The sequence below is a fragment of the Cololabis saira genome, chromosome 3 (genome assembly GCF_033807715.1).
Source record: "Cololabis saira isolate AMF1-May2022 chromosome 3, fColSai1.1, whole genome shotgun sequence".
Classification (NCBI taxonomy): Eukaryota; Metazoa; Chordata; class Actinopteri; order Beloniformes; family Belonidae; genus Cololabis; species Cololabis saira.
The window spans coordinates 47,622,684-47,694,772 of record NC_084589.1 but is presented as its reverse complement, the minus strand read 5'-3'; the positions used below and the strand labels follow the sequence as shown (position 1 = coordinate 47,694,772).

Sequence of the window (72,089 nt, the reverse complement as noted above, 5' to 3'; positions counted from 1 at the left end):
GTTAATGTTTATTTTTTATACACGTTCGAAATTAAAAATAATTCATTCATGCATTCATAAAGTGTGAAATATGAGTCTGGTCCAGAGTCTGAATGGAGCATGAAAGGCAGCACCAAGTAAACAGAACAACAAGTTAGTTCGGGATGTTTCCGAATCCCACATCAGCAGCTGCTTGAGCTGGGGAGTTTCCCATTTAGTTGGTTTGCTTCATCACCACGGCTTTTAACTGGAAACAAAGGGATCTTGTAGGAGTCATACTCATGTGTTCATTCATTCAACTTTCCAGGGTTACGTACCGACTCTGTGGAGTCTGATTTCAGGTTTCCAGGCGAGGTCCAACAGTCTGCGCTGACGGTCGAGCTCTTCTTCATACTCCAAGATGCTTTTTTCAAACACTGACAATATTTCTACAGCAGCTGCTGTTAGTCGCTGACCGATAAACTCTCTCAGATGATTCACCTTAGACATTGTTGAAGAGGAAAAAGAAAGGAAACAACAGAACCGTCCTCTCCTTCTTCTTCTCTAGGTTTAATGGCGGATCACAACCAACGTTATTAGGTTCTACCGCCACCTGCTGTACCGGAGTGTGTAACATCAGGATCATTATTACACCAGGTTACAGTCTAACTTAAAGGGGGGAAAAAGGAAATACCTAAATAAAATAAGATAATCACATTTAAATCTTATTATCTATCCCTGCATCTTTAAGAAAGACAAGGATTTCCTTATAACAATCCCTCATCACCTCACTCCTCCCTAATAACCTACTAAACTCCATTCCCGTCCCAGCTCGTACATCCTGTCTCTTAAAGCGTTCCTTTCTACCTCATACTTGCCACATTTAAGAATCACATGCTCTACATTCTCTGTGACATCACACTCATCACATTTATCAGACACGGACTTTGACATTAAATACAGAGTTGATTTTAAACTAGTATGACCTAATCTTAATCTAGAAATGATGACTTCCTCTCTCCAACACTTTCCTTTGAAAACCTTCACGTTAATTGACTTCTGTATGTTATAAAAATGTCTCCCTTTTACACCGTTGTCCCACACCTTCTGCCATGAATCCCTCACTGTCTTTCTAATTCATGATTTTACTTCACCTTTACCAAAAGGAATTTCCATAATTACCTCACTACTCAATTTCAATGCTCTTTTAGCAATATTGTCTGCTTTCTCATTGCCATCAACACCCATGTGGGCAGGAACCCAACAAAACTGCACAGTAATTCCAGTTCTGCATAACCTCCACAATACCATTAATATTTCCAACACTAGATCTTCTCTTATTGTTTTATTTGAAGTCAAACTCTGAAGGGCTGCAGTGGAGTCTGAACAAATGACATAGTTCCTTCTCGCAGTTACAGTAAGTATTTCATTTACCAACGAAAGTAATTAGAACAAAATGCATACAACATTCTTTTCATCACTGGTTTACTACGACTTCTGTCATTTAGCAGACGCTTTTATACAAAGTGATTTACATCTGAGAAAACAACACAAGCAAGAAGGTTTAGAAAGAGTTTTATTTTTTCCGACACAACGAGAGCTGACGCAATTTATATGATAAACTTCTGATTGTTAATATCAATATATAAAATAATTTTTTTTTTTTAAATTAATATGTACTTTATTATTTGTCATAAAACATTTATGTTGTTAAGAACCTTTTATTGCAATTGGCTTCAAAATAATACACATGGTAAGTCTTTGAGACATTAAAACATTTAAATATCAAACTGATCAAACTATCAAACTGATTTTGGTGTGAAATATATAGATTTACAAGACACATTTAAAGCTGCAGTTTCCAACATTTAACCACTAGAGGGAATAAAGATCCCAAACTAACCCCCAAACTCAGAATGACGGTTCATTCATGCATGAATCACCCACAGGTTTTCTGCAGGGGTTTGAAGCCTCTTTTTCCTCGTATTGTGGCAGGTTGGAATTATATAAAGCAATAAGTTTAATCTGTAATTAGTGGCGTGGCCTTTTGATTGGCATTAATTTGTCCAACCTGTAAATAAATACCTTTTCTACGATCTTAGAGAATGTTGGGAGTAAAGAATCAGGCCTGTAATTAGTGAATTGGTGTCTGTCTCCAGTTCTGTACAGTGGGATGACTTTTGCACTTTTCATTTTTTTTGGGAAATGTCCCAGTTCTGAGCGACTGATTACAGCTGTATGTCAGTTAACAATCCATCAATAACCTTTTTGACTATTGTCATATCACCACAGTCAGTTGACACCTTGTTTTTACATTTTCTTACAATATCTATGATTTCTCTCTCCTCCACAGCTGTGAGAAACATTGAATCTGGATTTCTACTTATTAATGTTTCCTTCCATCCATCAGCTGATCCAGGATCACACATTTTTCTGACAGCTTTGGTCCGACACTCACAAAATACCTGTTAAAATTATTAACCACCTCATTCATATCATTAATGACTTCATCATTATTGGTTAAATATTGATAATTAGTCTGTCTTGAACTTTTCCTACTGACATCATTCAATATATTCCAAATACCTTTAACGTTATTTTTAGTCCTTATTCATGAAGGAATTCATGTCTCTCTCCATGAAGGCAAGTGGTCTCAGCTCTGAAACAGCAAAGTCCTCCCTTCATTATCATATTATTATTTTCATTATTATTTTTAATTATTATTACAAAAGTGCATCTCCACTCGTTGAGTTTGCACTTTGAAAGAGATGGAAAATGGACTGGTACCAAAAGCCAGGCTTGTTACACAAGGATTTGAGGAAGTGCAAGTTTCTGCTACAGAAGGAATCTCCAACCTGTGCTTCAGTCTCTGAGGCTCCTTGTGGCAGGAAGTTATCAAAAACAATGGACACTGCATTTGATGGACATACAATCTGCCTTCTTTCATGGACTAGAAATGTGGAGACATTTTCATTAAACCTTCTCCAGAGACCAACAGAGCAGATCATCTTTTTTTAACCCACATCAACTCCATGGTTCCTGACACAGTGGATTCCTATCAGTTTTCCTACCGTGCCAACAGATCAGTAGATGAAGCGATGGCTTCGGCTTCACTTCACCTTCCAACACCTGGACAGGATGAACACCTATGCACGGCTTCTGTCCCTGGATGTGTCATTTGATGAAGCCAAGACCAGTGAAATAACAAACTGGATCAAAATGACGTGATTGAGGAAGTTGAGGATAAAGGACAAAAGTGCATCTCCACTTTTCAACTTCATTTGATGACATTTCTCTTTCCACATTGTTTTCTGAGCTAAATGCTGGTTGTACTAATCACGCTGTACCAATAATCTGCCACCAGGGGGCACTGCTGCTCTTTCTACATATGGAGAGTGTAATATTCCAGAATTATAAACAATAAAATAATTCATCCATCTAAAATGAAAACTTAATTACATTTGTCATGATTATTTCTAACTAAATATGAGTTGAGGTAAAAAGACATTTACTTCTAAACGGATGTCTGATATAAAAGGGTTAAATCCAAAGTCTGTCCTCTTCCTGGAATCTGATCCCGATGATCCTCCCTCTTCTTCCTGCTCTCCAACCTGCAGATCTGCAGCTTCAACACGGATCTCAACTTCAGCTTTATAATAAATCATGTGTCAGACGAGTTGTAAATCTAGTACAACTTGATTTTATACATGTGATTAAATAATATTGTTAATTTAATATTATGTTTATGAAAAACGTACAGAAATATGTTGTAACTTTAGCTTGCATTGTTACAATAAAACAGCATGGATAATTTGAATTACATTGTTTTGACTTAGTTTGTCCCATGAATTATCACGATAATCTGATGTACGCGCAGCTCAGATTTTAAAATGCAAAAAGCCTTTTACAGTTTTCAGCGAACTATGTATAACATCACAATATATAACCTCTGAATGGAGTAGATGGAGAGAGTTTAACAACATCGAGCTGCAGATTAACTTTACAAAGAGAATGTGAGTGAAGAAGAAACAGACGGGAAAAAGGGCGTGTGAGAGAGGCTTTGTAGATGAACGAAATAAACTGTCACGTTTAAAGAAACTTCAGCAAATACTAACAGCTCTTTATTTGCACCGTGGAGACGGCAAGTTACCAACAGCAACAAATAATACGATTTTAAGAAGGAACAGGGATTCAAACAAACTCATTGCAGAACTTTAAATAAAAAGTACACAACCACATCATTCCCTCTGCGTTAAGTTGACAGAGAAGCATAAATCCGGGTGGAACCTGCAACTCTTGTGGGGAGGGGATTAGGCTCATCAGCCACAGGAGGTGGTGGTTGGACTTCTGCGGGTTCTTCTTCTGTGTGTCAGACAGGAGTGGACAGCTGCCCCCGGAGGACGACAACATGAGCTTCATTTGTCACGAGTCACCAGACTTCTCCTCCGGGTGATTTTTCATGTGACTCAGCAAATCAAATCTGCGGCTAAAACCTTTGTTGCATGTCTTGCACAAATATCGCTTCTCGCCCGTGTGCGTGGTTATGTGGCTTTTAAGATCTGATAATCTAGTAAAGGGTTTGCTGCAGGTGTTGCACAGGTACGGCCTTTCACCGGTGTGGATCCTCGAGTGAATAACCAGGTTGGAACGTTCTATGTAACTTTTTCCACATGTTTTGCAGATGTAGGGCTTCTCTCCCGTGTGTGTGGTTATGTGCCGTTTAAGAATTGATGACTGAGTAAAGGTTTTTCCGCAGGTGTTGCACAGGTACGGCTTCTCGCCCGTGTGGGTCCTCGAGTGAACCACCAGGTGGGAACGTAGCCTGTAACTTTTACCACATGTTTTGCAGATGTAGGGCTTCTCGCCCGTGTGCGTGGTTATGTGGCGTTTAAGATCTGATGATTGGGTAAACGATTTTCCGCAGGTGTTGCACAGGTACGGCCTTTCGCCAGTGTGGATCTTCACGTGATCCATTAAATTACTACTTTTACTGAACTCTTTCCTGCAAGTGCTGCAAGAAAATACCTTCTTCCCCGTGTGGGTCATGGTCAGCTTTGATTTACAGTTGCTGTCTGACGGGACAGCAGCATCTTCGTGGTCACCGTGTCGTCTCATTGACTCTGGATCTGCAGTTTTACTGGAGTCTGAGCGTAAACTTTCAGTCCCTTCCTCATCTTTGTTTTGAGCTTCAGGAGAAGTGTGCAACAGCAGCTGGCCACAGTTTGGTCCTGGTTCATCATTTTCAACTTTCACATCAGCGACATTGACCAATGAGACATCCACCTCTACGTCCTCGTGCTTCATCTCCTGACGGCCGGAGTCTTCCTCCAGTTCTGTAGTCTGTGGATGCCCTGGTTCCTCCTGGTCCGGGCTGCAGATCCTCTCCAGGTTATCCAGGTGCTGGTCACTGAAAACCCCGTCCTCCTCCACCTTACAAACATTTTCTTGTGGGAGTTCTGGAATTACAAAAAGGGACAAAAAGATAGGATTTTAACAAGTCAAAAGTGCTTCCCAGTTTTGATTGTTTGGTTGTATTTGTGAGGTTTAAAGTTTGTCCTGAACCTTCGGTCTTCCCCTTCATCTATGTAGTATATTTGAAAACAACGGCATTACTCTGTGTGACCATTAGGCGGCACTGTGACTCTACTCTTGTGTTACTGCGTTGGTATCGAGACAGTTGAAGAATAAAGTTGTTGCATTTCAGGTTGAGCATTTCTGAATTCTTGTATTGTCAGCATCCCGTTTGTCCAGTCTTTTACACACTATCCAAAGTGCACAAAAGCCTGTCAAATCCTCCGGGTCGCCCTATTGTGGCCCAGATCAACACTTTACTATCACCTTTGTCAGAGTTTGTGGATCACTATATCAAACCATATGTCCAAACATTACCACCGTATATTAGAGACTCCACGGATTTCATTAATAAGATCTTTAACCTCACTAACCTTCCGGATGATCTTCTGTGGTAACCTTTGACATCCCCAGTCTCTACACTAATATTCCCCATGATGGTGGTAGAGAAGTCTAAAAGTTGTATTTGCAGGACTTACTAATGCCCCTGGATACGTTTATTGTTGACTTAGCTACTTTTATCATGAAGAAAAACTACTAACTTTAATGGTGAATATTATTTCCAAGTATCTGGTACCAGCTCTATTTGTGCTCCGAATTACGCAAATCTATACGTGGGTCACTTTGAAAAAAACATTGTGTGAAATCCTGAGCACAATATTATTTTTGCCAAAAACCCAGTGAATTTTTTTTTTTTTTTTTTTTTTGGGGGGGGGGGCAATCCAGGAAGCAGGAACACACGGAAACACACGTAAAGCACTGGAAATCTGCAACAAAAAACCACAAACAAAGCACGAAACCGTCACGGAGCCAACCAAAACAATAACAGCAATCGACCTAAATCTTGAGATCTGATCGCAGCCTGAGCTAAGCTATCGCTACCGCTACCTAAACCCAAAAACTAGAGAGCCAGCATGCAGGTGAACAAGCCAGTGTGTATGTCTATGTGTGTGTATGTATATGATCGTGTGTTTGCGTGTGTGTGTGTGTGTGTGTGTGTGTATATATGCATGTGACTAAGTGACTATATGTGTGTGTGTGTGTGTGTGTGTGTGTGTGTGTGTGTGTGTGTGTGTGTAATAAACCAAACAAAGCTCCACCTGAAGTGTATCTATAGTGGGGGAGGGGGGGGAGCAACCCCGCGAGACCAGAGGCCGACACGGAAGAGCCCGGAACCCAGGCCACCGGCAACCCCACAGAGGGGAGAAGTAGGAGGGAGGCAACCCACCGCCTGCGAGGCCCCCCCCCCGGCGGCGGCCGAGGGGGCCCGCGGGCGGGGCCCCCACTACGCGGGAAGAAGCAGCCAGGGATCCCGCGGCGGCGGACCGCGACCCAGGCAATCCCCGGCCACCCGGTCCGGGCCGGACACGCGGCCAGGAGGCCCTCACCCTTCAGGCCAACAACCCCCACCCGGCAGGGGGCCAGCCTGCCCGGAGAGACAGAGCCGCCCCGGCCGCCGGCGCGGGCAGGCGCACCCGCCCCCCACGAAAGTGGCCCTCCAAGACCAGAGGGGTGCCCCGCCGCAGAGGCAGCGGGGGGGACCGGAGACGGGCCCGGAGAGAGGGAACCCCCCAACAAGGCGACACACGTGCAGGCCCGACAACGGAGGGCCCCAGACCCAGGCATCCCATTCATTCATCCATTCACCTATCCGATACGTATATTAATAATAATATGATATACTATACATAATAATAATACTAATAATACTAATAATACTGATAATAATAATAACCATCTTAAAATGGTACAGATTCATTGATGACATCTTCTGTCTCATTAAAGCTGATGTTAATGAACTGGAAGACTTTTTTACCTTACTGAATTAGCTTCGACCTCCCATTTACAATGGAGTATAGTAGTGAAAAAGTTCATTTTCTAGATATGTGGGTTGAAAAAAAGAATGGCTCCTTATCCACTTCACTCTACTGCAAAGAAACCAATAGAAATACGCTCTTATTGGCTAGTAGTTTTCATCCTCCTCCCCTCAAAAGAGGCCTACCCAAAAGCCAGTTTTTTTAGACTCTGGAGAATTTGCAGCAGTACAGAGGATTTCATAGACAAGGCATCAGAGATGAGCTCTAGATTTGTCCAGCGGGGATATCCTATGGATGGTATCCAGAGGGCGTATGATGCGGCACGGAAGAAATCACGCTCAGAACTGCTACAAAAAATCCAAAAGAAAGAAAGGAAGTTCTCTGTGACCTGCATCACTCTGTGAAATCCACATTTGAGAAATACTGGCACATCCTGACCTCGGACCCTGAATTGGCCCCCACTTTTAAAGAGCCCCCCCTCTTTGTATATAAACAGAGACAAACTCTAAAAGACCTGCTTGTTCCCACTGACTATACTACCCAAACACCTAAGCCACCTACTCAGAGACTGTTGGTTCCCTTACCTGCTGGAAATTACCGGTGTGGTAACTGCGCACATTGCAATAACACCTCCAAGACCAACTTTTTTTTATCATCCCCACTCTAATAAAAAAATTTCCATCAAAGAGGTGATTACTTGCGCATCTACACATGTCATATATATATATATGCTACGCTGCCCTTGCGGTCTAGCATATGTGGGAAAAACTTCCAGACAGTTAAAACAAAGGATAAGTGAACACAAAAGCTCCATATGGAGAAAAGACATTAACTATCCTGTGGCTGTTCATTTCAACGAGAACAAACATGATATCTCAACTTTACGTTTTTGTGGACTTGAAAAAGTCAGCCTTCCACGGAGGGGTGGGAATCTGGACTTGCTGCTAAAACGTCGAGAGCTCTTCTGGATTTTTACTTTGCAAACACTGGCACCGAAGGGATTGATTGATGAACTGCCTTTGAGTGTTATGTTATGATTTGGTTTTTTATCATGTGTAGTTTCCTTCCTCACACTTCCCCACAATAACGATAGCCAGTATCTATATGTATAACTTGTGTAATGTGTGTGTGTGAGATATATATATATCTACCCTTATCAGCTCCTTCCCCAATCCCCCCTCATCCTCCTCCCCTGCTGATCTGGTGAACCACTGCAATAACTGTCTCTCCTCCTCCCTCACTGCCCTGGCTCCACTGAAAACCCGCTCAGTTTCATTTACTCACTCTGCCCCCTGGTTCACCCCTAACCTCCACCAGCTCAAAACCACAGGCCGTCGACTGGAGCGACTGTACAAAAGGACCGGACTCACTGTGCACAGCCAAATATACTCTGATCACCTTCACTACTACAAGATTGCACTTAATAATGCCAAATCATCATATTACTCCAACATCATTAATTCTGCCACAAGAAACAATAGAGTCCTTTTCTCAACTGTCAACCACTTACTTCAGCCTCCAAAAACCCTCTCTCCAGACATCTCCACCGACCAGTGCACCGCCTTCCTGGACTTCTTCAGCTCCAAAATCAACATCATTCACCAGCAACTGGCCTCAACACGCACTTCCACAAATGACCCACCTTGGATAACTACCACCAACCAACCTCTCTCCAGCTCTCTCACCAACTTCACTCCGGTATCAGAGCACACCATCTCAGAACTCATCCGTCAAGCCAAAACCACCACCTGTCAGCTTGATCCCCTCCCCACCCTGCTTGTCAAAGCATGTCTGCCATCCATTTCCCCCATGATTACTGAAATAATTAACTCCTCCCTCACCACTGGAACTGTTCCCCCAATCCTCAAACTAGCTGCCATCACACCCACCCTGAAAAAAAAACAAACCCCGGTGCAGACCCATCCGACCTCAACCATTACAGGCCCATCTCCAACCTTCCCTTCATCTCCAAAACTCTGGAAAGGGTGGTTGCAGCACAACTACAGTCCCACCTCAATTCAAATAACCTCCACGAACCCTTTCAATCTGGTTTCCGCCCCAATCACAGCACTGAAACAGCCCTGGTTAAAATCACCGACGACCTCCTCCGCGCAGCTGACTCCGACCTACTCACCATCCTCATCCTCCTGGACCTCAGCGCAGCTTTCGACACCATTTCTCACCCAATACTCCTGGACCGCCTGGCTGGCATTGGGATCACTGGTGTTGCACTCTCCTGGCTTTCATCATACCTCACTGACCGTCAACAGTTTGTCCAACTACGGAACCATAAATCTGGGTGCACGGGTGTCACAATGGGTGTCCCCCAGGGGTCAGTGTTGGGTCCACTTCTCTTCACCATCTACCTCCTACCCCTAGGTTCAATTCTCCGTCACCATGGGGTCCATTTTCACACCTACGCCGATGACACACAGATTTATATCTCCTCCAAACCCACCGCTGCCATTCCTCCCACTTCCCTCACCACCTGCCTGCACGACATCAATACCTGGATGAGCAAAAACTTCTTAAAACTCAACGGCAATAAAACTGAGGCTCTTTTCATCGGCTCCAAATCCACCCTCACCAAGTCACAACCCTCTTCTGCTCTTCCCATCATCATCGACGGCTTCCCGGTACCCTTTTCCCCCCACGTCAAGAGCCTCGGCGTCATTCTGGACAGTACACTCTCATTTGCATCTCACATTCACAGTATCACCCGGACTGCATTCTTTCACCTCCGCAACATCTCCAGACTCCGTCCAGCACTGTCCCAATCCAGCACCGAAATCCTGGTCCACTCATTCGTCGCATCCCGGATTGACTACTACAACGCCCTCCTCACTGGCCTCCCAACCAAACTCACCGACAAACTACAACTCATTCAGAACTCGGCCGCCCGGATCATCACCCGCACCAAGTCATCTGACCACATCACCCCCGTCCTTATCCAACTCCACTGGCTCCCAGTCTATTACCGCATCATCTACAAAAACCTCCTCCTCACCCACAAAGCCCTTCACAACCTAGCCCCCACCTACCTCTGTGACCTTCTGCAAGAATACACTCCCTCCCGCACCCTCCGCTCAACCTCTGCTGGACTTCTTAACACTCCCACTCCACGCCTTAGCACCATGGGTGCTCGAACTCCCTCCCCCCACACATAAAACAAATAGACTCCAACACCACATTCAAAACTCAACTCAAAACTCACCTGTTCAAACTTGCCCACTCACTCTGACCGGACATCATGCGCTACTTCTCACCAGTTTGCTTATTTATTGTTGTGTTATTTGTATACTGTCTATTGCTGCTTTTACAGATGTTTTATTGTATTTTTAACTGTATTTCTTGTTTCTATCCTGTAAGGTGACCTTGGCTGACATGAAAGGCGCCTCGAAATAAAAAAAATAATATCTATATATATATATATATATATATATATATATTCATTAACCTCTTTTAAGTATCTTTAAACATTTTTAGAGTTGAATTTGACCAGTTCTCCTTTCCCTTCCTTTCTCCAGGGAATGGGTCGATTAGGAGACTGGCCCTGACTCCTATTTATTCTAAGATGTTCTCCTTATAAGTTTTGATGTACTTTGTGTTTTTACAGTACATTCATCCTCCCTATTTTTTTATACTGTACAAGATCAGAACACTGAGATGGGATTTCTGCTGTGTGACTCTCTTCCCTCATTGTAAATAGTTTAAATTGATTGCTACCTAAGATTGACACTTTACATGTATAATCATCCTCCCTTTCTAATGATTATACCTTTGGATTCGATGGTCATTGATTGATGTATTTCATGCATGCACTTTAAGGGTGTTGTCTCTTTTCCCTGGTTTTTGGTGATGCTTACTGACTGTATTTCGGTATGTGACCTTGTTTGAAGATGCTCAGGTGTTTGTGTGGCGGCGCCTGATTGGACCACATAGTCCTACCAGCCTATAATAGACAAGCTTTTGTTCCGATCTGTTTGATGCCTTGAAAAAGGTCTATGACCGAAACGTTGGCCCAATAAACACGAGTCCGGTGAGAAGAAGGTGTGCAGGAGTTTTCTTTTTAATATTTGTACAGTAAAATTGTTTGAAATTCACTGTGCCTGTAGTGATTGTAGTTATGAAGAGAGGTATATAAGGTATTGGGTGAAATTATAGGAGAATTCATTTTTACAGTCTCTGCAAAACAGAACCTGAAGGAAAAAAGGCGAATCCCTTTTTTAGAAAAGTAAGGTGTTTGAAGTTTACACCTTAATATTTCAATTTTTCCACAGTAAAATTGTTTGAAATCCAGTGTGCTTGTAGTGATTGTACTGTAGTTGTGAAGAGGGGTATATGAGGTATTGGGTGAAATTATAGTAGAATTCATTTTTATAGTCTCTGAAAAACAGAAGCTTAAGCAAAAAAATGAGACTGACCTTTTTAGAAAAGGTGTTTGAAGTTTAGATCTAAAAGAAAAGTCTTTCATCCTTTTCTTTTACAGTAAGAGCATGTAAATATTACGGTGGAATTATGGGTATATGAAAAAAAAACATCTGCATTATTTCAAACTCAGTATTTCATATCTTTCCGTTTCTGAGCCGCATTTATTCATTTACCGTAAAGGCTGAAATAGGAGCACATGAACATTTAGGAGCGGCTGATTTGACCGCAGCTGCTTGAGCTGGGGAGTTTCCCATTTAGTTGGTTTGCTTCATCACCACGGCTTTTAACTGGAAACAAAGGGATCTTGTAGGAGTCATACTCATGTGTTCATTCAATTTTCCAGGGTTACGTACCGACTCTGTGGAGTCTGATTTCAGGTTTCCAGGCGAGGTCCAACAGTCTGCGCTGACGGTCGAGCTCTTCTTCATACTCCAAGATGCTTTTTTCAAACACTGACAATATTTCTACAGCAGCTGCTGTTAGTCGCTGACCGATAAACTCTCTCAGATGATTCACCTTAGACATTGTTGAAGAGGAAAAAGAAAGGAAACAACAGAACCGTCCTCCTCAAAGGAATCACTGCTCACGTGTTCCGTTCGCTCCAAACTTTCGCTCTTCCGCCAGGTGTTACAATCTGGATTTCCGCATAGACATGTCTCCTCCTCCTTCCATGGAGCTGCTGATACGTCAACGTCGCCGCCATATTGGATGTTCAAGACTGCGCTCTAAACTAATACAAGTAAATGGACTTATTTTCATAAAGCGCATTTCTACAAAGAAATGTACGTTTTACGTCTAATTTATTCATTCACACATGCACTAATGTACTTGGGAAACAGTTAGGCACCAAATATAATATATTTAATTTTCTGAGAAGGCAAAAATAAGAACTTTATTGATCCCACATAGGAGTAATTCATGTTATACCAGCTATAGAGGACAAGGTAGTGCCGAAAAACAATATATATCCCCCTCACAAAAATAAGAAAATATTTTCTCATCAACAAAACAAATTTTAGATTTTTCAAATAAAAAATAACATATTTGAACCATTTTTCAGACAATATCTGTCAATATCTCTATATAATAACTGAAAAAATCTGAAAAATTGTTAAAATGTTATTTTGTTACTTGAAACATTTTAAATGTTTATGTAAAATATGCTACATGAATATTTAGTATATGTAGTATATGTAATGATATGCAATAAAAAATAACAAAACAATTTATGTTCAAGTAGAGTTTATAGTTGTGTTGTAATCCTCACTCGCCAGTGCGCCCCTCCAACATTTTTTATCCCCAGCCGCCACTGCTTGTTATTATTATTATTACGATAGAATTTTCACTCTTGGGTTTATGTTGAGCTTTTATAACTCACCACCAGGGGGCACTGCTGCTCTTTCTACATATGGGGAGTGTAATATTCCAGAATTATAAATAAAATAATTCATCCATCTAAAATGAAAACTTAATTACATTTTTCATGATTATTTCTGACTAAATATGAGTTGAGGTAAAAAGACATTTACTTCTAAACGGATGTCTGATATAAAAGGGTTAAATCCAAAGTCTGTCCTCTTCCTGGAATCTGATCCCGATGATCCTCCCTCTTCTTCCTGCTCTCCAACCTGCAGATCTGCAGCTTCAACACGGATCTCAACATCAGCTTTATAATAAATCATGTGTCAGACGAGTTGTAAATCTAGTACAACTTGATTTTATACATGTGATTAAATAATATTGTTAATTTCATATTATTTAAATAATGTGAAAAACGTACAGAAATATGTTGTAACTTTAGCTTGTATAGTTACAATAACACAGCATGGATCATTTGAATTACATTGTTTTGACTTAGTTTGTCCCATGAATTATCACGATAATCTGATGTACGTGCAGCTCAGATTTTAGAATGCATAAAGCCTTTTACAGTTTTCAGCAAACTATGTATAACATCACAATATATAACCTCTGAACGGAGTAGATGGAGAGAGTTTAACAACATGGAGCTGCAGATTAACTTTACAAAGAGAATGTGAGTGAAGAAGAAACAGACGGGAAAAAGGACGTGTGAGAGAGGCTTTGTAGATGAACAAAATAAACTGTCACGTTTAAAGAAACGTCAGCAAATACTAACAGCTCTTTATTTGCACCGTGGAGATGGCAAGTTACCAACAGCAACAAGTAATACGATTTTAAGAAGGAACAGGGATTCAAACAAACTCAATGGAGAACTTAAAAAAAAAACCTCATTGCAACACAACCTCATCGTTCCCTCTGCGTCAAGTTGACGGAGAAGCATAAATCCGGGTTGAACCTGCAACCCTTGTGGGGAGGGGATTAGGCTCATCAGCCACAGGAGGTGGTGGTTGGACTTCTGCGGGTTCTTCTTCTGTGGGTCAGACAGGAGTGGACAGCTGCCCCCGGAGGACGACAATATGAGCTTTTTTTGTCACGAGTCACCAGACTTCTCCTCCGGGTGATTTTTCATGTGATTCAGCAATATACTTCTGCGGCTAAAACCTTTGTTGCACGTCTTGCACAAATATCGCTTCTCGCCCGTGTGCGTGGTTATGTGCCGTTTAAGAGTTGACGATTCAGTAAAGGTTTTTCCGCAGGTGTTGCACAGGTACGGCCTTTCGCCGGTGTGGGTCCTCGAGTGAATCACCAGGGTGGAACGTTCTGTGTAACTTTTTCCACATGTTTTGCAGATGTAGGGCTTCTTGCCCGTATGCGTGGTTATGTGGCGTTTAAGATTTGATGATTGAGTAAAGGTTTTTCCACAGGTGTTGCACAGGTACGGCCTTTCACCGGTGTGGGTCCTCGAGTGATCCACCAGGAGGGAACGTAGCCTGTAACTTTTTCCACATGTTTTACAGATGTAGGGCTTTTCGCCCGTGTGCACGGTTATGTGGCGTTTAAGATGTGATGATCTAGTAAAGGTTTTGTTGCAGGTGTTGCACAGGTACGGCCTTTCGCCAGTGTGGATCTTCATGTGATCCATTAAAATATTACTTTCAATGAAATCGTTGCTGTCTGATGGGACAGCAGCATCTTCGTGGTCACTGTGTCGTCTCATTGGCTCCGGATCTACAGTTTTACTGGAGTCTGAGTGTAAACTTTCAGTCTCTTCCTCATCTTTGTTTTGCGCTTCAGGAGAAGTGTTCAACAGCAGCTGGCCACAGTTTGGTCCTGGTTCACCATTTTCAACTTTCACATCAGCGACATTGACCAATGAGACATCCACCTCTACGTCCTCCTGCTTCATCTCCTGACTGCTGGAGTCTTCCTCCAGTTCTGTAGTCTGTGGATGCCCTGGTTCCTCCTGGTCCGGGCTGCAGCTCCTCTCTAGGTTATCCAGGTGCTGGTCACTGAAAACCCCGTCCTCCTCCACCTTACAAACATTTTCTTGTGGGAGTTCTGGAATTACAAAAAGGGACAAAAGATAGGATTTTAACAAGTCAAAAGTGCTTCCCAGTGTTGATTGTTTGGTTGTATTTGTGAGGTTTAAAGTTTGTCCTTAACTTTCGGTCTTCCTCTTCATCTATGTAGTATATTTGAAAAAAAGTGCATTACTCTGTGTGACCATTAGGCGGCACTGTGACTCTACTCTTGTGTTACTCCGTTGGTATCGAGACAGTTGAAGAATAAAGTTGTTGTTCTAGAAATGGCTTCTTCCAAGTCATATATAACATGGTGTCAGAGTAAAAACTTGAAGTAAAACAAAAATAGGAAGACAAAATGGAGCAGATGAAACCTCCGACCTCATTAAGTGTAGAAGGAAATCTAGCGGAATGTTGGAGAGTCTGGATCAAGAGATTTGAACTGTTTCTTGTCGCCAGCGGAATCGCCGAAAATTCTGGTGCAGTGAAAAGGGCCACGTTCCTACATGTGGCCGGGGACGAAGAAATTCAGGTATATAACACTTTTGACTTTGATGAAAACGTAGATGACTATGATACATTGAAAGAACTTTTCCGCCAACATTGTGAGCCAAGGAAAAATGTATGACGTATTTGAGGCACCTGTTCTTTATTCGATTGCAAGGAATATCAGAGACTGTTGATGCATATGTGACTGATTTAAAAAAAGAAAGTGAAAGACTGCGAGTTTGAGCACCTCACCGACCCACTGATACGAGATAGAATCGTGTGTGGAATCACAGATGACCAAGTGAGAGGACGACTACTGAGAGACCCGGACCTCACGCCAAATAAAGCAATAGACATTTGCAGAGACAGTGAGTTGAGTCGGTGTCAGCTAAAAAGTCTACATGAAGAGATTGAAATTCCTGTCAATAAAGTCACCAAGCAAAAACAGGAAAGTACCTGTCGCGGTAAAAGATAAAATTAAAACAGAGCTGAATAGAATGGAAAACTTGGGGGTGATAACCAAACAGACAGAGCCTACAGATTGGGTCAATAGTATGGTGACTGTAACAAAACCGAACAAAGTTCGGATCTGTATCGACCCACAGCACCCACATCATCATTGGGCTGAAGTCTATATTTGCAAGGCATGGTGTGCCAGATGAGTTGTTCTCCGACAATGGCAGACAGCTGGTGAGCAAAGAGACGGTTGACTTCAGTGCTGAATGGGGTTTCAAGCACACCTCTTCAAGTCCCACTTTCCCACAGTCAAATGGCCAAGTTGAGAGAGCAGTTCAGACAATAAAAAACATGCTGACAAAAGCACAGGACAGTGCTGGTGACCCGTACCTAGCACTGATTGAATACCGGAACACACCACTGAGTGGGGTTGGTATCTCACCTGCTCAGATGCTCATGGGAAGAAGGCTCAAATCAAAGTTACCTGTGACAAAGTCATTATTGCAGCCAGCTTTCTATAAAGATGCCAGGAGCCACCTCGTGCATAGACAACAAAGACTGAAACAATACTTTGGTCAAGGAACCAAGACACTGTCTGACCTCCAAATTGTTGAAAATGTGCGGGTTAGACAAGGCAACAAGTGGGAACCAGCCACTGTGGTAGAGAAACACATTCCTGTTACCTGTTACCTATCCCTTCCTACCTACCCTTCATGCCTTGTGGCACATAAGGCCTCAACAGAGCTCCTCCACTTCTGACGGTCGGCTGCTGCAGTCCTCACTTCCCGCCAGGATTTCCATCCTCCTTCCCTTTTCTCCTTCTCGACGGTACGTCTCCAGGTGGTCTTTGGTCTTCCCTGTCTTCTCTTCCCTTCTGGTGCCCAAGTCATTGCTATGCTGCAGTCGTTGTTGTGGTCCTGCCGCAGTATGTGCCCAATCATCTTCCATGTTCGCAACTTCACCTCATTGCTGAGTGGTCTCATATCAGCTCTTTCCAGAGAAACACATTCAGCCCAGATCATACATTATCAAAACCACAAGAGGAGAAATGTACAGGAGAAATCGCAGACACCTGCTCAAAACTAGAGATGCACCGATTGATCGGCCACTGATCCGGATCGGGCCTATAATGCCCCTATCGGTTTTGATCGGAGATCGGAAAATAGTTCAGAGCGGGTCAATCTGATGACGTTTACAACAACAAACACTGCCCGCGCGGGCATTCCTGCATCTCAGACCAAGCTGTCCTAAGGGGGCGTCGGCCTCGCCGGTATAGCAGTTTTACAATGTCCGAAAAGGACAACAAATTTGCAGTTTGCAAAGTGTGTGCAAAGGAGATAACCCGAGGAGGAATGTTACTAATGAATTTCAACACAACGAAGTTAATAAGAGATTTGAAAGTTTTTCACACAAAGAAGTATTTTGAGTTTCCAAAATTGGCTGCAGCTAAGGCAGAGAAAGAAAAGGAGGTGCAGCCACGCCGCTAACTCCACTGAACGTAACAGAGACCTATAAACGACAGGACGAAAAATAAAGAACTACATCGTAAGGTAATGAATTCATATGCTTTGCTCATCAGCCGCTTTCTGTTGTAGAAGACGTCGGGTTTATACGTGTCGTTTTCAGCTTGGATCCGCGGTACACGCTGCGCGTCGTAAATATTTCACTGATGAAATCCTGTCGGAGTTATAGCAAAATATATACAGTCCAAAGCCGTGTCAGTCGCTTCACGAGTGACATGTGGAGTTCTAGTGTGAAGAGTTTCCTCACACGCAGCGGATGCTACGGCTAAAGCTTTCACAAGGCTTGATAATTCATAATTAATTTTTATTTTAAGATTTAATTCCTCTTCCCAGAGGAAAACTAAGGTTTATAGTTTACAACTTGTATCAAGTTAGAGAGTTTATAGAGAGTTTATCAAGTTTTATTTTAAAGAGTGACTTGTCTGCTGTTGTCTGTGTTGCTGCACATGTTGTACAGAATTATTACCACAGGTAAGCTGAAGCTAGTAAGCTACACTTACTCTCTGTAAGCAGAGTCTAAGTCATCTCTAAGAGTCTCTAGAGGGGGAAATATTGCTCATTGCCTCACATGCAATAAAACACTCAATTCTCCTAATTTTTATACCTAATAATACAATGTCAGTGTCATGTACATGAGACAACAATATTGACAAATTTATGGATTTCTCGCTGTGATCGGTGATCGGCAAAATCGGGATCGGCAGATACTGGTTTTCGAGATTGGTGATCGGCCCTCAAAATCCTGATCGGTGCATCTCTACTCAAAACAAGAGAGACTTCATTTCCATTGACACCTGGTGACATCACACCAGAGAACTCGTATCACGTGGAGCAAGACACTAACAAGTCCTGATCCAACTAGCTCTACTCCAGACTGTTCCGCTGTACTGCATAGTCCAAGAGTAGCGACTGACAATGTTAGAGTGCCATGGCGTTATCTGGAATAAAAAACAGAAGGGGAACAGAGGGACATGCCTGGAACACCTCCCTCGCGTCCAGGAGGATCCGGTACAGATGTCCAAGCCACCTCAGCTGACTCCTCTCAATGTGAAGGAGCAGCGGCTCGACTCCAAGCTACTCCCGGGTGAACGAACTCCTCACCCTATCTCTAAGGGAGTCCAGTCACCCTGAGGAGGAAACTCATCTCGGCCGCTTTTATCCGCGATCTTGTCCTTTCGGTCACTACCCAAAGTTCATGACCATAGGTGAGGGTAGGTGCGTAGATTGACCGGTAAATCGAGAGAGATGAAATCCTGAGGTTCCCAAACCGGATCCCCTCCGGCCCCTGGCTGCGCCTAGAAACCCTGTCCATAAAAATAAACAGGACCGGTGACAAAGGGCAGCCCTGCCGGAGTCCAACATGCACCGGGAACAAGTCTGATCTACTAGCAGATGACGCCACACTCTTTCTTCGGGATGAAAATCAAGTTTCTATTGCAATAAACACCATAAATGAGTTTTCCAAGGCCTCTGGCCTAAATCTGAATCTTAATAAATGCGAAATTATATCCATTAAGGATTCTGATAAAACATCAATTTGTAGTGTCCCAGTCAAAAATGAAGTTGTTAACTTGGGTATTACAATAACTAAGGACCAACAAAAAAAACTAACCAGTGGCTATTACGGGCTCTCTCTCTTAGAGGTAGAGTTCTACTCACCAAGGCGGAAGGAATATCACGCTTAACATATGCATCTCTGTCTCTGTTCGTGGACAACAAACGTATTACTCAGATTGACAGGCTGATTCTCAACTTCTTGTGGAAAAATAGAACTCATCATCTGAAAAAAATCTGTTTTAATGAATGACTATGAAAATGGTGGACTACATTTTCTAAATTTCTGCACCCTAAATAACACATTTAAGATAAAATTGGTTGAAACAATTCTTCAAAAATCCTAACTCTATCTGGAATGTCTACCCTTCCATATTCTGTCAAAACTGGGTGGATTAAACTTTTTTTTACCTTTAACAACAATATTGATAAAATCCCAATAAAAATGTCTTCCTTTCACCGTCAGGCCTTCCTGTCATGGTCTCTTATTTTCAAACACAACTTTTCACCCCACAAATACCTCATATGGAACAACAAAGACATAAGGGCCAAATCCACAAAGAATAGATTGCGCCCGCAAATAGTGCTGTGAATTGCGCTGCATTAGCGCCCGCAATTTGCCCAGCTTTAAGGTCCTATTCACAAAAGATTTTGCTCTAATGATATACCGGAGCAAACACGCCCATAAAGTTTTGCGGCTGAGTGCAATTTGCACTGGTCTGAGTGAGCGGAGCTGTTTCCAGTGTTCTCCGTATTTCAGCACACAGATTGGTCCATAATGAAAACTGCAGAGAGCACAATAGCCTCAACTTTCACGTATTTGTACTTCTAGTATTTCGCATGCAGATAGATAGATAGATAGATAGATAGATAGATAGATAGATAGATAGATAGATAGATAGATAGATAGATAGATAGATAGATAGATAGATAGATAGATAGATAGATAGATAGATAGATAGATAGATAGATAGATAGATAGATAGATAGATAGATCCATCGAACGAACGAACGAACGAACGAACGAACGAACGAACGAACGAACGAACCTTATTCATCCCCAAAGGGAAATTCAACCGTCCAGCAGCTCATCAAAACATAAACATCAAAATCAACCACACTTCCATTCAGACAATAAAAGCACATTCATAATATTAAAATAAACATATAAGGTTTTTAAACAAATATCATGTAAAGTGAGTTCAGGACGAGTTAAACAGTCTTATTGCTGCGGGGACGCAAGGATCTCCTGAACCGCTCCGTTCCGCAGCGCAATGAGAGGAGCGACCGCTGCAGCTGCTCCTGCTCCTCTGTTGCTCCAGGAGGCTGTGGAGACGCTGTCTGCTATTGTCCATTATAGCACTGAGTTTGTTCAGTGTGTCCCTCTCCATCACAGATGTTAGCGGGTCCAGACTCCTGCCCAATACTGAGCCCGCTTTTTTGACCAGTTTGTTCAGTCGCCTGGTGCTTTTGATTGCAAGGCTGCCCCCCCAACACAAAGCAGCAAAAACGAGTGCACTGGCCACCATCGTGTGGTAGAACATAGCCATCATCTTCACACACACATCAAAAGACCTCAGTGTCTGTATGACATAAGTTAATGAAATGTCAAATGTTAAGAGGCTGTGCGCATTTACGCACAAGGCACAGCACCGGTAACTTCATTAACACTGGATCGGGATCAGATCAGGATCTAATGGTAATTCATGTTCTTTGTTTTGCTACACACACCTACAGGTCAGCTGTTAAACACACACATTCTAGATTTATATGTTTATATGGTGGAATTGTTTGTAATAAAGCAGCCCCTTATGTATGGATGAATCCTGAACTCCGTCCTGTTACTTTTATTTTTAAATCCGATAAGTCCACAACCCCATTTGATCTGATTGTCTACAGTCACGTCTGAATGTAGATTTCACCCTTAATATCATTCAGTATCACACAGGCTTGAATGATATTGAAGAGAGAGAGAAACAGAGACAGACGGGGAGTGAGGAGTTTGCGCGCAGTTTAATACACGCTTCTGAAAGACGGTATTTGCGCCACTATTTTTGCGTGTGGCAAATAGCGCTGGCCTTTGTGAATTAGGCGCTTTTTGCAATGAGGCTTATTTGCATAGAAAGGGGGCAATTTTGAGCCGAATGTATGAATATTACCTAATTTACATGCATGCAAATGGCACCGGCGCAGACTGCCACTATTTGCTTGGCAGCGCAGTTTGTGGAGCAATTCGCCCTTTGCGGGTGCTTTGTGATATAGACGCTCTCTTTTTGTCTCATTTGCACCGGTTTAGCGGCCGCAAAAGACGCGCAATCCTTTTGTGGATTTGGCCCATATTGTTCAAACATAATCCCTATTTATTGAATACGGGTTTAATAACAACATTGTATATGTAGCTCAGTTGTTTAACAGGGACGGTCTTCTCTACTCCTATAATGAGTTTCTAGCAGAATACAATATTCCTGTGTCACCTGGCGACTTTGCAAAAGTATTTGGAGCAATCCCTTCTGGTGTTTGCATGTTTTTTAGATCTCAACCAAGAGTGGAAACCCAACAATTATCCCTGTTATCATTGACTGATACTCCAATTGGCAAAATCTGTTTGTCCTGTAACCATGGTAAGAACAATAAGTTGATTATATTCTTGTTTAGACAGGATGTCACCACAGTTCCTTATGTGGTCTCACACTGGAATAGGTACATGGATCATATTGGCTAATTCATAGATTTTATCCTTCTAATGATCATATTGTTAAAAGGTTTAAAATAGACATTGATGTGAAATGTGCTTTCTGTTCTGTAAATATTGAAACAATTACTCATTTATTTTGGCTCTGTCCCATTGTCCAAAACCTCTGGATTGATATATGTAATTTTATTGTTAACAATATTGAAGAAGAATTTAATTTGTTTTGGGGGGGATGTGCTGTTTGGACTCTTTGACTTTGACAGGATTAAGGCAAAACCCAATGAAACATTCATTATTAACCTCGTCATACTGTTGGCAAAATTTCACATTCACAAATGTAAATTTACACATAGAAAACCCTCTTTTGTTGCTTATTACAATGAGCTAAAACAGACTGCATTAAATTTTCTCTTAATCAAAAGGCGATCAAAACTATTAATATGTGTGCTCATTTTAATGTTTTCTTGTAAACTCTTATCCCCCCTGGCATGAAATGTGATTTCTATGTTCTGTTGAAGATATATAATTTGTAAACTTCATGTTTTTGTGAAATAAAGTTTTTGAAAAAATAAATAAAATAAAAAAATAACAATCTAACTACGAGTCCTGCATATGAACTCCTATATGAACATCCTCCAACGATCAGGTTTTTTGCCAGTGTCATCTCACATCTTACACGGAGCCACTGTGATCTGCATCTTTTCTACTAAATAAACGATTAAGTCTAAAGAAATGTATGGATCTAGTTAAGAAATGTATGGATCTGGTTAAATACAAAACAGCGCAAATAATGTTCAAAGTAGGGCTGGGCGATATATCGAGATTTTAATATATATCGATATATTTTCAAACACGATATGGTACGAGACAATATCGTTTATATCGATTTAAAAAAAAAAATTTTTTTTTTTTTACATTTTTTTTTTTTTTTATGATTTTGATATAGCTTATTTTGTGACAAATTGACTTGAATGTTTTATTTGAGATTTGCACAAATGTTTTGTTATTTGCACAACTGTCAACCTCAGTGGAAAAGTCTGCCTGTTACTGTCTACATTGTATTAATTGCACAGTGTATTTTAATTTAATTGTTATGCAGGAAAGGGATATTTGTTTTATTTTATTCAAGAAGCATTTTTATTCTATATATGCAGGCAGTTTATTTTTATTTCATTTGTTTTATACATTTTGATATTGTGCAGACCTCTGTTAATAAAGGAACCTGTGTGACATTTGGCACGAGGCTTTGTATTAAAACTGACTGTTTTTTTAAGGGTTTGCCTCAGAAAAAAATGAAGCTAACAGAGATGCTATGCTATAATGCTTTGGGGGAAACCCCAATTAAGGCACAGAAAAAATATCGAGATATATATCGAGTATCGCCATTTAGCTAGAAAATATCGAGATATGACTTTTGGTCCATATCGCCCAGCCCTAGTTCAAAGCAAGGAATAATCTACTACCATCTAATTTTAGAAAACATAAAGTAAGAACAACAATGTGCAACATGTGCATATGGAACTGTGGAGACTCTGTGGAACAGTTTGGAGCTGGAAATGAAAAGGTACTAACATAAATCTGTTTAAAAAGAGATACAAAAAATGATTTATAAACAGGTATATGGAAGAGGAAATGGGGTAACGAGTGTGAGAAACAAATAAAATAGGGAAAAATGGTATATTATACTTGCTTAAGATATGTTTAGATATTTATGTGGATATTTATGTAGTATATATTATATGTTGAGAGGGATAGTTATAATTATGTAATATATGTTATATATGTATTAGGTATGTAGCATATATATATTTATAGGGATATTTATGTAGTTATATAGTGTATATTTATATAGATTTATAAAATATTTGCATTTTCTATATATTGATATAATATTTATGTAATATTTATATTTTCTATATACTTATATGGATAATTATGTGGTAATAGGAATGTTTACGTAGTATTTATATAGACTATATTTATATGGATATTGTGTAGATATAATAATAGCAATAATGTAAATTTATAGAGTTATAAAGGGGTAGGAACTAGGAAAAAGTGTAAACTTCTTCCTACTCCTTTTTTCCAACATATGTGAATATGAAGATGTTACTGTTTATTTTTTATATAAATGTTCCAGATAAAAATTCATCCATTCATTAATTCATAAAGTATGAAATATCAGTCTGGTCCAGAGTGTGAATGGAGCATGAAAGGCAGCACCAAGTAAACAGAACAACAAGTTAGTTCGGGATGTTTCCGAATCCCACATCAGCAGCTGCTTGAGCTGGGGAGTTTCCCATTTAGTTGGTTTGCTTCATCACCACGGCTTTTAACTGGAAACAAAGGGATCTTGTAGGAGTCATACTCATGTGTTCATTCATTCAACTTTCCAGGGTTACGTACCGACTCTGTGGAGTCTGATTTCAGGTTTCCAGGCGAGGTCCAACAGTCTGCGCTGACGGTCGAGCTCTTCTTCATACTCCAAGATGCTTTTTTCAAACACTGACAATATTTCTACAGCAGCTGCTGTTAGTCGCTGACCGATAAACTCTCTCAGATGATTCACCTTAGACATTGTTGAAGAGGAAAAAGAAAGGAAACAACAGAACCGTCCTCTCCTTCTTCTTCTCTAGGTTTAATGGCGGATCACAACCAACGTTATTAGGTTCTACCGCCACCTGCTGTACCGGAGTGTGTAACATCAGGATCATTATTACACCAGGTTACAGTCTAACTTAAAGGGGGGGAAAAAGGAAATACCTAAATAAAATAAGATAATCACATTTAAATCTTATTATCTATCCCTGCATCTTTAAGAAAGACAAGGATTTCCTTATAACAATCCCTCATCACCTCACTCCTCCCTAATAACCTACTAAACTCCATTCCCGTCCCAGCTCGTACATCCTGTCTCTTAAAGCGTTCCTTTCTACCTCATACTTGCCACATTTAAGAATCACATGCTCTACATTCTCTGTGACATCACACTCATCACATTTATCAGACACGGACTTTGACATTAAATACAGAGTTGATTTTAAACTAGTATGACCTAATCTTAATCTAGAAATGATGACTTCCTCTCTCCTACACTTTCCTTTGAAAACCTTCACGTTAATTGACTTCTGTATGTTATAAAAATGTCTCCCTTTTACACCGTTGTCCCACACCTTCTGCCATGAATCCCTCACTGCCTTTCTAATTCATGATTTTGCTTCACCTTTACCAAAAGGAATTTCCATAATTACCTCACTACTCAATTTCAATGCTCTTTTAGCAATATTGTCTGCTTTCTCATTGCCATCAACACCCATGTGGGCAGGAACCCAACAAAACTGCACAGTAATTCCAGTTCTGCATAACCTCCACAACACCATTAATATTTCCAACACTAGATCTTCTCTTATTGTTTTATTTGAAGTCAAACTCTGAAGGGCTGCAGTGGAGTCTGAACAAATGACATAGTTCCTTCTCGCAGTTACAGTAAGTATTTCATTTACCAACGAAAGTAATTAGAACAAAATGCATACAACATTCTTTTCATCACTGGTTTACTACGACTTCTGTCATTTAGCAGACGCTTTTATCCAAAGTGATTTACATCTGAGAAAACAACACAAGCAAGAAGGTTTAGAAAGAGTTTTAGTTTTTCCGACACAATGAGAGCTGACGCAATTTATATGATAAGCTTCTGATTGTTAATATCAATATATAAAAGAAAAATATTTTTTATTCATGTGTTCTTTATTATTTGTCATAAATCAATTATGTTGTGAAGAAACTTTTATTGCAATGGGCTTCAAAATAATACACATGGTAAGTCTTTGAGACATTAAAATATTTAAATATCAAACTGATCAAACTATCAAACTGATTTTGGTGTGAAATATATAGATATACAAGTCACATTTAAAGCTGCAGTTTCCAACATTTAACCACTAGAGGGAATAAAGATCCCAAACTAACCCCCAAACTCAGAATGACGGTTCATTCATGCATGAATCACCCACAGGTTTTCTGCAGGGGTTTGAAGCCTCTTTTTCCTCGTATTGTGGCAGGTTGGAATTATATAAAGCAAGAAGTTTAATGCGTAATTAGGGGCGTGGCCTTTTGATTGGCATTAATTTGTCCAACCTGTAAATAAATACTTTTTCTACGATCTTAGAAAATGTTGGGAGTAAAGAATCAGGCCTGTAATTAGTGAATTGGTGTCTGTCTCCAGTTCTGTACAGTGGGATGACTTTTGCAGTTTTCATTTTTTTTTTTGTAAATGTCCCAGTTCTGCGTGACTGATTACAGCTGTATGTCAGTTAACAATCCATCAATAACCTTTTTGACTATTGTCATATCCCCACAGTCAGTTGACACCTTGTTTTTACATTTACTTACAATATCTATGATTTCTCTCTCCTCCACAGCTGTGAGAAACATTGAATCTGGATTTCTACTTATTAATGTTTCCTTCCATCCATCAGCTGATCCAGGATCACACATTTTTCTGCCAGCTTTGGTCCAACACTCACAAAATACCTGTTAAAATTATTAACCACCTCATTCATATCATTAATGACTTCATCGTTATTGGTTAAATATTGTGGATAATTAGTCTGTCTTGAACTTTTCCAAATGGCATCATTCAATATATTCCAAATACCTTTAACGTTATTTTTAGTCCTTATTCATGAAGGAATTCATGTCCCTCTCCATGAAGGCAAGTGGTCTCGGCTCTGAAACAGCAAAGTCCACCCTCCATTATCATATTATTTTTATTATTATTGTAATTATTATTACAAAAGTGCATCTCCACTCGTTGAGTTTGCACTTTGAAAGAGATGGAAAATGGACTGGTACCAAAAGCCAGGCTTGTTGCACAAGGTTTTGAGGAAGTGCAAGTTTCTGCTACAGAAGGAATCTCCAACCTGTGCTTCAGTCTCTGAGGCTCCTTGTGGCAGGAAGTTATCAAAAACAATGGACACTGCATTTGATGGACATAAAATCTGCTTCTTTCATGGACTAGAAATGTGGAGAGACATTTTCATTAAACCTTCTCCAGAGACCAACAGAGCAGATCATCTTTTTTTAACCCACATCAACTCCATGGTTCCTGACACAGTGGATTCCTATCAGTTTTCCTACCGTGCCAACAGATCAGTGGATGAAGCGATGGCTTCGGCTTCACTTCACCTTCCAACACCTGGACAGGATGAACACCTATGCACGGCTTCTGTCCCTGGATGTGTCATTTGATGAAGCCAAGACCAGTGAAATAACAAACTGGATCAAAATGACGTGATTGAGGAAGTTGAGGATAAAGGACAAAAGTGCATCTCCACTTTTCAACTTCATTTGATGACATTTCTCTTTCAACATTGTTTTCTGAGCTAAATGCTGGTTGTACTGATCACGCTGTACCAATAATCTGGATCACTGACAACTTTCCTCTTGTTGATGCACTAAAGTCTTTTTTTATTTGTGTTTTTATTATTATTATTATTACGATAGATTGTTCACGCTTGAGTTTATGTTGAGCTTTTATAACTCACCACCAGGGGGCACTGCTGCTCTTTCTACATATGGAGAGTGTAATATTCCAGAATTATAAACAATAAAATGATTCATCCATCTAAAATGAAAACTTAATTACATTTTCATGATTATTTCTGACTAAATATGAGTTGAGGTAAAAAGACATTTACTTCTAAACGGATGTCTGATATAAAAGGGTTAAATCCAAAGTCTGTCCTCTTCCTGGAATCTGATCCCGATGATCCTCCCTCTTCTTCCTGCTCTCCAACCTGCAGATCTGCAGCTTCAAGACAGATCTACATCAGCTTTATAATAAATCATGTGTCAGACGAGTTGTAAATCTAGTACAACTTGACTTTATACATGTGATTCAATAATATTGTTAATTTCATATTATTTAAATAACATGAAAAACGTACACAAATATGTTGTAACTTATAGTTACAATAACACAGCATGGATCATTTGAATAAAAGTGTTTTGACTTAGTTTGTCCCATGAATTATCACGATAATCTGATGTACGTGCAGCTCAGATTTTAAAATGCATAAAGCAGGGGTCACCAATCCTGGTCCTCGAGGGCCGGTGTCCTGCATGATTTAGATGTTTCCCTCCTTTAACACACCTGATTCTAATTAATCATCGTCATCAGCTTGTCATCCAGGGCTCCACAATTCTGTTAATGACACAGTCACTTGTATCATGGTGCAATGAAGCAGGGAAACATCTAAAACCTGCAGGGACACCGGCCCTCGAGGACCAGGATTGGTGACTCCTGGCATAAAGCCTTTTACAGTTGTCAGCAAACTATGGATAACATCACAATATATAACCTCTGAACGGAGTAGATGGAGAGAGTTTAACAACATGGAGCTGCAGATTAACTTTACAAAGAGAATGTGAGTGAAGAATAAACAGACGGGAAAAAGGACGTGTGAGAGAGGCTTTGTAGATGAACGAAATAAACTGTCACGTTTAAAGAAACTTCAGCACATACTAACAGCTCTTTATTTGCACGGTGGAGACGGTAAGTTACCAACAGCAAAAAATAATACAATTTTAAGAAGGAACAGGGATTCAAACAAACTCAATGCAGAACTTTACAAAAAAGTACACGACCACATCGTTCCCTCTGCGTCAAGTTGACGGAGAAGCATAAATCCGGGTTGAACCTGCAACCCTTGTGGGGAGGGGATTAGGCTCATCAGCCACAGGAGGTGGTGGTTGGACTTCTGTGGGTTCTTCTTCTGTGGGTCAGACAGGAGTGAACAGCTGCCCCCGGAGGACGATGACATGAGCTTCATTTGTCACGAGTCACCAGACTTCTCCTCCGGGTGATTTTTCATGTGACTCAGCAAACCCATTCTGCGGCTAAAACCTTTGTTGCACGTCTTGCACAAATATCGCTTCTCGCCCGTGTGCGTGTTTATGTGGCTTTTAAGATGTGATGATCTAGTAAAGGTTTTACTGCAGGTGTTGCACAGGTACGGCCTTTCGCCGGAGTGGGTCCTCGAGTGAACCACCAGGTTGTAACGTTCTGTGTAACTTTTTCCACATGTTTTGCAGATGTAGGGCTTCTCGCCCGTGTGCGTGGTTATGTGGCGTTTAAGATGTGATGAGTTTATAAACGATTTTCCGCCGATGTTACACAGGTACCGCCTTTCGCCGGTGTGGATCCTCGAGTGAACCAGCAGGTGGGAATCTTGCCTGTAACTCTTTCCACATGTTTTGCAGATGTAGGGCTTCTCACCCGTGTGCGTGGTTATGTGGCGTCTAAGATCCCATAAATTAGTAAAGGTTTTGCTGCAGGTGTTGCACGGGTACGGCCTTTCACCGGTGTGGGTCCTCGAGTGAATCACCAGGGTGGAACGTTGCGTGTAACTCTTTCCACATGTTTTGCAGATATAGAGCTTCTCGCCCTTGTGGATCATTTTATGCTTCTTGAGCATTGATGATTTTCTAAACGATTTTCCGCAGGTGTTGCACAGGTACGGCCTTTCGCCAGTGTGGATCTTCATGTGATCCATTAAAATACTACTTTTACTGAACTCTTTCCTGCAAGTGCTGCAAGAAAATGCCTTCTTCCCCGTGTGGGTCCTGGTCAGCTTTGATTTACAGTTGCTGTCTGACGGGACAGCAGCATCTTCGTGGTCACCGTGTCGCCTCATTGGCTCCGGATCTGCAGTTTTACTGGAGTCTGAGCGTAAACTTTCAGTTCCTTCCTCATCTTTGTTTTGAGCTTCAGGAGAAGTGTGCAACAGCAGCTGGACACAGTTTGGTCCTGGTTCACCATTTTCAATTCTCACATCAGCGACATTGACCAATGAGACATCCACCTCTACGTCCTCGTGCTTCATCTCCTGACCGCTGGAGTCTTCCTCCAGTTCTGTAGTCTGTGGATGCCCTGGTTCCTCCTGGTCCGGGCTGCAGCTCCTCTCCAGGTTATCCAGGTGCTGGTCACTGAAAACCCCGTCCTCCTCCACCTTACAAACATTTTCTTGTGGGAGTTCTGGAATTACAAAAAGGGACAAAAAGATAGGATTATAACAAGTCAAAATTGCTTCCCAGTGTTTGGTTGTATTTGTGAGGTTAAAACTTTGTCCTTAATCTTCAGTCTTCCTCTTCATCTATGTTGTATATATTTGAAAACAAGTGCATTACTCTGTGTGACCATTAGGCGGCACTGTGACTGTACTCTTGTGTTACTGCTTTGGTATCGAGACAGTTGAAGAATAAAGTTGTTGTTCTAGAAATGGCTTCTTCCGCGTCATATATAATGATCTAACTACAAGTACTGCATATGAACACCTATATGAACATCCTCCAACCGTCGTGTTTTTTTCCAGTGTCATCTCACATCTTGCTAGTTCTAGTTCTAAGTTATAGAGTGTATAACAAAATAAATGTTGACCGGTTTGACATGCAGGTTGATGACATCCTATGGGATGATGGATACACCCATGATGATGTTGAACAAGCATATCAGTCATTTTTCAAGTCTTACAACAGGTGCTTTCCTCTTGTCAGCAAAAAAGCAAACAAGGTCTCTGCATTTAGAAAACCCTGGTTTACACCAGATCTCCATAAGTCTCTGAAAGCTAAGAATAGATTGTATAAGAAATTCACCAGTAATTCATCCCCAATTAATATAGAAAATTATAAGACATTTCGTAACAATTATAATCATCTTGTTAGAACTGCCAAGAAAAATAACTTTTCCGACAAATTCAATGAGGCTTCTAATAACATAAAAACTACCTGGGGAGTCATTAACCAGCTTCTAACTATGAATAAGTCTACAGCCACTCTTCCATCTCAATTTGTTGATGAAAATAGAGTCTACTCTGACCCATCTGACATTGCATATGTTTTTAACAATTATTTTGTTAATATTGGTACAGTTCTTTCAGAAAGGATAACTCTTATAGCCGGGTCTCCATCTGAGTTTCTGACAGGTTCCCATCCTTCTATTCAGAGCTTCAAGCCTCTTACAGAGATGGAAATCTTGGACATAATTATGTGCCTGAAAGAATCAGCTGCTGGTCATGATGAGGTCAGATCTAACTTAATTATGAAAACTAGACATTCAATTGCTAAGTCTTGACCCATATTTTCACCAAATCTCTAGAAACTGGAATAATACCCAATTACCTCAAAATTGCCAAAGTAGTCCCTGTTTACAAATCTGGAGACCATAGTGTATTTAGTAACTACCGGTCCATTTCTGTTCTCCCAGGTTTCTTAAAGGGGACCTATTATGAAAAACACACTTTTTCTTGTTTTAACATATATAAAGTGGTCTCCCCTCACCCTGCCAACACAGAAAAGATGATACCCCATGAAAATCTGCAAGGTCTGCTCCCCCCCACCTTACAGAGTCCCCCAGTGTCATGTGGTTTCTGTGAGCCGTTTAGATTTGTGCATTTTCTTTACATCACCAAAATGCAAACCACGCCCTCGGTCTCCTCCGCTGCTGAAACCACGCCCACAACCAGCTCAGCCGGCCGCTCGAGCTTCCGCCATTGTTCAGCAGCGGTGGCTGCTGAACAGCGAGGGGGAGTAGAAATGAGATTTTGCATCGACATTTACCCTCATAAAAGGATCAGATCCCACAGCACGGACCCGGTAACTGACACGAGTCAGCGGTAAGTTCCGTTTTTTTTATGTCATTTATATTTGTATGATCTTTGCATGGGCTAAGTATTTAGCTTAGCTCCGGAGCACCGGGGCCGCATACGGAGCTGCGGGGGCTGCTCACGGACCGGACCGTCGAGGAGCCCCCGGGTTCGGAACTCCGAACCCGGAGCTCCGAGCCTGGAGATCCGAACCCGCCGGCTCCGGGGGAACCGGCTCCGGGGAGCCGGCCCCCCGGGCTCGGGGCTCTATTAGTACCGTAATACATTTTTCTTCTGTGGTTTCAGATCTTCCAAGCACCTGGAGCTGTTCACATTCAGAAGACGCACGGTCCTTCCTTGAGCCAGCAATAGTGCATACATTTTATTTATATATTTTAACAATAAAGTTGCCATTTGTGAAAATTCAGTGTTGTGATTTCTTTACAGTTACATGATTCATTTGTCTTGTAACATAAGAAGTGAAATGATGAGGAATTGGAGTAAATAACCGTGGTGTACCTGTTTAGAATTAAATTCAATCTTCCTGTTTGAAGACGAGGTGACTAAAGGCTGATTTATGGTTCCGCGTTACACCAACGCAGAGCCTACGGCGTAGGGTACGTGTCGATTTAACGCAGAGCCGTGGACACGCTTTGCTACGCAGCAGCAGCACTTCTCCCCGGAGGGACGCTTTGTCTCCTCCCCTGCTACACGTCATTCAAACAGCCAATCAGCGCAGAGCCTCATTATCATAGCCCCCCCTTCCCTTAGAATGGAGCACAGAAAAAGGGGTTAGAAGCGGTAAAACTATAGACACGGCCCACAGGCTGGATTTCTGATGTATGTAGAAAAAACAAGCTTTAGATTGTTTTTAAGACATTCAAGGCCTGTTTAAAATATACATTAAATGCCATAATATGTCCCCTTTAAAGATCCTGGAGAAATGGGTCTATAACAGAATGATGAAACATTTGCAGGACTGTAATAAACTGTAAAAACACCAATATGGATTTAGGAAAAATCCTTCTACAGAAATGGCTTTACTTCAATTGGTTGATAAAATTCACACTGCAATCAATAAAAATGAATACACTTTGGGAATCTTTCTTGATTTATCCAAAGCTTTTGACACAGTTAATTTTGATATTCTTCTTCAAAAATTACTACACTATGAATTTGCTGGAATCACTCATGTGTGGCTTTTCAATTATATTGATAACCGTCAGTAATTTGTCATCATTGACCGTAAATCATCAGAGAGGGCCGCCTTAAAATGCGGGGTCCCCCAGGGGTCTATACTAGGGCCCCTGTTATTTTTGATTTATATAAATGATTTGGCCGCAGCCTCGTCCTCCTTGTTTCCTGTACTTTTTGCTGATGATACAAACGTATTTATTTCACATAATGATTTTCATCTTTAATGGGAAAGGCAAACCATGATTTACAAAACATTTCAAAATGGTTTAAAATTAACAAACTATCACTGAATATAAAAAAAATCTAATTTTATTATATTTACATCAAAAAATTAAATATATTGTAAATCTAACAACGGTCTGTCTATAGGAGATGACCCGCTCACCCAGGTTACATCAACAACCTTCCTTGGTGTAATTATCCATGAAAGTTTAAGCTGGAAAAACCACATCAACCATGTCTGTAAAAAAATATCTAAATCTATTGGTATTATTGGCAAATTCCATTGTTTGGTGAAGGAAAATTGTCTCCCAACTCTTTATTATAGCTTGATATATCCATATCTCATTTACTGTAATAGTATTGGGGGAGCTACCTACAACACACATGTTCATAAACTTAACATGTTGTAAAAAAAAGATTGTGCAGGATTGCCACACACAGTAATTGGTCTGCTCATTCTGCCCCTCTTTTCAAACAACTCAATATTTTACCCATCTTTAAGTTAAATACATATCAACCCTGCAATTTTATTTTCAAAGTATTGTTCCTTCCAGTTTCATTTTCTTTGCCATGTAAAGATTTTTTTCAGTTCAACAGTGATATGCACCATTTTAATACAAGACAGGCTAATCATTTAAATCTCCTGAAGTTCCGTACTGGTTTGTGTCAGTTCTCCATCAGATACAGTTATGGAACACCTACAGCAATCTCGTCTACCTCTACTTCATTCAATCATTTTAAACGTAAACTCAGGACACATTTAATTGATCAGATTACCTAATGATATTTCTAGATTTGTTATTTTTTCTTTAATCATGTAGATACCATGTATTCTATTCATGCTGCTGTTTATTTGCTTTGTCTTTGTTTTTAGACTGCAATCATGTATTCTGCATATTTTAAATCTTTGTACAATATTTTGCTGTATTTTACAGGTAGAGGCCTCGTATAAGCCCCTTGGGCTTTTTGCCTCAGCCTAGCACATTACCAATCTCTCTTTTACATTTGTATGTTACTTGTTCTGTTTTTATACTGTGATGAATTAATGAATCTAAAAAAGCGGTGATCTATATCTTTTCTACAGAATAAAGGATTAAGTGTAAAGTGTGAAATATGTTGTGATGCAGTAGTTTTCAATAGTTTTCTCCACTAGATGGCACCGTTTGACTATTTATTGATACTGCCTCTACTGACTGCGTTAGTGACTGTTTTAGAGAAGAAAGAAAAGTTTACAGTGCTTCCTGTTTTTTTATTGCGTACCCTGTTGATGTGTGCGCACGCATGGTGAATAAAAGCTCTGCAACAGGTTATGGGCCCAGATCGTCGCTAAAAAATCTGTTGTACACGGACTTTGTGTGAAGATATAAACAGTATTGTGGGATTTCACAATGGAGGATAAGCTGTTTATTGACAGGCTGAGCGGACCGGAGAATTGGGCAACATGGAAGTTTCAGATGGAGCACCTGCTAAAGGCTAAAGGACTATGGGGCATGCTAATGGAGACGGAGACGCTAGCTGCAGGTGCTAATGCAGCAGCACAGGCTGAATTCACTCGACGGAGAGAGAAGTCATTCTCCATGTTAGTGCTGAATGTAAGTACACCCCAGCTGTACCTGATAACAAGCTGTACAACTCCCAAAGAGGCGTGGGATACGCTGAAAGCCCATTTTGAGAGAGACACTTTGGCAAATAAACTGTTCCTGAAGAAAAGATATTTCAGATGTGAAATGAAGGAAGGAGGTGCTTTAACTGATCATTTAAAACAAATGAAGGAATTGACTGATCAGCTCACAGCAATTGGATCTGTAATTGAGGAGGAAGATCAAATCGTAACACTGCTGGGTAGTTTGCCACCAAGTTATGCTACAATTGTCACTGCACTGGAAACTAAGATTGACAACCTGACACTGAAGTTTGTTCAGCAAGCTTTAATAAATGAAGAACAAAAGCGAGTGAATGCTAATGATTCAAGTGGTGCTACGTCAGGAGGTGCATCAGCCATGTCATCACAATTTCGAGGAAATGTGCAGGATAGCTCTAAGACAGTGGGAGCGGTAGACAGAAGCACGTGGAGATGTTACAAATGTGGAAAAGAAGGCCACTTAAAACGTGACTGCCCGAGCTGGAAAAATAAAACGAAAAAGAAAATTCACAAAGCGAAACACGTGACATGTGAGGATGATGAAGACTCCTCTGAGAGTGCCTTTGTGATCAGAGAGGCAAACGGTGAGAAACCACAGCAAGTTGAATGGTTAATTGATTCTGGAGCATCAAAACACATGACATGTAATGAGGACATTCTTCACGACTACCAGCCATTCACAAAAAATCAGTCAGTGAAACTGGGTGACGGAAGGGTGGTCGACGCCCTAGGAATTGGACGTGTCAACATGAAAATGACTTTCAAATCAAGTGATGTAAAAAATGTCACAATGTATGACGTGCTGTATGTTCCAAAGCTGTCTGGGAATTTATTCTCAGTGGGAGCTGCTACCAAGAATGGGAATTCAGTGCAGTTCAAAAAGTCGCGTTGCTACATACATGGAAGAAATGGAACACTTCAAGGCATGGGAACACAAAGAGCTGATGGACTATATCAGTTGGACATTGAAGGAAGTGACACTGCATGTCACAGTGCATCAGTAGCGGCCAGTCTGTGGCACCAGCGCCTAGGTCACACTACTAAGCTGAAGGAACTCAAAGATCGGGTGAACGGAGTGAACTTCTCTGCAGAAAAGGAGATTCCCTTCTGTGAAGGATGTGTGGAAGGCAAGTTGGCTAAAAAGCCATTCAAGTCGATTGGAGGAATCCGTTCTAAACGGAAGATGCAGCTGATTCACAGTGATGTCTGTGGTCCCATGCAGACTGAATCTATAAGTGGATCAAAATATTTTGTGACTTTCATTGATGACTACACAAGATGCTGCAAAGTATACTTCATGAAACGGAAGAATGAGGTGCTAAGCAAATTCAAGGAATTTGAGAGAACATTCTCAAATGAGTCTGGACTGAGCGTCACAAAGCTGAGGACAGATGGTGGTGGTGAGTACACATCGAAGGAGTTTCAAGAATATTTGAAGTCTCAAGGCATCCACCATGAAATGACTGTACCTCATACGCCACAGCAGAATGGCGTGTCAGAACGCAAAAACAGGACATTAGTTGAAGCAGCCAGGAGCATGCTGTCACATGCGAAGTTGCCAAAAATGTACTGGGCAGAGGCTGTAGCCACCGCAGCTTACATACAGAACAGGCTCCCCACAGCTGTTCTGAAGGAAGAGACACCCTATGAGAGATGGTGTGGAAAGAAACCTGACATGAGTCACATGAAGGTATTTGGCTGTATTGCTTATGCTCATATCCCAGATGAACAAAGAAAGAAACTTGACAAGAAAGCTGTGAAGCTTCGTTTCGTTGGATATGCAAACAATGCCAAGGGATATCGTCTGTATGATGAAGAGAAAAGGAGGATTCTAATCCGCCGTGATGTCATCTTCGATGAATCAAACTTCAACTGGACGCAGGAAGTGAAAGTACCCTGCACAGAGAACGAGATAATCATAAAAGAAGATGAGAGTGAAACGCGACATGATGAGGTCACAGCTGACAGTACTGTGAGAACAAGTGGCAGAATCAGAAACGCTCCAAGAAGATTTGGATATGATGAGTTTGCTGATACAGTGACTGTTGATCATCATGCAAATATGTGTCGTGTGACAGAGCCGGTCACACTGAAAGAAGCGCTGATGAGTCCTAATGCAAAAGAATGGCAGGAGGCGGCTGACTTGGAGTATGAGTCACTGCTGGAAAATGAAACGTGGGACTTAGTGGACTTACCAAGAGAAAGAAAGGCAGTAGGATCGAGATGGGTGTTCAGAGTCAAGCATCACAGTGATGGAAGAGTGGAGCGATACAAGTGCAGGCTCGTTGCCAAGGGCTACTCACAGTTGTATGGTGCTGACTATGATGAAACGTTTTCACCAGTAGTACGTTTCAGCTCGATTCGTACATTACTGTCCTTCGCCATTCAAAACAATCTACATGTACACCAGATGGATGTTGTAACTGCATTCCTTAACGGACACCTGGAAGAGGAAATCTACATGGAACAGCCGGAGGGCTACATTAAACCAGGGCAGGAACACCTGGTATGCAAATTGAAAAAATCAATCTATGGACTGAAACAGTCTCCTCGCTGTTGGAGCAAGGCTTTCACAGAGTTCATGATGGAAATCGGATTCAAGCAAAGTACATCAGACCCCTGCGTGTTTGTGAGATCAAGAAAAGAGCTTGAAATACTCGCAGTCTACGTTGATGATTTAATCCTGATAACAGAGTCAACTGAAAGCATGAACGAGCTCAAAGTAGCTCTCAAGGAGCGCTACAAGATGAAAGACATGGGAGAGTTGTCCTATATCCTGGGCATCTCTGTAATCCAAGACAAAGAGAAGAACCGTGTCATTCTTCATCAGAAACATTACATCGAAGCCATACTAAAGAAATTTGGAATGGATAATGCAAATCCTGTGGCAACTCCTGCTGATGGCAATGTCAAGCTGAAGAAAAGTGATGGTGTCAGCAAGCCAGTGGACCAGCATACCTATCAGTCAATGGTGGGAAGTCTGCTGTATGCTGCAATGGCCACTCGACCAGACATAGCTCAAGCAGTGAGTGCTGTGTCAAAGTTCAACGCGAATCCAGATGCTGCACATCTAACCGCTGTGAAGAGGATACTTAGATACTTGAAAGGGACAGTGAACTTTGCTCTCAAGTATGACAAATCTGACACTGGAGCACTGATTGGATTCTCAGATGCTGACTGGGCTGGAGATCAGGATGACCGCCGCTCAACAACAGGCAACGTCTTTCTACTGAGTGGAGGAGCAGTGAGCTGGCTCAGCAAGAAGCAAGCAACAGTTGCACTTTCAACTGCAGAAGCGGAGTACATCGCACTCAGTCAAGCAGCACAAGAAGGAATCTGGCTGAAAAGATTACTGAGTGATCTCGGGGTGGAAGCTATGTCCACATTGATCCTGGAAGACAACCAAGGAGCAATCGCAATCGCAAAGAATCCTGTGAACCACTCCAGGACCAAACACATAGACATTCGCTACCACTACATCCGTGAATGTGTACAGAATGGACAAATAGAACTGCAGTATTGTCCAACAAATGACATGAAAGCGGATATCTTTACCAAACCACTGCCTAAACAGAAGTTTGAATACCTCAGGGGAGAGATTGGACTTTTCCCTGTTTAACTTTTGAGTGCATATGTGTGCTTGACAGGTGTACGCCGAACGCTGCATGATCAATGAAAAATCTAAAAAAGAAAAGTAAAAAGAGTTCCAGTAAAAACATTGTGAAAAAGAGTTCCAGATAAAACATTGTAAACAAACCAAATAGTTTCAGTGAACACAATGTGAGAGAAATGTTTTTTGTTGTTGTTTGACATTATTTTGTGAATGAGAGCAAGGCTCTGTAATATTATTTAAAGTAACTTAATGTTATTGATAATGTTATTGAAAAACTAAGTGGGAGTGTTGTGATGCAGTAGTTTTCAATAGTTTTCTCCACTAGATGGCACCGTTTGACTATTTATTGATACTGCCTCTACTGACTGCGTTAGTGACTGTTTTAGAGAAGAAAGAAAAGTTTACAGTGCTTCCTGTTTTTTTATTGCGTACCCTGTTGATGTGTGCGCACGCATGGTGAATAAAAGCTCTGCAACAAAATATCAGTCTGGTCCAGAGTCTGAATGGACCATGAAAGGCAGCACCAAGTAAACAGAACAACAAGTTAGTTCGGGATGTTTCCGAATCCCACATCAGCAGCTGCTTGAGCTGGGGAGTTTCCCATTTAGTTGGTTTGCTTCATCACCACGGCTTTTAACTGGAAACAAAGGGATCTTGTCAGAGCCGGATTAACGCAAAGGCAGACTAGGCACGTGCCTAGGGCCCGACAGGGGGGGGGGCCAGACAGAGGGACAAAAAAAAAAAATTTTTTTTTTTTTTTGTCTGCACACATATTAATGGTTGATAACATGCCGGTAAAAACCTAAGGCATATATATATATATATATATATATATATATATTACTATATTTAGTATACATACATATATATATACGCATACATGCGCACAGGGCCGCCGCAAGGGATGTGCGAACCGTGCGACCGCACGGGGCCTGGCGCCCCAAGGGGCCTGGCGCCCCAAGGGGCCTGGCGCCCCAAGGGGCCTGGCGCCCCAAGGGGCCTGGCGCTATGGGCCGTTTTTTTTTCCCCAATTTTTTATTTTTTTTTTCCTTATAAATATCAACAGTCACGTTCCATTACAGACCTAAATGTGTACTAGTCTGCGCATATCAATAAATATATGTGCAATGATGACGGTGTCTGTTGTTCAATACAACTGATCAGACCAAGCGCAGACACAAGCTGCTCTGATCCAGACGGTGGAGTTGGAACAAACTGTCACACAATGTCGAGAGAACGAGACAGATTCAGGAAATTTCCATCAGGGGATGAAAAAAGAAAAAAACAAAAGAAAATGGAAGAGTTTAATGCCTCTCTGAAAGGCACGTTTGATAAATTTGTTACAAAAATCACCGATCCGACCGGGTCTCAAGCAGCCGTGGGGCCCCGCGTCGAGGCAAGAGATGATGATGAGGCAGGGGAAGGTATCCAGTATTTTGCTAATTGGAGAGTTAAAATTGCGCATATAGACACCCGATCCGACCCGAAAAACCCAAAAATCAAGGGCCCCCCTGGCTATCTCACACAGGGCCTCGCAAATCTCTCAAACGGCTCTGCATATGCATACACATACATACATACATATACACATACAGACATACGGTACATACTACAGCACACTTTGTCTTACTGCAAATTGTATTGGTCTTTGTAGATTTTACTTCTTATTTAACTATTCAATTTAATCAACACATTTAATTAAGATTTTCTGCAAAATGCTCACAATCGATAAGATAAGGATAATTTAATAGCATTTAATAGAGCATTGTAATAACGTATAAATAATAAAAATCTAAAAATAGTCTGATAGACTGTTTAATATACAACACATGACTTATTTTGGAATACAAAGAACCAACTTGACTATGACTTTGCTATGTAAAATGTGAATTAAGTTTTATCAGTAACTTTGGTAAGTTTAAGATTTCATAAATAACATCGATGGAGGGGGGCCCAAAAATCACAGGCTGCCTAGTGTAGTCCATTTATTTAATCCGGCTCTGGTCCCAGCTCGTACATCCTGTCTCTTAAAGCGTTCCTTTCTACCTCATACTTGCCACATTTAAGAATCACATGCTCTACATTCTCTGTGACATCACACTCATCACATTTATCACACACGGACTTTGACATTAAATACAGAGTTGATTTTAAACTAGTATGACCTAATCTTAATCTAGAAATGATGACTTCCTCTCTCCTACACTTTCCTTTGAAAACCTTCACGTTAATTGACTTCTGTAGGTTATAAAAATGTCTCTCTTTTACACCGTTGTCCCACACCTTCTGCCATGAATCCCTCACTGCCTTTCTAATTCATGATTTTGCTTCACCTTTACCAAAAGGAATTTCCATAATTACCTCACTACTCAATTTCAATGCTCTTTTAGCAATATTGTCTGCTTTCTCATTGCCATCAACACCCATGTGGGCAGGAACCCAACAAAACTGCACAGTAATTCCAGTTCTGCATAACCTCCACAACACCATTAATATTTCCAACACTAGATCTTCTCTTGTTGTTTTCTTTGAAGTCAAACTCTGAAGGGCTGCAGTGGAGTCTGAACAAATGACATAGTTCCTTCTCGCAGTCACAGTAAGTATTTCATTTACCAATGAAAGTAATTAGAACAAAATGCATACAACATTCTTTTCATCACTGGTTTACTACGACTTCTGTCATTTAGCAGACGCTTTTATCCAAAGTGATTTACATCTGAGAAAACAACACAAGCAAGAAGGTTTAGAAAGAGTTTTATTTTTTCCGACACAATGAGAGCTGACGCAATTTATATGATAAGCTTCTGATTGTTAATATCAATATATAAAATAAAAATATTTTTTAATTCATGTGTTCTTTATTATTTGTCATGAAACATTTATGTTGTTAAGAAACTTTTATTGCAATGGGCTTCTAAATAATACACATGGTAAGTCTTTGAGACATTAAAACATTTAAATATCAAACTGATCAAACTGATCAAACTATCAAACTGATTTTGGTGTGAAATATATAGATATACAAGACTCATTTAAAGCTGCAGTTTCCAACGTTTAACCACTAGAGGGAATAAAGATCCCAAACTAACCCCCAAACTCAGAATGGCCCGGTTTCCCAGATCAGTTAAGTAGTTCTTAACAGCGAAAGACTTCTTTCAAACCTTCTTAAGGAGCCTGTGAAAGAAAATCGCGTTTCCCAGAGTTGCTCTTTGCTTAAGAATCTCTTTCATTAAGAAGGAAATGAAAGATGCTGCTGACCCAGTCTTTACAACCATCTTAGTGAACAAAGACTCACAGATCCAGCCGCGTCAGGTAAATCAATAGCACACCAAGCAATGACATATTAAAACAATGCACCCCGCACAAATTTTGATCTATTTCATACTTTAGATTTATATTGTTTAGCATTCATTGGTGACAGCAAAGGGAGAAAAAAAAAAGAAAAATAAGGAATAACAAGTGTGTTCCTGTATATGCTTTATGCATTACGCACAAATAAAACGATCATCATGAATATCATGTATTTGATAATTTGGCTGCTATACAGCATGTTCTCGCTGCAAATCAACCGGGCGAAGCAGAACTGTTTATATGAACGCATTCGTGCGTCAGCACTTCAATCCCCTGGACGTGTCTGCAATTTGAAGCCCTCTATAATTATAAAAAGAATTTCACTTATCACGGGTTCTTTTTGGAACATAACCCCTGCGAAAAACCAGGGATTGCTGTAATTCCACGTTGCGAAACGCGCCTTCTTTTGGCTCTTGACCGTCATGTTTTTGAACACACGCCCACTACGTTTCCTCTGGTCTCCTGTGATGGGAAAAAAAGCTTCACTGTAGCCAAAAATAACGGAGTAACGCACCGTTTGGTAGCGGTAATTGCGTGACTGAATTTAAAAAGTAATGCGTTAAGAGTATTAGTTACCGCAAAACTAACGGCGTTACTGTAACCCGTTACTAAATAACGTTAGTCCCAACACTGGTGTCTCCACACCCGCTGTGTCTCCAAACACCCGCAAATACAACGTTGATAAATGCAATAGTGAAAACGCTCAAGCAGCTAAATAACCTTCAGAATATTTATTTGAGGTGAAGGATTCTGTTTTACTAGTCAGGAGGATACAATGTGGTCCTATATGCTGAATGATCGTTAAGTTAATTTCTCCTTTCGTCCATCTTTCACATTTAATAAAAACAATACATTTCCTCATTATTTTCTTACCAAGACTACTTCTTATTTAGTTGCAGTCTTGTTTTCATCATGAAAAAGGGTCATTGAATTATATTAATCATCTTAATTTTTCATTATAACGCACAGGCAGCAGTGAATTAGTGCGTTGGTAGCAGTGCTGTGTGAAAATGCGCTGATAGTGATCGGTGATCGATTTGCCTGGCATTGATGGTCGGATGGTCGGATGTGTCCAAAGCTCGTGAGGAGATGAAGTCAGTACGAGCGGAGGGGGCAAAGGCTGTGGCGGCTAGAGAGCCAGAGGACAGCGACTAATCAAAATCAAAATCTGCATTGACACACGCACCTCCATTGCAAAGTGGATTGCATGCAAAAAGAGGCTTGGACATAAAAATAACTGTACAGTGGACACAGTAGTAAATCACAGGAACGGTGATCAGGATGAGTGGACTGGACACGTGTACAAACATACATGCTATCTTGACTGTGAAGGATGAAATTAGACAAATTGCTATGTGGTAAACTATGTATCTTACTGAATTCTGTTGTTGATGTGATCATGAATCTTACATAGAACGGGGCGGGACTTTAATAAGCGTCAGCTTCTCCTGTACCCTTTTCGTCATGTGCTGAGTATGCAATGTATAATGTTCTGGAGATGAAATGTGTCTATATAAACATGCCGAAATAAACGAAATAATAAATAATTGATTGATTTGGTTTCAGAACCGGACAGCTGCTCCAAAGAGCTTCTGAAAGAGAGAAACTAAAGAACGGTGTTAAGAAGTCATCTGGGAAACACCCGTATCTTAGGGTACCTTCTTAGTTGAAACCTTCTTTGAACCTCTCTTAAATCCTTAAGAGAGGTTGGATCTGGGAAACCCGGCCATTTTCATTAAACCTTCTCCAGAGACCAACAGAGCAGATCATCTTTTTTTAACCCACATCAACTCCATGGTTCCTGACACAGTGGATTCCTATCAGTTTTCCTACCGTGCCAACAGATCAGTGGATGAAGCGATGGCTTCGGCTTCACTTCACCTTCCAACACCTGGACAGGATGAACACCTATGCACGGCTTCTGTCCCTGGATGTGTCATTTGATGAAGCCAAGACCAGTGAAATAACAAACTGGATCAAAATGACGTGATTGAGGAAGTTGAGGATAAAGAACAAAAGTGCATCTCCACTTTTCAACTTCATTTGATGACATTTCTCTTTCCACATTGTTTTCTGAGCTAAATGCTGGTTGTACTGATCACGCTGTACCAATAATCTGCATCACTGACAACTTTCCTCTTGTTGATGCACTAAAGTCTTTTTTTATTTGTGTTTTTATTATTATTACGATAGATTGTTCACTCTTGGGTTTATGTTGAGCTTTTATAACTCACCACCAGGGGGCACTGCTGCTCTTTCTACATATGGAGAGTGTAATATTCCAGAATTATAAACAATAAAATGATTCATCCATCTAAAATGAAAACTTAATTACATTTTTCATGATTATTTCTGACTAAATATGAGTTGAGTTGAGTTGTGGCAGGTTGGAATTATATAAAGCAAGAAATTTAATGCGTAATTAGGGGCGTGGCCTTTTGATTGGCATTAATTTGTCTAACCTGTAAATAAATACTTTTTCTAAGATCTTAGAAAATGTTGGGAGTAAAGAATCAGGCCTGTAATTAGTGAATTGGTGTCTGTCTCCAGTTCTGTACAGTGGGAGGACTTTTGCAGTTTTCATTTTTTTTGTAAATGTCCCAGTTCTGACAACTGATTACAGCTGTATGTCAGTTAACAATCCATCAATAAACTTTTTGACTATTGTCATATCACCACAGTCAGTTGACACCTTGTTTTTACATTTACTTACAATATCTATGATTTCTCTCTCCTCCACAGCTGTGAGAAACATTGAATCTGGATTTCTACTTATTAATGTTTCCTTCCATCCATCAGCTGATCCAGGATCACAAATTTTTCTGCTTTGGACCAACACTCACAAAATACCTGTTAAAATGATTAACCACCTCATTCATATCATTAATGACTTCATCGTTATTGGTTAAATATTGTGGATAATTAGTCTGTCTTGAACTTTTCCTAATGGCATCGTTCAATATATTCCAAATACCTTTAACGTTATTTTTAGTCCTTATTCATGAAGGAATTCATGTCCCTCTCCATGAAGGCAAGTGGTCTCGGCCCTGAAACAGCAAAGTCCTCCCTCTATTATCATATTATTATTTTTATTATTATTGTAATTATTATTACAAAAGTGCATCTCCACTCGTTGAGTTTGCACTTTGAAAGAGATGGAAAATGGACTGGTACCAAAAGCCAGGCTTGTTGCACAAGGTTTTGAGGAAGTGCAAGTTTCTGCTACAGAAGGAATCTCCAACCTGTGCTTCAGTCTCTGAGGCTCCTTGTGGCAGGAAGTTATCAAAAACAATGGACACTGCATTTTTGGAGACTTCCAAAGTTTTTTTTGCAAGAATTTACCAAAACTAAACGTTAGGTTTGACTATTAAAATCAAGCTTCCCTCTCAGGATTTCTGGCTAGTTAAGAAATTATGGCTATTATGTCTCAGTGTTTCAGCCTCTCCACCATAACGTAAGTGTCGTGAAGGTGTTTTTAAGATGCACTTTATGATGTTGTCCATGTTAATATTTTGTTTCTAGGGCAGGTATGATTGGCTGTTTCTAACGTCAAATGCTGAATTAGTTGATGAGATTTGCACTTGATACTGTGGTTTCATTAAACTGCATTTCATTTTTTTTTATAATAATAATAACAATGACTTGGATTTATATAGCGCCCTTTAAGGCACCCAGAGCGCTTTACAGAAATCATTATTCATTCATACACATTCTCACCGGTGGTGGTAGCTACGTTTGTAGCCACAGCTGCCCTGCAGACTGATATAAAAGGGTTAAATCCAAAGTGTGTCCTCTTCCTGTAATCTGATCCCGATGATTCTCCCTCTTCTTCCTGCTCTCCAACCTACAGATCTGCAGCTTCAACACGGATCTCAACATCAGCTTTATAATAAATCATGTATCAGACGAGTTGTAAATCTAGTACAACTTGATTTTATACATGTGATTCAATAATATTGTTAATTTCATATTATGTAAATTATATGAAAAACATACATAAATATCTTGTAACTTTAGCTTATATACTTACAATAACACAGCATGGATCATTTGAATTGCATTGTTTTTACTTAGTTTGTCCCATGAATTATCACGATAATCTGATGTACGCGCAGCTCAGATTTAAAATGCTTAAACCTTTTTACAGTTTTCAGCGAACTATAATATCACAATATATCGTAAAATTTGGATACCGCAATATCGTATTGTATCGTGACTCAAGTATCGTGATGTGTATCCCACATCACACTCATTTCCTCATTCATTTGCAAAATAAATGTTCTTGTTTTCTAAATCAATAAAAAACATTTTAAAAAGGGAAATAAAAGCAAACCGTATCTGACTGCACTGACTTCTGAAATCTTCAAGGTTTTTTTTTTTAATGCTGCAGACATCAAAGTTTATAAAATGGTGACAGGTGGTTGGCTGTTCTGATTCTGACGTGTTGATGGTTGCGTTTTTCTTTTGTCCTCGTTTCTCTGAAGTTTCTTCATGTTTTCAGAGGAACGTTGTAAAAACTGAACACATAAATATATCAAACTTGGACTAACCTCAGATCGGAGTAGATGGAGAGAGTTTAACAACAGATTAACTTTACAAAGAGAATGTGAGTGAAGAAGAAACAGACAGGAAGAAGGACGTGTGAGAGGCTTTGTAGATGAACGAAATAAACCATCACGTTTAAAGAAACTTCAGCACATACTAACAGCTCTTTATTTGCACCGTGGAGACGACAAGTTACCAACAGCAACAAATAATACGATTTTAAGAAGGAACAGGGATTCAAACAAACTCAATGCAGAACTTTAAAAAAAGTACACAACCACATCGTTCCCTCTGCGTCAAGTTGACGGAGAAACATAAATCCGGGTTGAACCTGCAACCCTTGTGGGGAGGGGATTAGTCTCATCAGCCACAGGAGGTGGTGGTTGGACTTCTGCGGGTTCTTCTTCTGTGGGCCAGACAGGAGTGGACAGCTGCCCCCGGAGGACGACAACATGAGCTTCATTTGTCACGAGTCACCAGACTTCTCCTCCGGGTGATTTTTCATGTGACTCAGCAAATCAATTCTGCGGCCAAAACCTTTGTTGCACGTCTTGCACAAATATAGCTTCTCGCCCGTGTGGGTCCTCGAGTGAAACACCAAGCTGTAATGTTGCTTGTAACTCTTTCCACATGTTTTGCAGATGTAGGGCTTCTCGCCCGTGTGCGTGGTTATGTGGCGTTTAAGATCCGATAAATTAGTGAAGGTTTTGCTGCAGGTGCTGCACACGTGCGGCCTTTCGCCGGTGTGGGTCCTCGAGTGAACCACCAGGTTGCAACGTTGCTTGTAACTGTTTCCACATGTTTTGCAGATGTAGGGCTTCTCGCCCGTGTGCGTGGTTATGTGGCTTTTAAGATTTGATGATCTAGTAAAGGTTTTTCCGCAGATGTTGCACAGGTACGGCCTTTCGCCGGTGTGGATCCTCGAGTGAACCACCAGGTGGCAACGTTCTGTGTAACTTTTACCACATGTTTTGCACATGTAGGGCTTCTCGCCCGTGTGCGTGGTTATGTGGCTTTTAAGAGCTGATAACTGAGTAAAGGTTTTTCCGCAGGTGTTGCACAGGTACGGCTTCTCGCCCGTGTGGATCCTCGAGTGAACCAGCAGGTGGGAACGTAGCCTGTAACTTTTTCCACATGTTTTGCAGATGTAGGGCTTCTCGCCGGTGTGCGTGGTTATGTGGCGTTTAAGATCCGATGAAATAGTAAAGGTTTTGCTGCAGGTGCTGCACACGTGCGGCCTTTCGCCGGTGTGGGTCCTTGAGTGAACCACCAGGTGGCAACGTTGCTTGTAACTCTTTCCACATGTTTTGCAGATGTAGGGCTTCTCGTCCATGTGGGTCTTCGAGTGAATCACCAGATGGGAATGTAGCCTGTAACTTTTTCCACATGTTTTGCAGATGTAGGGCTTCTCGCCCGTGTGCGTGGTTATATGCCGTTTAAGATATGATAAATAAGTAAAGGTTTTGTCGCAGGTGTTGCACAGGTACAGCCTTTCGCCAGTGTGGATCTTCATGTGATCCATTAAATTACTACTATTACTGAACTCTTTCCTGCAAGTGCTGCAAGAAAATACCTTCTTCCCCGTGTGGGTCCTGATCAGCTTTGATTTACAGTTGCTGTCTGACGGGACAGCAGCATCTTCGTGGTCACCGTGTCGTCTCATTGGCTCCGGATCTGCAGTTTTACTGGAGTCTGAGCGTAAACTTTCAGTCCCTTCCTCATCTTTGTTTTGAGCTTCAGGAGAAGTGTGCAACAGCAGCTGGCCACAGTTTGGTCCTGGTTCCCCATTTTCAACTTTCACATCAGCAACATTGACCAATGAGACATCCACCTCTACGTCCTCGTGCTTCATCTCCTGACCGCTGGAGTCTTCCTCCAGTTCTGTAGTCTGTGGATGCCCTGGTTCCTCCTGGTCCGGGCTGCAGCTCCTCTCCAGGTTATCCAGGTGCTGGTCACTGGAAACCCCGTCCTCCTCCACCTTACAAACATTTTCTTGTGGGAGTTCTGGAATTACAAAAAGACAGGATTTTAACAAGTCAAAAGTGTTTCCCACTGTTGATTGTTTGGTTGTATTTGTGAGGTTTAAAGTTTGTCCTGAACCTTCTGTCTTCCCCTTCAGCTATGTAGTATATTTGAAAACAAGTGCATTACTCTGTGTGACCATTAAGTGGCACTGTGACTGTAGGAAATCTAGCAGAAAATTGGAGAGTCTGGATCCAGAGATCTGAACTGTTTCTTGTCGCCAGCGGAATCGACGAAAAGTCTAATTCAGTGAAAAGAGCCACGTTCCTACATGTGGCCGGGGACGAAGCAATTAAAGGTATATAAAACTTTTGACTTTGATGAAGACGTAGATGACTATGATACATTGAAAGAACATTTCTGCCAACATTGTGAGCCAAGGAAAAATGTGCCGTATTTGAGGCACCTGTTCTTTATTCAAGTGCAAGGAATATCAGAGACTGTTGATGCATATGTGACTGATTTAAAAAAGAAAGTGAAAGACTTCGAGTTTGAGCACCTCACAACACTTATTGATGTAAATGTTCGCACATCCAAGTGGAGAACAAGGTGGATTGAGGAAAACCTACAGTACGACCCTCGCAGAACTGGTCAGTGCCAATAAGGCAGAATGAAACATCTTTATGTAATCTGAATTAGATGACATATATGACACACACTGCAATCAATCTCACTCTAATAAAGTAAGGTAGCTGTCTTCAATTTGATAAAGACACCATAGTTCAACTGAAACAATAGTAGGTACAGTAGCCTATGCTGTACCAGGATAATTTTCCATAGGTGTTAATAGAGTGGTTAATCGTACCACAGAACACAGAACACAGCACATACACCTACTACCTTTCACCAGACAGTGCTAATTCATTTAATATCTCACCTCTGCATTTATAGCCAAGCCACTTGAGGGAGGACACAGGTCCCACACACTGGAGACACTTGTCCAAGGGGGAGACAGTTGCACACACCAGGCTATGTTTCTGACACTGTTGGAATGTTTTTATTGTAACATTTATTGTTACCAGACAGTTTGAGCAGCAAGACATTTCAGAATCATAAGTATTTATCTTAAAAGTATTTTTTAAAAAAACAACACATTTCCATCAAATGTCTACATTACATTCAACTTACCCTCTCACTGTTGACAACTGTCTCCATTTCAGTTGGACTGCAGAACTGATTCTCCGTGTCCATCTAAGATAGAGAACAAGAGCAGATGTGTTCAAAATTAACACCGTGGTCTGCCTGTGTTCATTTGTTCATTAAGTGACAGGTCAAAAAAAGTGTGCAAATACAGCTTTAGAAGGTCTGTCAAAAATGTCTTGCACAGGCTCCAGACTAACTCGTCCACTGGTGTGACCGACTGAGAAAGTTGGTTGCACCAGCACATGATTTGGTTGCACCTTTTTTATGGAATATTGTATCATTCAGAAAGGAGTGCTTGAAAACAGGGTTTTGTATCTGTAACCATAGTTTTGTAAAGCTGTGCATTTATGTACAAACATAAATGCACAGCAACTCGCTCTGGCTCAACCTGTCAACTAGAAGTTTCACATTCTTGTGATCGAGACACACACAGGTGTTGCGGTCATGTGCCTTTGGTTCTGTAATGTAAAATGGCCGCAGTCGTAAAAACTGTCTGTATGACAGCGACAGTGTCCCATCCACCTCTGAATTGTACTCTGCATGGAGTTCTTTCATAGATTTCATGAGTATGCGTCTCTGAACCTTCTTCTTCTTGTGTGTGACTGTGTCTTTCTTCCCTGAGAGAAGGCGACTATTTTCATCTCTACTGAGAAATGCAATGACCTGTGTTTTCCTCACTGAAAATATTTTCTTTAGCCCTCGTGGCCTGTATTTTTCACTTAGATTGTGTTTTAATTTATTTGACCTTTGCATGCCCTTTCTTAATTTGTCGCTTTTTTGTTCTGACTGTTTTAGTTTCATTTCCAGTTGGAGAATTTTCTTCTTTAGTTTTTCTTTTTCTTTTTGCAGCCGCTTGCAACGTTTTGATACCTTTTTCACTTTTCTGGAGTGGAGGAAGAAAGTGGTTGCTCCAGTGTTTGAGATTGAGGCTCAAGGGATTGCTCTACTTCTGGAATCAAAGACTCAGATGGTTGCTCCAGCTCTGGAGGTGCAGGTTCATGTTGTACTTGTACAAGTTGTTCAGGGGGCTGCTCAAAAGAGTTTCCTTCAATGGATTCCGGAGTTAAGTTCATCACCACATTCACTTGTTTGATTTTTTCACGGCACCGCCTCTGATTTAATCTCCATTTTCCCCTCTTTTTTTCAGCATCTGATTGCGTCATTATATAGATCGGTGGATGATCAGGATTGCCATCCTTCCCCCTCTTTCTTCTCTGATAGCTAAAAAACAAGCATTTAATAGTTACGACTGGCACAGAAAAGGATTCACATCCATTAAATGTTGTTAGTAGTCTATTAATAGTAGGCTATAAAATGATAAAAAATTTAAAAGTTAAATCAACTCCCTCTTCCATTCTCTCTTAAACATTTTTTGTTACTATTTCATTGCTAATGTCAATAATAATCACTTTACTAGGATTTGGTCTATGGCAACACTTTATGTTGCATTAAGTTGCATTATTACACAATTATTGCACGATAGTTAATGTTGTAATTAACGTAAAATGGTACTGGTAAATTTCTATCCAATGCAAGTACACAAATGCAATCTATAATTCATAATTAACCTAACCCAAAGCATTGTGTGTGTGTGTGTGTGTGTGTGTGTGTGTGTGTGTAATATTATATTAACTGATATAATCCATCAGTCATACCTTAACTGCAGTGCAATAAAATATTAACTACAGTGTAATAGTGCAACTTAATTTTAAGTGTTATCCACCCAGCTTTATATCCCAGTACTGTATATCCTATTCTGTTGCTGACACCATAAAACCACGAAAACAATACCTTGCTCTTCTTCTGGCTAGTCTTTCCTCCCTAGCAACTGGATCTGCATTGATCTTTTGTCTGGGCCGTGCAGCCCTCTCCTTATTAGACAATGGCATCTACAGTATAAAGATAATGTCTTGAAATACCTTCAAATGCCATAAAAATAGTTTAAAACAATACTATTCAGTATCAATACAACAATAAAATATGAATTGCATGATAATATGTTGTGAAAACATGGGATAATAAAGCTACTGTCATTCAGCATAACGGGTGACATTGTGGTATAACATTAAACTTTTGTTGTGCTGAAGGACAAAAGCGCGACACTGAAGGACAGATTTCGTACATAAACATATTTAACAGGCAGTTCCTTGGCCACCTATATAATGTGTCACGTTCCATGATCCAGGAACTGGACAAAAGGTGGAGAGACAACTGAGTTTTGCAATTTTAACAAAAAGAATTTATTAATTAGCTTAAAAACAACTCCAACCAAGACAAAACAAATCAACAAAACAAAGAAACAAAGAAACAAAAAAGTCCACCGGTGGAGCCGGACTTCCACCCCAGCCGGAGTCTCGAGCGCCCGTGAATGTTCCAGTGCTGAGCCTTTCTGCTCCGGCCAGGCCACACCCCACCAGGTGCCATTCATCAGCCTGACGAGCTGGCTGATGAGCTGAACTGGCTGATGAGCTGGCTGCAAAGACTCCTCCAGCCATCACAAATGTAATGCTCTTAACCTGTAAAGATTATCCTTACTTTTCATGTTTAATGTAGGTATTTATAAAACAATAACATTAAAAGTATGTTTTCTGTGTTGTACTGAAGGACATACTTTTTTGTTCCAAAGGTTACAAGAGGGAGGAAAGGTGAAATCATCAAATATTTCAGAGAGATTTACTCGCCTCATCACATTGATAGAGGGTCTTCAAGGGGCCTTCTTTGTGATATCACACACTGTCACATCTTTTTATGCAGGCATCAGAATGGCTTGTGAAAAAAAAAAAAGAGGAAAATTCTCGACGTGGATGAGTAAGGGCGCAACGCGCCCGAACCCTCTAGGGGGGTCCGGGGGCATGCCCCCCCGAAAAATTTTGAAAAATAGACTCAAAATGGTGCATTCTGGTGGTCTCAAAGCTCCATAATCACATCTTTTATCAATGCAAGAATACACCCAAAAAAACCTGAATTTTTGCAAAGAATGATGTATTTTGATAACATAATAACACGCATTCATCATCATGGGTAATTCGTTCATGCAGGAATAAATCTTGAAATGAAAATCACCCCCATTCCACCCCAGGCAGAAAAAAAACTAAATTTCAAGCCAAATCCCTTGCGCTCTTCACCAGCTCACAGTCCACATTACTTCATGTTCCTCTACAACTCAAATAACCCATCCCACCCCCTCCGCCCCTAACGAATCTACAATTTGGGTCTTTTGGCAGGAGAATGATGACTGCGTTCTGATTCTGCCAAGCGTTTTTTAGCATGCTTTTTTCTTGCCGTTTTCATGGCTTTCTCTCTTAGTTCCCTCGCCTTGGCTTTAGTCAGCAAGATGGTGGTTTGAGCCTGTGATGTCTGTCTTTTCTCCTCCTTCTCTGCTCTGTAGGCAGCTGCTGCACTTCTGATGTTCCTGCACAGTTGGACTGGAATGGGCTCATGGAGGATGTTTTTTCGCCCAAACATGCTTATGGCACTGGCCTTGTGTGCCTTCAGTCCGTACCTCCCAGTCTGGTACGCGCTAAGGGTTTTAACGTTCATTTGCCCTGTCCTCTCGTTCATGATGCCTTTCATAGAGCTGAACGAGCTCTCCACCTGGGGGCCACGGAAACAGGTGTAGGCTGCCAGAACAAAGTGTCCTAAGTCAGGGTATTTTTTTGTAACCAAGCCCCACCATATGTCAGCTCGATCATCAGCAGCGAATGCTGGCAGATCTTTATCAGCAACAAAATGGTGGCACTGCTGACATGCTGCCTCATACTGCGATGGGCTCACATCCTTCAAGCAGCTGCAGAGGTGCTTCAGGCATGTAATCACAGCAGTTGAAGGACGACACTCAGGATCTGTTGCAGAGAACGTACGGAGCACTTTGTTGTGGAGAGGCAACTTCTCCTGCATCTTCTTGCCACACATTTTGTATGCTGTTGCCATCTGGTGAAGAAATTCTTCGCCGATGACATCAGAGGATGCTCTCACGATGGTGCGGATGGTTTCATTCACGAAGACTTTGTTCGTTGGCAGGAACTGTCCCTTGTCAGTTGAGATATCCATCTCTTTCAGTTCTCTGCCATGCAATGAAGCAAACTTCTCAGGGCGGACATAACATGCGAGGAACTTTCTGAAGACTGCTTCCTGACGGTCATGCAACTTGTGTATCATGAGGCTTTGCGTCTGAAATACCATGACGTACTCCTTCAGAAGGGGAAGAACTGACAAGTACAAATTCAGCTGAAGGACAGTTTTCTTCTGCTTGAAGAAAAGACAGTTCACTATTCTTTTCTTTCTGTTTTTTCCATTTTCTGTCATGCCTGTTTTGGAAGCTAGGCGCCTTTGTATCTCCCGAATCCTGTTCCTGTCAATTGGGCATATTTCATTGTGGTTCAGTATGGCCTCCATGGGTTCCTCATACAGCTCCTTGTCGTCAGGCTTCAAGAAGCTGTAGTAGAAGACCTGAAAAGAATAGTGCCATATTTCTATATCAAACCACATCAACAGAAAAAAGGTAATGCTCAGGGATTAATCATGTATCATGCTGCTCTTCGGCCACAGTATTTCACAGAAAATGAGTTTTCAAATATAACTGCAAACTTTCACAAAATAGAATGCAAGGAATTACAACCATGAACCTATCTACTTGTATGCATAAAGATTTGAGACTAATTCTGTAAAAAGTTTATCTTTTCGTAGAAAGAGATTATATATGATATTTTAAAATGTAAGTACCTGCATTGGTTTGAGAAGTCGGGCTGTGCTCAGAGCAACATCATATGCGCTTAGCCACCTGTGAGGGATGAATCTCTCTGGAGCTGTGAAGGTCTGGTTGAACATCGCAGCGATCTCTCGTAGACAATCTTTAAACTCTGGTGTCCATTTAAAATCGGTGTGAAGATCATTGAACAAAACTTCTAACCACATCCCAAACGGCTTACAGAATTCTTTGGCACAGTTGTGGATGTGGTGACAGCTGTCGCCATCGATGTTCAGGAGATGTGGAATCTTCTCTCTGATCTTCGCCTCCAAGCCATTCTTCCATCCACGCATGACACTACAGGAATCCATTAAGACAGACACTAGGTTCCTCCATGGAATGTTCATACGCTCAAATACATCACCCAGAGCATCAAACAATGATTGAGACGTGGTTCTCTTCAGCTCCACGGTGTCCAGGTGTTCAACAACGACTTCCTGCTGCTCCTGTGAGAAGTAACTCACTAGGAAGGTCACGACCTTTTTGTTGCTGGCTGTCGTCGCTTCATCCAAATTGAGAGAAAATGGAGACGACTGGATGGCCTCCACAGTTTTCTCGGTGAAGGTCTTCTGCAATCCGAAACGCATTTTGTAGGAAGCTGTGCTTGCTTCAAGGTGCACATTCTCCAATGCCTTGGGGTCTTTTGCCAGTTCCTTGGCCACTCGCACGATGATGTCTGCAGTAGTGAATGGCAGGGAGTGTTCCGCAAGAGTACCCAACACCAAAGACTGCGGGAAATAGACACCATCTTAAATTTTGATTTCTGATTCATATTCAATTGACAACTGTAAGGAACTTAATGTAAATCTAATATCATAAAATAACTCGTACCAAGCGTACAGACTTTATTAGACGACCGATGCTCATGAAATTTAGTCAAAAAATAGTCAACGGGTTTAAAGTTTAAGGAGTGGCCGTTTAGGTCAGATTCGTAATCGCTCTCTCATGTAATTAATTGACTTGCAGGCATGGGGAGAAACACCTGGAAATCTCGGGCTTCAGTGTGCGGCACAGATTTTGGTTCCCCAGCTTGATTATCATTTTATCATTATTATCGTCATTGCCGATCTATATTATTATCATTATTGTCGTTGCCGCAGTAGTCGTAGTTGTAGTAGAAGTAGTAGTCGCAGCAGGAGCAGTAGTAGCATTTTTAAAAAAAAGGGGGGGTGGGGGTGTTATATATATATTTGATCATAATGATACTTACTTCCAAGTTAGCAGTTCTGTCAGATATGGGGACAGTTGGCTTCACAGGCTCTGGTTGTGGTGTTTCGGATGTTGACGCTTCATGAGCTTTTGGTCTGCATAACCCAAAGATGGGGAATACCTTCTTGCTCTGGAATTGGGCAAAAAGTAACATGAATCACCAGAGGATATAACACTGACATATATTTGCATATTAACTATTATGAATATGATTCAGCTCTGTTGGGGTTTTTAGGCTAATTTATGAGTTTATATTGTAACAAAATGTATTACCATAAATCAAAAATTAAAAAGTGGAAAATTGAAATCTCAGACAAATGAGTTGAAATGTAGGCTACATTAAATATTATAGAAAAATGGAACAGAGAACTAAGAAGAGTAACAGTGTTAACACCGGAAAAAAATCTGATCACAGTTTCAAACTGAGATCAGATTTTAAAAAACCAACAAACTGTTTGTTGGTTTTTTATTTATTTTTTCTCAAAATCAGTCATATCTTTTTACTTCAAGCAGGGCTTTCCACTAAGGCCATTTTTTCCACAATTGCATAGATAAAATTGCAATGACATTATTAACAACAAAAACAGTAAACTGTGCGGTTGCTTAAATTGACCAACAGGTGGCTCTCTAACATCACAGTTTGTGTACTGTGCGTGACTCTGACGCTGGTTAGTAATGAAGGAGTTAAAACTCACTCGCCACTTACAGGACTCAGTAGCCAGCAGAAACGGCAGTAGGAGCATTTATTACATTTATTAACTGTAGTACCGCTATTATGAGGTTATTTCTCACAGTATTAGCCTAAAGGGACTTAAGGCTGATATGGTCCCGCGTTACACCAACGCAGAGCCTACGGCGTAGTGTACGCGGCGACGCGCGCCGTACTCTGCGTCGATTTAACGCAGAACCATAATTCAGGCTTCACTCACTGCTGCAACGTATTGCCTCCAGTCATTTCAATGAGAAGCACACCAGATCAGAGTAATTTGTGCAGCCGGCGCTTGTGGAAAGCCCTAATATCAACAACAATTACAATATCAATAAAGAATAATTACCGTCTGGGGTGCAATTGATCCGAGCGAATAATTCGTAGATCTTGTTGTCAGGTGGTTCAGGTGCTTTTTAGTTTTCGTGTGTTCCACGAGTGCAACCTTTCCCCTCGGGCCGTAATTGATCACGTCGCGACACCACTCGCACATTGCTCTGCCTGGTTCGTCGATCTTTTTCACACACTCGCTAAGTGCATACGTTTTCTCCACATCATTTATTTTCGAAGTGACGATTTCCTCCATCCACTTCCAGCACCATCGATTTTTTATCTTTGCATCCACTTCCTTGCATCTTAACGCGTCGTCTTCCGTTAGGAATCCCATCTTTATTTTCTTCTGTTGAGCACATGTAAAAATGCATCCGCACATGTAAGAATGGCTGACAAGAATGGCAGCAGAAATGCAAGGGAGATAATTCTCGCATTTTCGAGTCCGTTGATTGGGGATTTTTTTTTTTTTTTCCCCCTTTCCGCGGAACCCGCGGAAATTTTTTGCTGAGACCGAAATCTGCGGATCCGCGGAAGAATCTGATGCCTGTTTATGTTAAATGAATGGCCCTCGGGCACCAAATTTACACGTCTCGTCTTTGACCCTTGTACCTGTAACTATAGTTTTGCAAACTTATACATTTAAGTACAAGCATTTATCTGTAAGCTTAGTTTCGTAAACTTCTACATGTGTGTAAACTCCATTTTACAAGTCTGTGCATTCAGACACTTGCAAGGTCACTTTCATACAGCTAAATATTTAATAGCTACTAACAGTGATGGGCAGTAACGCGTTAGAAGTAACGCGTTACTGTAATCCGATTACTTTTTTCAAGTAACAAGTAAAGTAAGGGATTACAATTGCAAAAACAGTAATTAGATTACCTTTACTTTTCTGAAAGAAGCCTGCGTTACTAAATGCACTATTTGTTTTGTGAAAATATCTCATGACTTTGCGCCGCTCATACGTCAAGCCTGAATTATGGTTCCGCGTTAAATCGACGCAGAGCATACGCCGTACGGTGAGCGTCGCCGCGTACCCTACGCCGTAGGCTCTGCGTCGGTGCGCGGAACCATAAATCAGCCTTCAGTGGTAAACCAGAGACGACATGGAGTGAGAGAGAGCAGGAGCATGCGGCGTTTAACGCCTGGAATTACAGACATTATTTTGAGTTTGACTCGGTCAAAAGTGATAAAAACATTCTCGTCCGCTGTAAAGTCTGTGTGGGAGGAAGCTCGTTGCGAGACCCCCGGATTCCTCCTCCCCCACTGGGGCTGCAGTGCCGGCTGCCTCATGCTCAAACTCAAAACTCAAACTTTATTTATTTATATAGCACCAAATCATGCAATTTAAAACATTTTAAACATCCCATACGACCCCACCCAACGGGACTTAGTGCAGCTGAATTGAAGAAGCTTGTTGCAGGTTATATTGTAGTTCAAGTCAGAGAGAGCTGTATTTTGCCCCACGCAATGTGCATAAATTTAAGACTAAAAATAATAAAAACAAGTTTAAAAATAGACCGTTTCATTTACTTACTGTCATTTAATTTTATATGGTGGAATATGCACAAAGAATAGAATTAAACTGAAAGTTATATTGTTTTATATTGTTCCAGTAAAGTGTATTCAGGTTGTGCATCATGTTTTTGAAAAGTAACTAAGTAAAGTAACTAGTAATGTAACTGATTACTTTTGAAAATAAGTAATCAGTAAAGTAACGGGATTACTTTTTTGGTTCAGTAATCAGTAACTAATTACTTTTTTAAAGTAACTTGACCAACACTGTCTACTAACATGTACAAGTTTACAAAACTACGCTTACAGATACAAACAAATATGAGTTACAGAAACAAAAACGTGTTTTCAAGTACACCTTTTTGAATGATTTAATAGTGTTGCACTTGGTCAGTGATTTGGCTGTTTTGGTAGTCCAATGTGACGTTACTGCAGGGCTCTACAGAGCGAGTATTTCACTTGCTCCTAAAAATGGAAATGTGCAAACTGGAAGAAATAATTTACGAGCACAGTGTGCGAGTTAAGATTAAAACCTACTGTAATGTTTTTTGCACCCCGCTGCTATTCATTCAGAAAATAGTATTTCATAGTCAGATAATGTACAATGTTTATTAAAAGTATCAACATATACCTGTTCCAAATCTTCAATTGTGCAGGAAGACTTTGTAACACCAGAATCTTCTGGAGGCATTTCCTCAGTAGAAACCTGCAAAACAGAAAAATATAGATATTTTCATAAATGTCTTGATGGCAGGTTGTTCCCTGTGTAACATTATGCAAAAGGTTTCATGGCTGTGTTTCTGAGTGTTTGAGGGAAAGAAATCCACTCAAAATGTTTCTTAATTAGTCAACAAGGAAAATTATTACAGTCTTTGAAACCTAGAATCTTCCAAAAATAATGTTCGTGTGTGTGGTTATGTGCCGTTTAAGAGCTGATGATTCAGTAAAGGTTTTTCCGCAGGTGTTGCACAGGTACGGCCTTTCACCAGTGTGGATCTTCATGTGATCCATTAAATTACTACTTTTACTGAACTCTTTCCTGCAAGTGCTGCAAGAAAATACCTTCTTCCCCGTGTGGGTCCTGGTCATCTTTGATTTACAGTTGCTGTCTGACGGGACAGCAGCATCTTCGTGGTCACCGTGTCGTCTCATTGGCTCCGGATCTGCAGTTTTACTGGAGTCTGAGCGTAAACTTTCAGTCCCTTCCTCATCTTTGTTTTGAGCTTCAGGAGAAGTGTGCAACAGCAGCTGGCCACAGTTTGGTCCTGGTTCACCATTTTCAACTTTCACATCAGCGACATTGACCAATGAGACATCCACCTCTACGTCCTCGTGCTTCATCTCCTGACCGCTGGAGTCTTCCTCCAGTTCTGTAGTCTGTGGATGCCCTGGTTCCTCCTGGTCCGGGCTGCAGCTCCTCTCCAGGTTATCCAGGTGCTGGTCACTGAAAACCCTGTCCTCCTCCACCTTACAAACATTTTCTTGTGGGAGTTCTGGAATTACAAAAAGGGACAAAAAGATAGGATTTTAACAAGTCAAAAGTGCTTCCCAGTGTCACAGGTACAAGGGGGTTGCAAAAGTATTCACCCCCCTTGGCTTTTTATCTATTTTGTTACATTTCAACCTGTAATTGAAATATTTTTTGAATCTGAATTGTATGTGATGGATCTGCACAAAATAGTCTAGGTTGGTGAAGTGAAATGAGAGAAATATCTATAAAACAATAATTAAAAAAAATAAAACACTTAACATTAGCATGGAAGAGGAAATGGGGTAACGAGTGTGAGAAACAAATAAAATTATAGGGACAAATGCTATATTATACTTGCTTAAGATATGTTTAGATATTTATGTGGATATTTATGTATTATATATTATATGTTGAGAGGGATAGTTATAATTATGTAATATATGTTATATATTTATTAGGTATGTAGCATATATATATTTATAGGGATATTTATGTAGTTATATAGTGTATATTTATATAGATTTATAAAATATTTGTATTTTCTATATATTGATATAATATTCATGTAATATTATATTTTCTATATACTTATATGGATAATTATGTGGTAATAGGCATGTTTTACATAGTATTTATATAGACTATATTTATATGGATATTGTGTAGATATAATAATAGCAATAATGTAAATTCATAGAGTTATAAAGGGGTAGGAACTAGGAAAAAGTGTAGACTTCTTCCTACTCCTTTTTTCCAACATATGTGAATATGAAGATGTTAATGTTTATTTTTTGTATATGTTCGAAATAAAAATTCATTCATTCATTCATAAAGTGTGAAATATGAGTCTGGTCCAGAGTGTGAATGGAGCATGAAAGGCAGCACCAAGTAAACAGAACAACAAGTTAGTTCGGGATGTTTCCGAATCCCACATCAGCAGCTGCTTGAGCTGGGGAGTTTCCCATTTAGTTGGTTTGCTTCATTACCACGGCTTTTAACTGGAAACAAAGGGATCTTGTAGGAGTCATACTCATGTGTTCATTCATTCAACTTTCCAGGGTTACGTACCGACTCTGTGGAGTCTGATTTCAGGTTTCCAGGCAAGGTCCAACAGTCTGCGCTGACGGTCGAGCTCTTCTTCATACTCCAAGATGCTTTTTTCAAACACTGACAATATTTCTACAGCAGCTGCTGTTAGTCGCTGACCGATAAACTCTCTCAGATGATTCACCTTAGACATTGTTGAAGAGGAAAAAGAAAGGAAACAACAGAACCGTCCTCCTCAAAGGAATCACTGCTCACGTGTTCCGTTCGCTCCAAACTTCCGACCTTCCGCCGGATGTTACAATCTGGAGTTCCGGTAGAGCTCACGGTTCTACGGATAGTTCCTTCTCGCAGTTACAGTCAGTATTTCATTTACCAACGAAAATAATTAGAACAAAATGCATACAACATTCTTTTCATCACTGGTTTACTACGACTTCTGTCATTTAGCAGACGCTTTTATCCAAAGTGATTTACATCTGAGAAAACAACACAAGCAAGAAGGTTTAGAAAGAGTTTTATTTTTTCTAACACAATGAGAGCTGACGCAATTTATATAACAGGACAGACGCACGCCTGAAATAATTTAGAATAGGAAGCATATCCCAAATCGCCCAGCTTTTTAGTCTTTCCTATTACACCACCAAGTGCCCTACTTGCAGATTCAGCTAACAGAGATGTACCATATTCAAAATTTAGATGTTCATCCAAAATAAAACCTAGGTATTTGTAGTTTCCTACATACTCTAACTTTTGTTCCCCAAAATAAAACTGTATGTCACTCCTTTTAGTCCCAATCTGTCTAAAATGCATAATCTGACTTTTGCTATAATTAACTGTAAGTCTCCACTTTCTACACCACTTCTCTGCACATACCAACATTTTCTGCAGATCCTTTTCGTTTTCAGCTACCAAAATTATATCGTCCGTATAAAGCAAAATATCTAATTTGTTACCATCATAGTTAAGACCCAGTCCTAGGTGTTTTATTTCCTTAACTAAATTGTTAATAAAAATGGCAAACAAAGTAGGAGAAAGACAATCCCCCTGCTTGACACCAGAAGGCGTAGGGAACCACCCTGAACAATATTCGTTAACTCTAACACAAGCCTGGGGATCTTTGTACAGTGACTGTATGGCCCAATAGAATTTCCCACCTATCCCTTCCTCAAGAAGACGATAGGCTAGTAGATCTCTGTTAACAAAATCAAAAGCTTTTTGAAAGTCAATATAACAGGCAAATGACTGCAAGTTTCTGCTACAGAAGGAATCTCCAACCTGTGCTTCAGTCTCTGAGGCTCCTTGTGGCAGGAAGTTATCAAAAACAATGGCAACTGCATTTGATGGACATAAAATCTGCCTTCTGTCCCTGGATGTGTCATTTGATGAAGCCAAGACCAGTGAAATAACAAACTGGATCAAAATGACGTGATTGAGGAAGTTGAGGATAAAGGACAAAAGCGCATCTCCACTTCTCAACTTCATTTGATGACATTTCTCTTTCCACATTGTTTTCTGAGCTAAATGCTGGTTGTACTGATCACGCTGTACTAATAATCTGCGTCACTGACAACTTTCCTCTTGCTGCTGCACTAAAGTCTTTTTTTTATTTGTGTTTTTATTATTATTACGATAGATTGTTCACTCTTGGGTTTATGGTGAGCTTTTATAACTCACCACCAGGGGGCACTGCTGCTCTTTCTACATATGGAGAGTGTAATATTCCAGAATTATAAACAATATAATAAGTCATCCATCTAAAATGAAAACTTAATTACATTTTCATGATTATTTCTGACTAAATATGAGTTGAGGTAAAAAGACATTTACTCCTAAACGGATGTCTGATATAAAAGGGTTAAATCCAAAGTGTGTCCTCTTCCTGGAATCTGATCCCGATGATCCTCCCTCTTCTTCTTGCTCTCCAACCTGCAGATCTGCAGCTTCAACACGGATCTCAACATCTGCTTTATAATAAATCATGTGTCAGACGAGTTGTAAATCTAGTACAACTTGATTGTATACATGTGATTAAATAATATTGTTAATTTCATATTATGTAAATAACATGAAAAACGTACACAAATATGTTGTAACTTTAGCTTGTATAGTTACAATAACACAGCATGGATCATGTGAATTGCATTGTTTTGACTTGGTTTGTCCCATGAATTACACGATAATCTGATGTATGTGCAGCTCAGATTTGAAAAAAGTGTAAAGCCTTTTACAGTTCAGGGAACTATGTATATTATCACAATATACAGCAAAATTTGGATACTGCAATATCGTATTGTATCGTGACTCAAGTATCGTGATGTGTATCCCACATCACACTCATTTCCTCATTCACCTTTAAACCAAATGTTCTTGTTTTCTAAATCAATAAAAACATTTTAAAGGGTAAATAAAAGCAAACCGTATCTGACTGCACTGACTTCGGAAATCTTCAAGGTTTTTTGTTTAATGCTGCAGACTATAAAGTTTAGAAAATGGTGACAGGTGGTTGGCTGTTCTGTTTCTGACGTGTTAATAGTTGCGTTTCTTCTTTTGTTTCTTCATGTTTTTCAGTTTAACAACATGGAGCTGCAGATTAACTTCACAAAGAGAATGTGAGTGAAGAAGAAACAGATGGGAAAAAGGACGTGTGAGAGAGGCTTTGTAGATGAACGAAATAAACTGCCATGTTAAAAGAAACTTCAGCACATACTAACAGCTCTTTATTTGCACCGTGGAGACGGCAAGTTACCAACAGCAACAAATAATAGGATTTTAAGAAGGAACAGGGATTCAAACAAACTCAATGCAGAACTTTAAAAAAAAGTACACAACCACATCGTTCCCTCTGTGTCAAGTTGACGGAGAAGCATAAATCCGGGTTGAACCTGCAACCCTTGTGGGGAGGGGATTAGGCTCATCAGCCACAGGAGGTGGTGGTTGGACTTCTGCGGGTTCTTCTTCTGTGGGTCAGACAGGAGTGGACAGCTGCCCCCGGAGGACGACAACATGAGCTTCATTTGTCACGAGTCACCACACTTCTCCTCCGGGTGATTTTTCATGTGATTAAGCAATATACTTCTGCGGCTAAAACCTTTGTTGCACGTCTCGCACAAATATCGCTTCTCACCCGTGTGCGTGGTTATGTGGCTTTTAAGAGCTGATAATATAGTAAAGGTTTTGCTGCAGGTGTTGCACAGGTACGGCCTTTCAACGGGTGTGGATCCTCGAGTGAATCACCAGGCTGGAACGTTGCGTGAAACCTTTTCCACATGTTTTGCAGATGTAGGGCTTCTCGCCCGTGTGCGTGGTTATGTGGCTCTTAAGAACTGATAATTGAGTAAAGGTTTTTCCGCAGGTGTTGCACAGGTGCGGCCTTTCGCCAGTGTGGATCCTCGAGTGAACCACCAGGTTGGAACGTTTTGTGTAACCTTTTCCACATGTTTTGCAGATGTAGGGCTTTTCGCCCGTGTGCGTGGTCAAGTGGTGTTTAAGAGTTGATGATTGAGTAAAGGTTTTGTTGCAGGTGTTGCAAAGGTACGGCTTTTCACCAGTGTGGATTCTCGAGTGAACCACCAGGCTGGAATTTTGCCTGTAACTTTTTCCACATGTTTTGCAGACGTAGAGCTTCTCACCCATGTGGATCATTTTATGCTTCTTGAATGTTGATGATTTTCTAAACGATTTTCCGCAGGTGTTGCACAGGTACGGCCTTTCGCCAGTGTGGATCTTCATGTGATCCATTAAAATACTACGTTTATTAAACTCCTTCCTGCCAGTGCTGCAAGAAAATACCTTTTTCCCCGTGCGGGTCATGGTCAGCTTTGATTTACAGTTGCTGTCTAACGGGACAGCAGCATCTTCGTGGTCACCGTGTCGTCTCATTGGCTCCGGATCTGCAGTTTTACTGGAGTCTGAGCGTAAACTTTCAGTCCCTTCCTCATGTTTGTTTTGAGCTTCAGGAGAAGTGTGCAACAGCAGCTGGCCACAGTTTGGTCCTGGTTCACCATTTTCAACTTTCACATCAGTGACATTGACCAATGAGACATCCACCTCTACGTCCTCGTGCTTCATCTCCTGACCACTGGAGTCTTCCTCCAGTTCTGTAGTCTGTGGATGCCCTGGTTCCTCCTGGTCCGGGCTGCAGCTCCTCTCCAGGTTATCCAGGTGCTGGTCACTGAAAACCCCGTCCTCCTCCACCTTACAAACATTTTCTTGTGGGAGTTCTGGAATTACAAAAAGGGACAAAAAGATAGGATTTTAACAAGTCAAAAGTGCTTCCCAGTGTTGATTGTTTGGTTGTATTTGTGAGGTTTAAACTTTGTCCTGAATCTTCGGTCTTCCCCTTCATCTATGTAGTTATTTGAAAACAAGTGCATTACTCTGTGTGACCATTAGGCGGCACTGTGACTGTACTCTTTTGTTACTGCGTTGGTATCGAGACAGTTGAAGAATAAAGTTGTTCTAGAAATGTCTTCTTCCGCGTCATATATATAACGATCTAACTACAAGTACTGCATATGAACACCTATATGAACATCCTCCAACCATCGTGTTTTTGTGTCATCTCACATCTTACAAGTTCTAGTTCTAAGGTATAGAGTGTATAACAAAATAAATGTTGGCCGGTTTGAGAAGCAGGTTGATGACAGCCTATGGGATGATGGATACACCCATGATGATGTTGAACAAGCATATCAGTCATTTTTCAGTCAAGTCTTTCAACTCTGTATTCAACAGGTGCTTTCCTCTTCCTCGTCAGCAAAAAAGCAAACCAGGTCTCTGCATTTAGAAAACCCTGGTTTACACCAGATCTCCATAAGTCTCTGAAAGCTAAGAATAGATTGTATAAAAAATTCATCAGTAATCCATCCCCAATTAATATAGCAAATTATAAGACATTTCATAACAATTATAAACATTTTGCTAGAACTGCCAAGAAAAAGTACCTTTCCGACAAATTCAATGAAGCTTCTAATAACATAAAAACTACCTGGGGAGTCATTAACCAGCTTCTAAATATGGATAAGTCTACAACTACTCTTCCATCTCAATTTGGTGATGAAAATCGAGTCTACTCTGACCCATCTGACATTGCATATGTTTTTAACAATTATTTTGTTAATATTGGTACAGTTCTTTCAGAAAGGATAACTCCTATAGCCGGGTCTCCATCTGAGTTTCTGACAGGTTCCCATCCTTCTATTCAGAGCTTCAAGCCTCCTACAGAGAAGGAAATCTTAGACATAATTATGTGCCCGAAAGACTCTGAGCTGCTGGTCATGATGAGGTCAGATCTAACTTACTTATGTTATTGCTAAGGCCCAAACCCAATTCCCCTTCACTCGCCCTTCTTTTCTTCACTCGCCCTTCTTTTCTTCCCTACCCCCTATAAAAGAAGGGGGAGATTTTAGGGCACTTGAAATCTAGGGCACTTGGCCCAGGTGCCTGTCCCAATTCTCCTACTCCCCCTCGTTTTCATCCCTACCCTGATCAGGAAGCTGAGAGCCAAAAGCTGTTTTAATTTCAGCTGTAGCGCTGTTAATATGGCACTTTATTAAGTTTTAATATTTTTTCAGGCATAAAAGTAACCGTTAAGATCCCCAACCTGGGCTCAGTTTATCCAAATAACGCCTGTTAAGAAATTTGACTCAACGTTTTCGGAGATGAGAAGAGCCCCCGGCCCCGGGGAGCAGAAGCAGCTCACAGCCCGAGAACAGATGTGTCCGCCGGGTCAACCCAGCGCCGTCGTCCCGGGAGAGAAACCTGCAGCTCTGTTGAGAATTACACTGGCTGAAATAAATCATTTAGGAAGATGTTGGTTTAATAGATGAAATCTTACAGTTGTAGCTACGCCTGTTAAGAAATTTGCTCCGAAATTTCGAGATTTCTGTCTGCCGGCTCCGGAGCTTGGGTCCGCGTTAAATCGACGCAGAGCCTACGGCGTAGGGTACGGCGTACGGCGTGCGTTGCCGCGTTCATTGACGCAGAGCCCTCGGCGTTACACCAACGCAGAGCCTATGGCGTAGGTTACCTAACCTACGCCATAGGCCCTGCGTTGGTGTAACGCGGAACCATAAATCCCTTTATTCTGGCGTGATCTTCGGCAACTTTATCTGAAAGTGTGTAAATTACCCAGATAACAGCTGGATTACTTTGTGGTTTCTGAAAACTATTATATCAGAAAAATCTAAAACAAATCTGACGAGTCAAAGGATTATTTCTCTCTATTTCTCACAAAAAAATGCTTGCTCCCTTGGTCACAATCTGAGAGGAGTCTGCCTGTTTGCCTTCAGTCGGCGAGTCAAATCGACGCAGAGCCTACGGCGTAGGTTACGTAGCCTACGGCGTAGCTTACGTAGCCTACGGCGTAGGTTACGTAGCCTACGGCGTAGGTTACGTAGTCTACGGCATAGCTTACGTAGCCTACGGCGTAGCTTACGTAGCCTACGGCGTAACCTAACAGCCTTTACTCCGGCGCGATTCTTCGCGAACAACGGACAAAAAAGGGATTATGTACATTCACTGATTGAATATTATGAAAGTAAAATATACATTTGTCGCTAGAAATGTAATCAAAACGCATTTTTATGCAGAAACTAACTCAAAATATTGATTTATTCACTAAGAAATGTCCGCCATGTTTTTTTTTTTGGATTCAGTCCACAAATGACGACGAAAAGCATTCTGGGAAATTTAAATAGCCCCTCACTCGCGAAGTCAGCATCTGAAATGACTTGATCCGTAGAGGCTATTCTCAGCCCCTAGCCCTCGTTATGCCCACTCCCCCTAGGTGAAAAGAGGAATTGTGACACCACTACCCTAACGGGAACGCGCAAAATTTAGGGGTAGTGAAGAAAACGAGGGCGAGTGGGTCAAGTGGGACGCAGCCTAAGCCTTTGACCCATATTTTCACCAAATCTCTAGAAACTGGAATAATACCCAATGACCTCAAAATTGCCAAAGTAGTCCCTGTTTACAAATCTGGAGACCATAGTGTATTTAGTAACTACCGGCCCATTTCTGTTCTCCCATGTTTCTCAAAGATCCTGGAGAAATTGGTCTATAACAGAATGATGAAACATTTGCAGGACTGTAATATACTGTATAAACACCAATATGGATTTAGGAAAAATCATTCTACAGAAATGGCTATAATTCAATTGTTGATAAAATTCACACTGCAATCAATAATAATGAATTTGGGAATCTTTCTTGATTTATCCAAAGCTTTTGACACAGTTAATTTTGATATTATTCTTCAAAAATTACTACACTATGAATTTGCTGGAATCACTCATGTGTGGCTTTTCAATTATATTCATAACCGTCAGCAATTTGTTATCATTGATGGTATATCATCAGAGAGGGCCGCCTTAAAATGCGGGGTCCCCCAGGGGTCTATACTAGGGCCCCTGTTGTTTTTGATTCAAATAAATCAGGGGTTCTTAACCTTTATGACCTTGGGACCCAATTCTTTCAGTACAGAGTGGCCCGGGGCCCATTAAATATTAACACTGTATAGCAGGGGTATTCAACTAAAACTTTAAGAGGTCCATGCAGAGAAAATTTACTCAAGCGAAGGTCCAGAACATCAACACATTATATATATATATATATATATCACTGTTTCTTCAGAGTCGGGACAAAACATGTGCACTGTAGAAAAGTCTAATTCAAATAAAAAGTAAAGAAATGTGTAACAATTGGCATGCTTACAAAGTTAGATCAAGAGGAATTCTGAATGCTGATGATAAGTTTAAGCCTTAAAAAAAAATTTTTTTGAGGGTATTTGTTCAAATGTATGACTAGTAGTAAGCTCACCCATGTTAATTATTTTGTCACAGTCAAGGGGTCTCAGTATTCAATTATTAAAAAAAACTTCAAAAACCTCTTAAATTGTGAGAAAATTCATATTAAGTTAAAGATAAGGGTTAAAAGTATTTAAGACAACATAGAGTTTTAACATAAAAAAAGATTTTCCATAAAAATATGGCCATCGAAGTTGTGTCACACTTTTTGTCAACTCCATCATCGTTTTCATTAACCTCATTTAAATCAGATAATAGCATGGTCAGCTATTTCCCTGAGGACCCCTTTTCATTCTCCTGGCTGTGGTGAATGCAGCAGTAGCACACATGCTCTGGTAAGTTTTACATTTTTTGATATTTTAAACAAACAATGTTAATTTTTCTATGGTCACAGCCAGAAAATATCAACTCCGTGTATCCATTGTGAAAGTTTTAAAAAACATTAGTGGATTAAATGTAAGTATTTTAGTGAAGACATGTTGACAGCTAGCAACTGACAAAAAAGTAGCTAGCTAGCTGCAGTGTATTTTTGCGCAGAGGAAAAAAACATACCATTTCGTCAACTCCGTCATCGTCAACTCCGTCACTTTTTATCGATGACAGAGTTGACATATCATTTTATTGTAACGTTAATGACAGTTGTTATGACTCAAGATGTATGTTCAAGCAGGAGGAGTAATACTCTGTTCAGTAAAGTAGGTAGCATATCCTCAATAAATTTTAAAAGATAAATTGTTCTCCTTTGTCAACTCCGTCATTTTTTGTCAACTCCGTCATCACGAAATCAGCACAATGAAATGTATATTTTTGTTATTTTTTGGCGGGAATCAAATTCGCTTTTCAGATTTCTGTTGGTACAGTAATAAAGTATCATCAGATAAACATGTTGTTTTGTCTTATTTACTTTTAGAATGTTTTCAAATACTATTAAAATCAAATATGAAGTATGAAAATGCAAATATTTGGGAATTCCTGTACGAAGAACCCTGTGTAATTAAGCCAGAAGTATTTATATTGTATTTTCCTGCCTATTTCAGTGACTTAACACTATAAGAACACAAATCAGAATGTTAGATTCTTGTTGGGATGGAATAATAGTAATTAAACACTTTTTAGTGTCAGTGACGGAGTTGATAAAAATCAAGGCATTGTGGTATATATGTGAATTTGTCAAAAATACATAAATACCTACAGCCTGCACCTTTATTTGGTTAAATAGCTCACATCTTGATCTTCCTGAATATACAACTCATATGAACATAAGGACAATTTTCAAAAAAACAATTTCAGAATGCATTTTGTCCCGACTCTGAAGAAACAGTGATATATATATATATATATATATATATATATATATATATATATGTGTGTGTGTGTGTATATATATTCAAGTAGCCTCATAGTTGTATCAACATCTGCATCTGACTGTTATATTAAAAAAAGTACATATTTGCCACTTAACATGTGTAACTTGAATTACACATATTTTTTTCTCTTAAAAATGAAATAGATTTTATTTTTCAAATGGTATCTTATTTTATTTCTCTACCAGCAGTTTGAATTTCCCCTTTTCTTTGTTAATTGTCTCAACACATCTTAACAATTGAACAGTTTTGCAGTTTCTCTTTCTTCCCCTCTTATAATCTTATGCCCCCACTTTCTGTCGTTCAGTGAGAGAACTGAGCTCTAATTTCTCCTGTCAGGACTTTAAATCTGGGCTGGATGGTGTCAGGATCTCATGTGAAGGTGCTCATTGGTGAACCTGGAACGATATTTAGTTTAAATTATGTTAATTGTGGAGAAAGCTGCTTCACAGCTGTATCTGGACCCAAACATGGACAGGATATTTTAAGATGGTCAGTTTATTTTCTGTGACTTCAGTTCAGACTTGAGTGGATATGTTTGATGAAAAACTTTGTGTTTTGTTTCAGTGGCGTTTCACTTTTGCACTTTGAACGCCACGGTCTCTGAACGTATGAGACACTGGTTTTGTCCCAGTGGGAAGACTGAAAAACGATTAATCTGTCCATTCCGGGTTGAACTTTCCTTTCCACCTGTTACGCTTCTCATCTCTGTATAGAGTCAAGCTAATTACATACGGGCGCCGTGTGGAAAGGAGTTTGGTGTCATTTCTGGATTTAAAACACACACACAGCGCGCCGTGTGGAAAGGCGCCGTCAACATACACACAAGCATACAAGTGTGCAATTAAAAAATAGAGCAGGAACAAAACTTATTTTGATTTTACTTTAAGTTATTTACATTAATAAGTTGTCAGGACTGCGCGTGTCGGGCTTCATCCTGATCAGCTGTGACGAGCACGAGCCCGCAGCTCTCTGGCTGCTGAGCAGCAGAGTCACTTTCCGATGCTTTTGCGAGCCCGAACAACAGTCCAGCCCACACATCTACATGTACAATCCTTCAGCAGTAACGACGGAGCCGCCCGAGCGGCAGCCGACCTCCCCGGCCGCGGGGACGCGTCGGGATAAATGATCACGCCGCGCTCGCTCCCCGTTGGAGTGCGCAGACCCAAGTAATCGATCCCTGATCCTGGCGGATCTAAACGTACTCTCTGCAAAATGAAGGATTTACTATACACTATACTATATGTATTTAAATACACACCATTTCTCTTACTATTACACGTACAGCTAGCTGAGTGTCTTCTCCTCATTTGGTTGGGAGTTGCTATGCAGTCCCACGGCCCCCGTGGCCCAAACGTACAAAACTGATTTTTTTTTGTGGCCCACTAGGTGGCGCTCGCGGCCCAAATGTGGGCCGCGGCCCTATGGTTAAGAATCACTTATATAAATGATTTGGCCACAGCCTTGTCCTCCTTGTTTCCTGTACTTTTTGCCGATGATACAAACTTATTTCACATAATGATTTTTCATCTCTAATGGGAAAGGCTAAACAGGATTTACAAAACATTTCAAAATGGTTTAAAATTAACAAACTATCACTGAATATAAAACAATCAAATTTGATTATATTTACATCAAAAAAATAAATATATTGTAAATCTAACGCCAGTCTGTCTATAGCAGATGACCCGCTCACTCAGGTTACATCAACAACCTTCCTTGGTGTAATTATCCATGAAAGTTTAAAGTGGAAAAACCACATCAACCATGTCTGTAAAAAATATCTAAATCTATTGGTATTATTGGCAAATTCCGTAGTTTGGTGAAAGACAATTGTCTCCCAGCTCTTTATTATAGCTTTATATATCCATATCTCATTTACTGTAGTAGTATTTGGGGAGCTACCTATAACACACATCTTCATAAACTTCATATGTTGTAAAAAAGATTCTGCAGGATTGCCACACACAGTAATTGGTCTGCTCATTCTGCCCCTCTTTTAAAACAACTCAATATTTTACCCATCTTTAAGTTAAATACATATCAAACCTGCAATTTTATTTTCAAAGTATTGTTCCTGCCACTTTTTATTTTCTTTGCCATGTAAAGATTGTTTTCAGTTCAACATTGATATGCACCATTTTAATACAAGACAGGCTAATCATTTAAATCTCCTGAAGTTCCGTACTGGTTTGTGTCAGTTCTCCATCAGATACAGTTATGGAACACCTACAGCAATCTCGTCTACCTCTACTTCATTCAATCATTTTAAACGTAAACTCAGGACACATTTGATTGATCAAATTACCTAATGATATTTCTAGATTTGTTATTTTTTTCATTAATCATGTAGATACCATGTATTCTATTCATGCTGTTGTTTATTTGCTTTGTCTTTGTTTTTAGACTGCAATCATGTATTCTGCATATTTTAAATCTTTTTACAATATTTTGCTGTATTTTACAGGTAGAGGCCTCGTATAAGCCCCTTGGGCTTTTTGCCTCAGCCTAGCACATTACCAATCTCTCTTTTACATTTGTATGTTACTTGTTCTGTTTTTAAACTGTGCTGAATTCATGAATAAAAAAAAAATCTACACGGAGCCACTGTGATCTGCATCTTTTCTACTAAATAAAGG

At 40.5% G+C, this 72,089-nt stretch overlaps 2 protein-coding genes and 1 pseudogene across 2 annotated transcripts; all 3 read right to left on the bottom strand.

The window, feature by feature from the left end:
* Window positions 1-3,732: 3,732 nt before the first annotated feature.
* LOC133440426 (zinc finger protein 239-like) lies at window positions 3,733-5,410 on the bottom strand. The gene has a single exon (XM_061717684.1). The coding sequence runs from the start codon at window positions 5,260-5,262 to the stop codon at window positions 4,381-4,383; it is 882 nt and encodes a 293-aa protein (XP_061573668.1). The 5' UTR covers window positions 5,263-5,410; the 3' UTR covers window positions 3,733-4,380.
* Window positions 5,411-18,562: 13,152 nt separating this feature from the next.
* LOC133440714 (zinc finger protein 62 homolog) lies at window positions 18,563-54,613 on the bottom strand. Its single transcript, XM_061718033.1, has 7 exons — window positions 53,976-54,613; window positions 52,536-53,702; window positions 49,239-49,301; window positions 48,988-49,093; window positions 46,573-48,092; window positions 28,733-29,418; window positions 18,563-18,566 (listed from the first exon to the last, which is right to left on the bottom strand). Exons 1-7 carry the CDS (start codon window positions 54,585-54,587, stop codon window positions 18,563-18,565), a joined length of 4,158 nt encoding a protein of 1,385 aa, XP_061574017.1. The 5' UTR covers window positions 54,588-54,613.
* Window positions 54,614-63,131: 8,518 nt separating this feature from the next.
* Window positions 63,132-64,091, bottom strand: LOC133440713 (zinc finger protein 239-like; annotated as a pseudogene).
* Between the last annotated feature and the right edge of the window lie 7,998 nt (window positions 64,092-72,089).

Excerpts from the sequence above, each read along its gene's own strand:
- LOC133440426 (XM_061717684.1), bottom strand. The coding sequence starts at position 5,262 with ATGAAGCACGAGGACGTAGAGGTGGATGTCTCATTGGTCAATGTCGCT.
- LOC133440714 (XM_061718033.1), bottom strand. The coding sequence starts at position 54,587 with ATGCGTTTCGGATTGCAGAAGACCTTCACCGAGAAAACTGTGGAGGCC. Across the intron at positions 53,703-53,975 it reads GACTTCTCAAACCAATGCAG|GTCTTCTACTACAGCTTCTT; the intron begins GTACTTACATTT and ends TATTCTTTTCAG. Across the intron at positions 49,094-49,238 it reads CAGTTGTCAACAGTGAGAGG|TGTCAGAAACATAGCCTGGT; the intron begins GTAAGTTGAATG and ends ACATTCCAACAG.